Genomic DNA, 61,736 nt, shown 5'->3' with positions numbered 1-61,736 from the left:
GCTTACCGTATAGATTTACTGAAGACAGCCTATAAAATTCTATATCACTTTTCAAACTGTTATCATACAGCGGGTGAAATAGGAGTCTTTTAATGGGACGTATTTAAACGGCTAATTGAAGTGTAATGTGCCCAGATTTTATTTCCATTATAAGCGATAGTGACACGTGAGAGCATAAACGCACAGACCATTAAATGAGCTCAATGAATTAATTTTAATGCCAACACGTGTGTGTGTGTGTGTGTGTGTGTGTGTGTGTGTGTGTGTGTGTGTGTGTGTGTGTGTGTTAGCAGATGTGTGTGTTTCTAAATGGTTGACTCTTTTGAGTGTTTGTCTGTGCATATGTGTGCAAAAAGCGCTGCCTTGCTACACGTGTGCTTTTGCCCGTGTGCTTTTGTTCATGTAGGTGCCTCTTTTTCTTCTTCTTCTTCTTCTTCTTCTTCTTTTTGTGCGAGTCTGCTTTAGTTTGAAAGCAGCACCATCCCAGTGCCAGTCGCTGCCTCCCCCTCATCAACCTGCTAATCACTGTGATTAGTGACTCATTTCATCATTACAGGTTTCATACCACACACTGCTTATTCTCAACACAACCGTTCCTAGAGAGAACTTCACACACACACACACATATACAAGTACACACACACAGAAACACACAAAGGCCTGGCTGTTGATCACACACTCCGCCACCTTCACCCCTGCAGTCTGCCATCCATCACCGTGCCACTGGGGAAGAGAGGGAGAAAGGAGAGAGGAAAAGACTGGAAAGGGAAGAGAGAGAGAGACGGAACGACCAAAAGACAAAGGAAAGAGTGGCCACGTCTGTCTTTGCCTTGAGCTGGGCCTCTCTTAATCCCCATCATGCACACACTCTCGCAGCACCGGACGAAACAAGATATGTGAAACCAGAAAGCCTAAAAGGTAACCACTTCCTCGAGGGGCAGCTCGCACATATGCGCGTATAAATGTATATGCGGCGAGGTGCAACAGAAGCTACACAGAACTGTGTGAGGTCAGGTACATGTGTGAAGGTGCTGCAGACTTTCAGGCTCAAAGACACAAAGAAGCGCACAAGCGTGCATATAGCATAAATGAAAGAGTCTAAATATAGTCTGTTGACGGATCTGTATATTTTAGAATTATGATTATTATTATACATAGACTTTGTGGGCTTTTAGAGAGGGAGGCTTTTCTTAGATGTCCCTTTTAAAGAATGTTACAACTGACAAGAAGACTCATATGGAAGCTTTAAAATGCTCAAATACTCGTATGTAGAGCAAAATATGTGATATTTATTTATACTGAAATGCAACACATCCTTTTAAGCTATGTTGTTAATTTTAATAGTAAATGAGCTGGTTCTGCGTGACCTCCTGAGCCACAGCCACCCCAATAGGAGCACATGAAACAGCAGAAAAAATGACCTAACTTTGTTTAAAGAGGCATGTCTTCTTTAATGCAACACCCCCCCCCCCCCTCCCCCCAACTCAGTTTTATCGAGATTAACACTTTTTTTTCTATTTCAATCCCTTTTGTAACTTTAAATCTGCCACAGCTCCCATGACACCCACACACACTATTGACTGGTTAAACTCAAATGACATCGGCAAACTTGCTTGTAGACAGTTGCTTATTAACACACCCAGCAGTTAAACAGAGACTTTTTTTTTTATTTGGAGTCATGTTTCCGTCCGCATGATGGATCAAAGTTTTGTATCTGCTCATTTTTAGCCCGTTTTGGTTTCTACACAGTCCTTGGGGAAATATCTCGGTTTTTAGCTGCTCCTGGAAATCCACCAGTTATTTCCTCACTCTGTCTGTCATGCATTTAGTGCAAAACTGTGGCTTTTTGCATATCTGCTGAAAACAGAGCAATGCTGTGTTTGATAATGGTGAAGTACTGCAGTAAAGCTGCAGGCCAGATACTTACACTATGTGATTATTTGTAGAGGGTGTTTAATTTTCTCTAGGCTCATCACTAGAATCAGTTTCACACTTCACATTAGGCTTTGGTGCATTGGCAAAACCTCCAAAGCTTACATTATGTGTGTGCTAAGACCCCCACCCTCCCTGAACTTCAGCCACTGCCTCCTACAAGCACGTTCAAAACAAAAGTGATATCAGTCGCAGAAGACCTGAGAGCTGCTTGTCTTCGTGGTTGTGAGCATGTATACATTCTGTATATAGCTTTGCATCTGCAAAGGCATAAGGCTGTCTTTGTACATATTTCCTCTGCTACATCTCGCCCATGTGGTGTGTGTCACAAGTCGAGCCAAAACACCTAGTTAGCTTTTTGTTTCTGATAGCTGTTCCCACATCTGTGTTTCGATGGCACCTTGTCCAGCCTGCTCTGAACGATCCAGCCAGGCAGACTGAGCCGAACCCTCCCCTCGTGCCAAGAGACCGCCAAAATAATAATCCCACCCCAGGTCAGAGTACATTAACAGTCTCTTTTATGAGGTAGCGTACCCCCAGAGGCATTCAGGGGTGGGGTTGAGGGGGGGTCACACCTTTAGAACAATGAAGACTGTTTCCTGAAGGCTCTGAAGCAAATAAATCCAGCCTGTGGGGACCTTTGGAGGGCGCATGGTAGTAGCTGTAACTTCTCAGCAGTAGATAAGTTTTAAATTCTAATGTTCCCGAGTCCCCCCACTGTGTGTGTCTGCGGCTACAAAAAGGTCCACACATGAAATAAAAATTAGCTTTCAAAGGAAATGTATTAGCTGAGTATTGAGAGGGCTACTGCACAAATCAGGGCAGGAACAGGTGGGGAAGAAAGATACTAAAGCAAAGAAAGCCAAGTCTAGACTGCAGGGGCAGGGCTATAGGGTTGTAGTGAGCTAATCCTAACCAGCACTGCCTCGTCTGTCTTCAACCAGCAACACCTTGTAATGGAGAAGTGTGTGTAGGAGGAGGTGGGGACTGGTCTGCATCATGTTCCAGTTTAGAAAAAAAGTGGATAGACTTTCCTGCAGAGTCTGTGTGTGTGTGTGTGTGTGTGTGTGTGTGTGTGTGTGTGGTGGGGGGGGGGCACATGTTGTCAAAACCTCCCACCATATGGGCTGTTTTACCAGGTGACCCAGTGGACTGCATTACTGGGTGACAGAGATGCATGGCAAAGGCTCATCCATCTCCACATCTGCAGAGAGGATGGAGTGGGGGGCATCGTAGATGGATTGGATGCAAATTGGTGTGAAGCTCGTGCACAGAGTATTTTTCTTTTCTCTCACAGAAGTAGCAGCACACGTGACTACAGCAGCTCCCTGTTTCTCCATATGTGGCACCTCGCAAAGCTACCGAATATGTAAATGTGCCGCTCATAGACGAAAGTTCCCCGCTTTATCTTTTTTTCTTATATTGTAGTACAACTCATTAAACGAGCTCTTTTATTTGTCTCCTTACTTGAACTGAGGATTAATTTCACTGAAGGATAAAAACAGCACATACTCTTTACCCCCCCCCCCAACAGCAGTTTTCCTTCCTCTTTGCTGGTCTCTCCCACGCTTATCTTTCACTCCTACACAGTCTCTACTCTAACACCCCGTGACTGTACAGTAAACCTGTCAGGCTCTTTTTCTTTTTCTTCCTTTCTTTTTTTTTAAATCGCTGACATATTCTGACAACAGCAGTGAGAAAAACAAAAATGATCTAATGCCAGATATTGTTTCAAAAAAATTAGATTAGGGTGATGTTTTAAAAAAAAAAAAACCCTTAAAGCCTTAAAGCCGTGAAATAATTGCCAGACAGTTTTTTGAAAAATAAAGTGTTTATGAACCTTGTTTATGAACGTTCTGATTTTTATTTACTTTTTTGCAATTTATTGCTTAAAATGTATTGCACAATGTATTTAGATTTTTCAGAGAGGGGGGAAATCACACTGATAATGCTCAAAAACTCGTAAAAGCTGTATGTATAAAATATAATGCATCAGACATTAAGGGTTAACCGCATTTTTGCATTAAATGTATACATTGTGAATGGTATTGCAACTGATTACACAGCTTTGTCTGCACAGGGTTTTTTTTCATCAACTAAATGATTTCGGGTTGTAAATACATAAGAAGCATGTGCAGATGCTCCCTCATAGTCTCAGAAATTGATCTGTATCATTGCCACCTCTTTTTCTTTTTTCTACAGCATCTTCAAAGTGTGGCCTGAGTTTAAGGCCGTAACGGCAAACAAAAAAGTCCAAAAAGCAGCCCGTCGGCAAACAAACTGAGAAAGGGAAGAGGAGGAGGAGGAGGGCGAGGAGTGGGGGTGAGGAGAACGGAGGGGGGCCATGTTTACCTCACTTCTCTTGGGGCACTGCTTTAGGGTCGGAGGAGGGGGCTGGCTTCACCAGGGGGAAAGGGTGGTTCTTTCTAAAAGGGAATGGGGGGTGGAGTGCTGTGGGGAGTACTTTAGGAGAAAGGGAGAGGGGGGATATAAAGATTTATACTTGGGGGAGGCCAAGGTGCTGTAGACCTCCTTCCCTTCTTTTCAGCGAGACTTGTTTTCATTTGTCAGAAGGTCCAGTAAAATATGAGGAACAAACGCTCACCCTCGAACACTCAGATTATCGCACGTTCGACTCCCTTTTTGTAAACTGTTAAACTCTTCACACGACATTCGCACCTAGACACAGTTCACGCGGTGTTACTGCCACACATGTGGACCCAAGAAACTACAAGTCATTCGTGGCAGCCGAGCAGAAATGAAGATTTGAGCACGAGCTGCCTCCTCTCCTCGCAGCTTTACATTCAGGGTATTTCTCTTACATTCAAAGAAGGGAGAGGTAAACGAGTAATTAAGAATTCAGCTCTACAAAGTGTTTTTTCATGGCCTGACTTTTTATCATTTTGATAAATCGTGTTCTCAAAACAGCGTGGATTTCAAACAATCTCACGGTTAAGGGAACGATACGTGACTAGACAGTGCCAAAATGAGCTGCCTGTTTGTTATTTAGCTCCACACAGACAAAATCAGTTTAACTCTGGCAAACACCTTCGACAAGCCTCCTCACCCCTTAAACTCTTTCTCTCACACACACACACACACACACACACACACACACACACACACACACACACACACCAAAGGCCTCTTCCCAACAAAGCAGCAGAGGAGCGCGAGAGGCAAAGAAATAGAGAAAAAGGAAAATACACGCTTGACTAATCCTTGTATTCAGAGTCGGTAGTGCCTTCTCCTCCCTCTCCTCTGACCATGAGGGAGTGTGTGTGTGTGTGTGTGTGTGTGTATGAGACAGAGAGAGACAGAGAGAGAAACTGGCACTCTCTAACCTTGACATTTTAGCATCATGGGGGCGATGAATGAAAATGACCACAATAAACGTCGAAAGGGAGGAGGGAGACGAGGGAGACGATCATAAGAGAGCAGAGAGGCTCAAATGGTGAAGGAGCAAAGATCTATCTATCTATGGACATAGATATAGAGGGCAAAAAGTGTGTGAGTGTTGTTTTTGTGTGTGTGTGTGTGCGCGCGAGTGTCACTGTGTGTGTCCTAAGTCAGCAGCAGCAGCAGCAGGGAAGGAATGGGATCTTTGCTCTAAACAGCCTGCTGGTTATTTAAAGGCCTCGGGGCCTGTGCTAGATTGATGTTGTTTTCTTTCAATCAAGGAGCCGTGTGGGACGCTCTCATGCTGCAGACTGCACGCATAAACACTCTTTACTGCTCTTGTAGGGAGGAGGACAGGCCGAGACGCTGTGTCTGCATCCGCCTGTCTCTGCATCCGCCTGTCTCTGTCCCCGTGTGTCTCCGTCGGTCTCACAGATTGATGGGAACTTTTCATAAACCCAACACAGCTTTAGGACAACCGACATATTTCTCAGGGGGTCCTGATGCTGACGCGGGATGCCATATTGGCAGGTTTTTTCCTTAAAATGCATCCATGTGCACATTGACTAAACGTTTTTTCACCCCATCCCGATTTCTCAGTTGTACCAACGTTATTCTTGTGCTCTCACAGTTTTTGCTTCTTGCTAACACGTCATTAGCATGTTGTTTTGGGGTTTTTTCTTCTGTTCTGTGTAAAGGAAATAGCGTTTCGAGGTTAAAGTCCTACACAATGACTATTTTTCACCCTAATAAGCCTTCATTACTCATCCTGTAGTCATCTGTATCACAGCCTCATGTCTGATTGATATCCTCTTACACTGAGTTCACCTATTAACACTCATCTCTGGTGACCTATTACAAAAGTGCACATGTGTTAGCAAGGTTTATCCTTTCATTTGTTACAGAAAAACACTTTTTTTTTGGATCTCTGATTGTTTTTTTGAATAATATACTACACACACGCAGACACACACACATGCACACACGGACACTGACTCAGATTCATTTCCTGAATGCTTACTTAAACTTTAATCAGCTCTTAGATCGTGAGGTTTATGTTTACAGATAAGGAAGATGTGTCCTTATGTGACTTTGCAAATAGATTTAGAGCAGTATACACACTCTCAGCCACACCTTTCTAGTTGTAATGTACTCACAACTAGAAAGGACTAGAAGTTTCTCTAATGGCCGGTCTATCTCCTTAAGGCACAAGTATGAAACATAAGGCCCAGGGGACATAATCAACCCGGCAATGACTCCAGTCTCGGCGACTAGGCAGCTTTGGAAAATGTAGAGGAGTGCATAAATTCTGATGTTTTAAGTGTATTTTCCTATTGATACCCCCTCACCCCCATACACACACACACACACAAACACACACACACACCACCCACCACCACTCCATTAATTGAGATTTAAGACAAGATGTCTTTTGTTTTATAGTTGGTTCACAGGAAAAAAGGATATTTTCTGTGAATTAATGATTATATATTTTATAATTACAGTCTGCAAAATGAAGTTCCCGAACTGTTTCTGTAATTTTACACCTTTATCATGTAGTTTTTACTGGTCCAGCCAATTTAAGATCAAAGTGGCCTGCATGCGGTCCACGACATAAAATGAGTTTGACGTCTCTGCCTTAAGGCTTATACAGAGTAAGAAATAAAAAGTGAGGTTATAAAATGCCCAAAGGCCTATCAGAAAAGTATGTTTTATTTACCCACTGCAGACTTCACCTGCAGATGTTGAATGGATTCTGAATTACGTCTTCAATTTCCCCTGCTGCCCCAAGTATTTGCAATCTAAGACAAACTACACCTATCCAGCTGTCAAGGCAAGGGAGAATCTCAAAACTGTCCTCAGCTTTTCCCCACAAGCAAAAGATTCATGCTCACATTTTTAAAATATAAGTAATTGATGCGTCATACACCACACACACGCACACACACACACTAATGACTCGGCCAAGCAACTCTCCCTTCAGATATTTTATTCCAGAAAATACCAAAGAGGGGAAAAATATTAAACATTTGTTAGTTGAGCTCTCTCTGTATGGTGCGCTGACACGCCGCTGTTCAGGAGACAAACTGTTTCAACTCCTGTGGGCAGAGAGCTTCTATAAATCTATGACCTGAATTTCAACAGGAGATATTTTCACAGAGAATCTTAATAGAGAAAGACAAAAAAAAAAATCACACAATGTTATGTGCAACACATTTGACTGTGTAAATGAGAAGCCAGTAGTTGTTTTCTATCAGGCAGCAATCACAGCTGAAAGTGCGAGTAAATCTGAGTGTTCCTGTTGTGACAAATAGATTCTGGCTTCGAGAAAACCTCTCTGTGTAAATACATAATCTATGATTTTAATATTGCTCCTCACTGTTTCTCTAAACTAGTCATCACTTCGAGACGATTCACTTCAATTCATTTTTTATAGCGCCGGATTACAACTGTTGACTGATGGCATTTATGCTGTAAGGTAGAGACCCTAAAGTAGGGTCAACGGGGGGTCAGCTAAGCAACAGTGGGGAAGAAAAACTCCCTCTTAACAGGAAGAAACCAGGGAGAACCAAGCTCAGGAAGGAGAAGCAATCTGCCATAATCTGCTGGGAATTGATGGAAAAGTGGTAATAAAGGGAGAGCATAAGAGCAAATGTGAGCAAGCTCCCGGTCACACTGCCGTCTGGTCGACAAAGAAGCCACACCGAGATCTCGTTGTGTTACACAGAAGCTGAGGTCTGCTTTCAGGACGATTAAGAAGTTGAAGATGGGCATGTGCAAAAGTTTTCAGAGGTGCTGCAGGAGACGACCTCAGGTAAACTTAAATCGAGTGTGATCTTTGCTTTTCATGAGCAGAGTTAGTGGATTTTTTGAGGGCAGTTTGTGTCTCTGATATGGATTTCACTGTGTAGTCTCTATTCATGAGATGAAGAATGATTCTGCACAGATTATTCTAATTCATCTACCAAAGCCACGTTCTTTTAGTTGAAGACAAGACCACATTTGACCGTTAAATATCCATGCACATCAACAAATAGCTGCAGTTCATTTTTATACTGTTGCATCAAAGCAAGAAGGTCCTAGGTTTGAACCACAAGCTGGCTGAGGCCTTTCTATGTGTGGTTTTCAAGTCCTCCCGATGTACTTAAGCTTCCTCCCACAGTCCAAACACATGCATGTCAGGTCCACTAGTGATTATAGTGTCCTAATGCGTCAATGTGAGCGTGAATGGTTGTCTGCTTCTCTTCAACATGTACCCTGCCTTTCGCCCATTGACAGCTAGGATGGGCTCTGGGCCCCTGAAGCAGAAGCAAGAGGATGGACAAATGGACTATTTGCATTCACATGTGATGATTATAGGAATAGCCTGCTGCTCTGCAGGTTGGGGACAGACTACAACACCTTTAAAGGTTACCGGTTAGTCAAAGAGGTGGTAGTCTACTCCTGAGGACTCTAAATATTCCATTATTCCCAACATCTTTTGGATCTCCATGGCAACTAACACACACACACATGGGCACATGCACAGACACACATAATAGTCTCTAAAGAGCATAAAAGGGGGGTATAACTCAGTTTACTTGTGAGCTCTCTGTACTTGACTGCACTGCTGAGTCTCGCCATTGTTTTTTCCAGCCAATTAGGCAGCACCGCTGCAAAGGCCAAATGAGACCTGTTACTATTATCTAACAGCTTACCTTTTTATAGACCTGCATGTTATAGATACTGCCAGCTGAAATGCAGGGGAAATTATTACAGTCATGGTGGAAAATAACTGGAACGGATTGTGGAACGTGTTGGATGAAATGGCTCAGGTGAAAGAAAAGGTTGGTGAACGCGCACACAAACACACACGCATATAGAGATGCGCACACGCCTTCGTCGCAGCAGTATCCCCTGCGCCTTTTTCTTTCTCATCGACCACAGCTATTGACGTACTGAATGTTGGAAGGCTGAGTCAATAAACAAGAGGAAAAGCTTTTTGAAGCGAGAGTGCCTGAAAGGAAGAGAGGATCCAGGATGCATTTGTACGCATGCGTGCGTGGGTGGGTGTGTGTTGAGTGCATGCATTCATGTGTCACCTGCACATTTCTTTCCTCTCTCTCCCTCTCTGAAGTGACTTCGTCCACACTGTCTCTCTCTCTTTCTCTACTCACGTCTCCTGTCCTCCCTCTAGACTCATAGAGCTGAGTCGTTAATGTTTAATGCTCACTCAGGAAGCAGACACGCTCATGAGAGAGGCTCCCTGGCACACACGTATATACGCGTACACACACTCACACATCCTACATCCACCTAGCAACGCCATCCTCATTAACAGCCTGAGATTTGACCTTTCACCTCTAGACCAGATGGCTGATGTTTTCATTCTGGAGGGAGAAGAAATGAACCAGGAGTGACTCCACATTTTACAGCGTCACAAGAATGATGGAGGTGTTGGTTTGTCACCAGGAGGAATCAGAGAGAGCTGCTGCTGAGACTGCTCCTCTAGTTGCATATCGTTTGGGAAGATTTTTCTAAGGCCACACTTTATAACATCAAATTATACCTGTGAGATAAAAGTGTTCAAAATATTCTCTTCCTTTTATGGTTCAACTGTTCAAAGTTTGGTGTGAAACAGGCCTGAGTTTGGAGTAAAGTGTCTCTGACTCCCAGCACTGTGACGAAGTCCAGATCCAGCTCCAGGTCTTTGCCACTTTACACATCAAAAGACTCCACAAATCACTCGGTTTGGACAAGAGGCAGCATTTGCACAAGGCTGAGAGTAAGCAGGCGTCAATGAGTGAGAGGTTTCATTGTTTAAAAGAAAAGAAAGTGTGTGTGTGTGTGTGTGTGTGTGTGTGTGTGTGTGTGTGTGTGTGTGTGTGTGTGTGTGTGTGTGTGTCTGCGTGTGCACACGTGTGTGCGTATGTGGTGTTAAAAAGCGACCGAGACAATGACTGAAAGCAGGCCTGTGTACGTGCCTGAGCGCATGTTCATGCATGGTTAATGGTAAGGCAATGGCACCCTCAGGTGGTGGCAGGACCGTGATGGAGTTATCTCCATGTTTGCGTGCTCACGATTGATAAACTTTATTTATAGAAGTCATTCAACATGTACAATGTTTCGACAAGCATCCTGTGACCAAGTAGTTATGACTCCCATTAAATAGAAACCGACAAAAAATCCTTCTCTCATACGAGAATAGTGACAGAAACAAAGATAATCATGAACCAAACTTCATAAAATTCAAATAAAAACAAACAAACATGTTTAACGAAAAATAATTACCCGTCATTAGTGTACAGCGACAAGTTGTTAGGGTGTAAAGTTTGTGAACATTTTATTGACCCTTAAAGGTACAGTACATAAAATCTCACCAATAGGTGTCAGTAAAGTAGACAGAACATGCATACGCTTTATTTATTTATGTATTTATATTTAAATACTTGGCAAAAATATTGAATTAAATAGCAGGTACCAATTAAATATTTTATTTTTTGTTAAACAATAGTGAGTGGTCCTAGATAGTTTTCCAGAATGTGTGTGTATGTGAGTCAAAGTTTTGCTTTGATGGATGTTTACCAGACTGGATTCGCTCCAGAGTGTTTCAATATATGGGTAGGCTGTCAGTCCACGTTTCACCTCAGTTGTCAATGCCGGGTGAGAAGTGTCCAGGTCAATAGAATGACTTTACAACTTAGTCTCTGTTAGCTACTGTTAATCAGTATAAGTGAAACTTTCTTTGAAGTCGGACTTGGACACTTGAATAAACTTGAATAAACTCCAAGGAACTCTAATAGAAGAGTGGGAATCCAATCAAACTATTTATCAGATGGAAAGTGAGATTTTTAGGAAGCTCAAGCCCAATAACTTAGTTGGCACAACATTAGTTTATAACCAGCTGTTGTTGTTTAGTTGACTCATTGTCAGCTGTCTGGAGGTGGGAGGGTTACATGTCTAATCTGCTGACAATAAGTAATTGTTACAATATCGGGAATACATTTTCATATTTTTGCACATTTTTGTGAATTATAGGCCTGATTTCAGTTCAGGAGGTGAGGCTTGAGGTGAGGAGGATGGCATGGCCCCCCTGTTGTAGCCATACTGACCTGTCAGTTCCTGCCTTTCTTTCCACCTCATGCTCTCTGCCTTAATCCTCTGTCTTGTGTGTTTACGTGTGTGTGTAAACACACATGACAGTCCCATGGTTTATTGGGGATATGATATGAGATATTTGGAGACTTAATCAGAGCAAATATTTCAGTTGAAGACAAATAAACTGCATCCCAAAAAAGAGACCAACCACCACACTTTAGAGACTATATTGAAAGACCTGCTTGGAGAAAATGTTGAGGGGTTGTCCAAGCAGTGACGTGCTGAGCGTAAAGGCTCCAGGATTTATAGAAGCACTCAGGGGAACTTTGTAAAAGGGCCTTAGAACTGGTCAGAAGTTCACAAATGGAATGAAGCTTGCAAGCAGCAACTACAGGCAGTCAACCAGAGCTGCATCGCATGCTAAAAATGTAACATGCCTCATTCCCCTTACGGCATGTACCAAAACATTCGGTGCTAATTTATTGGTCTATTTAAGCTTCAAAATATCCAGCTCTCTCTCAAATATAACATATTATTACTTCACAAATCAGTAAATACTAAAATTTGGCAGTATTTTAAAGGAAGCATTTTGTAGAATTGGCTAAGATAGAATGATAAACAAAGATACCCATTGCTGCTGATCTACACAGTTCAGAAAACTAAGAAAAAGATGGTTTTACATTGGAAATAATATTCCTCCGTACTAACATAAGATTATAAGGATATCTCATTTTAAATATTTTTATATGCAAAGAGCACCATTCTTATTTCAGCATCAAAGCGAATTAGTGAAATAGGACCTAAAGGTTTAGATGACATCATACAATGGATATTACAATGGAAATAGCTGGGAGACCCAAATTCTTCTACTTTAAGTATTTATTTAATCAAGACCAGTTTAAGCCATCTGTATAAAAAAAAGTATATATTATTCAACAAAGGTTGAAGGGACGGGGGGAGTACTAGTAGAAAAACTAGAGGATCCGCAACAGGGCCTTGAGGGACACCATAACAGTCACATGGTTACTGGTGCAAAAAAGAAAAAGGACATAGGATGATGTAGTAAAAATATTTTTTATTAGTAGAGAAAAGTCAATGGCAGATAATCTCAGAACTGGTAGATAAACAAAAAAAATTAATGAAAATGTGTAATTCTATGGATGAAATCCCAAGATGAAGTCCTGAAAACAGCTCAGCACTAAGCTATGGGTTAGTGATAGTACCTGAGTGGAAATCTCACCAGCCTGAAGTGTACAAATATGTGTTTTTAATCAAATGGCAGCAGATGTGTAATCAGCACTACTTACCAAGTCGCCTCTGTAACAGTGAAAACCTTCCAAAGAGCTTCTCCCAGCATCGCTGCATGTGTTACTTCACTCTCTTTATACTTTTTGCTTCTCCTCCTTCTTTTCTGTCTTATGCACAGACATATACTCCAAGAGAATCACGCTGCAGGAAAAAAAGAGGCAGAGACGGAGAGATTAATTTTCCATTTGTCAACTTGGACCGCATTTAATTTTGCCATTTAAGTCAAAGGACATGGCTGGAGAGGCTGGTGGTGTGTCATGACGCAGTGTGATTCCAGAGACAGCTCTGCTTATGAGAAAACTCAACCACGATGTCTGTTCAGTATGACCTGAATCTTAAGATCTGGCTCTGTGTGTGTGTGTGTGTGTGTGTGTGTGTGTGTGTGTGTGTGTGTGTGTGTGTGTGTGTGTGTGTGTGTGCGTGTGCGTGTGCGTGTGCGTACGTGCGTGTGTGGGTCCTCTTTTCTCTTTAATCAGAGAGTGAGTGAAGCAGAACAGCGTGGTGGGCTGAGTTGAGGAGCCTTTCTGTTGGTCTGGCTGGCATTCCTACCCTACTATAACCAGCTCCGGATGTTTTCCTGTCTCTAAACAAAGGATGGATTAATGTGTGTATCTCTTCATCTCACTGTAATCATCTCATCTCACATTACCAACAAAGGACCACCTAAATTCAGACATAGTTAGCTGGATAAAAACCACAAACTGCTATGAGCTCTGAGTGTAAAATGACTGTCTCCTCATTATGGAGACAAGCAATGATGCATCCAGCCTTCTTCATCTTTACCTGTTATTCCTCTTCTACTGTTTTCTTCTTGTTCCTCAATCTTTTATTCTTTAGTACCTGTAATTTGTTTATGTATTACTTGCACACCTTTCCACACCTTCTTTCTTTCTATATTATCTTTTGTTATTTTTTTCCCTTTATTGATTTCCTCATATATATCCCCTGACAGTTCAAAGCAAATAAGCAGCAGAACCATTAATACATACGGTAAGAAAGGTTGTAAATCGTAAGCCACTCTTAAGATTATAATATTTGGCTTTGGTCACTCTTACAGCAAGTATCTGAAGTAAAACCGCATTTTGCCTATATCAAACAACCATATAATTTGTTTGGGGGGCGAATAACATGCGTTGTAACTGTTGTGTCAGCTCTCTATGTGACTGATCCCATCCCCCAAGTGCTTGCTGTATGTATCTTATGTGGGTGTGGTCTGCCCTCTGGTGGCCATATGGGGAACTATCTCAGAGTAAAAAAAAATCAATATCCCAACATTCCATTGGAAATCCACGTGCTGTCATATATAGTAATCCATGTTGTTCTGTTCACTAAAAAGAAGAATATGCAATTAAATCAACCATAAACACAATGAAGATTCAATATTTCACTGTCACCATTACAGCCACTTGCTTATTGTATCAAAAATCTGGTTAACATACAGGACCTTACAAAAGCCTTGAGCCATTTTTCTTCCAAAATATTCCAAGCCACTTATCACTGACATGAATCAGTGGGATGAACTGCATTGTGTTCATCAGTGGCAACAGGTTTTATGGACTAATTAATCCAAATTTTATATTTTTGGTTCAAATCATTGTCATTATATATTAAGGATGTCAGGAGAGAGGTCTGCAACCATCTCTAAAACATGGTGGAGGCTCTGTCATCATTTGGTGCTGCATTTCAGCCAGTGGTGTTGGAGATCTTTTTTGGGGGGGGATTATGAACACAGAAAAGTCCAGTGAGATTTTAATCTGCGATGCAACCCATCTGGCAAGTGTCTGGTTGGTAAGGGCTTCATTTTTCAGCATGACAATGATCCAAAACACACTGCCAATGCCATAAAAGCACAACTGGACAGACAAGCACACAATATAACACTACCAACCATGAATTGGCCTCCCCAGAGCTCAACATTATTGAAGCAGTGTGGGATCATCTTGACAAGAAACATAACAGATGACACCCAAAATCCAAAGAAGAACTTTGAATGTCCTTCAAGAAGCCTGGATAACTATTCCTGGAGCTTTATTAAAGAAATTACTAGAAAGCCTGTCAAAAAAAGTTCAGGCTGACTTTCAAGCTTGTTAGAATGCAAACTCGGTTTTCCACTTATACACTATATTTCCATTTACACGAGTTTAAATAAATCACTGCACACATTTCCTATTTTCCCATCAAAATATAAAGAAATAAGGGATGGCTCGGGGCCTCTGCACACTGCTGTTTGTTGGTATATAGACTCATCTCACTGCCGATCAGCCCCAAAGCAGTAGCAGACCCCTTTGTCGTGTTTTGAGATAACTTTAATAGATTTAGACTCATTCTGAATAGAGTATTGGATGGCAACTAGCCAACATCCTAGTTGGTTTTGTCTGTATCGAGCTGATCGATTACTTGTGTGTAGTCAGCACCTTTGATGTGGTTTCATTGTATTTTTATTCACGTCCAGAGTAAATTTATATGTTTGCCTTGCAATCCTCATTGATCATGAAAGCCTTGTAACTTCCATTTCAAAGAACATACTAGTGATTGAAGCTTCTTTATGAGTTATGGCTTTGTTTTGTTTCCTTGATGACACATACAGAATTCTTTTTAAATCATCAAATATGTGAGATGAAAATCTATGTTTTAAAAAAAACTCATTCTGTTTGATGTTGCATAAAGTTTTATATTTAAAAGAAAGTCTGGATGTTGTCCCACCATCTGCAGAAAAAGCAAAATCATGTAAATGGCTTTGCTGCAAGATAGCTGATTAAAGTAAATGTACATCCCCCTTTGTCTCTTTCTCTCCTAATTGATTGCCTGGCTTTTGAGACAAGAAGAAAATAAATATCTTTAAGCCAAGATACTTTAGTTGCACAGAAAACTAAAACGGTTTCCCCCTGCCAACGTCAATACACTATACTGCAGTTTTAAAGAGGCAATGTGGGCCAACACTAAAATTTAGTGAGATCTTCCTTTGCACATGCTCCACTACTGCTCAATGAAGTTTCATGACATTTACTTTTTGTGTAATGTTGATGACAAACAGAAAGATTGAAAGCATACCTTCACTGACAGCATCCACAATAGTTCGTGGCAAGACAACATCCCTAAACCTTCAGACCGTGTCATTTTTACTTGTGTTAGATTGTTCTTCCAAGCGGCCTGCAGCAGATCAGCAACCTGACCAAGATGTGCTCTGCTTTTTTCCCTAGGACACCAGTGGTTGCATGCTGGAGCAGCAGGTTGAGTGTCGTGGATGACAACAGACAAGACCAGTAGCGTTGTAGGGATGGAGCTGGACTCAAGGTGGTTGTTGTCCAAGATAGAGACAATACTGGACAATAAACTCTCATCGAGTCCATGGTTTGTTGGTCAGACAGGAGCGCGTTGCCCAAATGCACCACTGAATGACACAGGAAGTCATTTCTTCCTATGGCCATCACTATGTATAACTCCTCCATCTACACAAGTACACACTGCAATAGTTGCACGCACTTAAAATCACATCGTCTACAAAGAAAAGTTCCAATTACAGTTTTTTCTGAATGCTTAAACCCTAACTGTGATTCCTGTAGCACAATTTCTAAAACTATTCAGACTTATAGCAAAACCACTCACTGAGTTTGCAAAACTAAAAGCACAAAAACTGCTTTGCACTCAGTTTGCAATTTTGTAACACACACTTTGCAAAACTGTAGGCACAATTCACTGCACAACACTCAATTACCAAATTTCCAACACACTCCTAGCAAAAGTATACACATGTATGGCTATCATTAACACTAATTTGCCAACTGTCTGGCACACTTTCACATGTGAAAACTGTTTTAGATAATTAGTCCACTTTGCAATCAGCCTAAGCACTATGAACAGGCCACAGGTAAGCTGTCTATGTGGAGTACAATGGAAGGAGCAGTAAGAGTGAGAAGAGTGAGAATCAGAGGAGGCCGAGGGAGAGGACGTGGAGGTGAAGAAGTTGGAGGAAGAGGACGTGGAGGAGCAAGAAGAGGACGAGGAGAGGAAAGAGGAAGGGTAAGAAGAGTAAGAAACAGAATAACTGATGACACCAGAGCTACAATAGTGGACCATGTCATCAACCATGGGATGACCCTGAGGGAAGCTGGCCAACGTGTTCAGCCTAAACTGAGCCGCTACACTGTGGCAAGCATCATTAGGACATTTCGAAATGAGAATCGGTAAGTACAGTCACTTTGCACTAAGATTTGTAGCACTGGATGGATCTATAACAGAAGTATGAGCTCAAACTGACATGGCCTACCTTGTGCACAGAGAAAGCAAAAGCCAGATGTGTTTTTCATTCATACCATCAGTGTGTAGTTGGTGAATTGTGTGCTTAGTAGATGATGGCTTGTGTGTACTGTTTGATACGGAAACACCATTTTTACAAAGGTGTGAAGAGTTAATCTAGCTGTGTTTGCTTTTGCAAGAGAACTAAAATGTTTTGATGATTGGGTGACAGGTTTTCTTATTTGTGTGAAGAGTTTTGCAAAATTAGCCAATAGTTACAAAAATGTGCTTACAGTTTTTTCTGATTGCTTACAGTTTTTTCTGATTGCTTACAGTTTTTTCTGATTGCTTAAGCACATTTTTTGTAACTATTGGCTAATTTTGCAAAACTCTTCACACAAATAAGAAAACCTGTCACCCAATAATCAAAAAATTGTAGTTCTCTTGCAAAAGCAAACACAGCTAGATTAACTCTTCACACCTTCGTAAAAATGGTGTTTCCGTATCAAACAGTACACACAAGCCATCATCTACTAAGCACACAATGCGCCAACTGCACACTGATGGTATGAATACAAAACACATCTGGCTTTTGCTTTCTCTGTGCACAAGGTAGGCTATGTCAGTTTGAGCTCATACTTCTGTCATAGATCCATAAGCATAGAGGGATCCAAACTTCAAGTACTGGTGTTTATTCAAACACATCAAAACAAACACAAGTGTTTATTTCCAAGTATAGGATTATTTGCAATCGCCATAATGACTATATGGGTTACTTGGTCTGCAGTGAACATGCTTCCTCTGCCCCCAGCATCTGGTCATCTAGCAATTCTGTAAAGTAACAATTTCAGTATTTTTACATCAGTGGTATTGGTGTGTTTCTCATTGGCATATGGCAGTGCTACAAATCTTTGTGCAAAGTGACTGTACTAACCGATTCTCATTTCAAGATGTCCTTATGGTACTTGCTACAGTGTAGCGGCTCGAGTTAGGCTGGACCCGTTGGCCAGCTACCCTCAGGGTCATTCCACGGTTGATTACATGGTCCACTATTGTAGCTCTGATGTCATCAGCAATTCTATTTCTTACTCTTCCTACCCTTCCTCTCCCCCCTTCTCGTCTTCCTCTTGCTCCTCCTTGTCCTTGTCGTCCTCTTCATCCTACTTCTTCACCTCCACGTCCTCTTCCTCGGCCTCCTCTACTTCTCACTCTTTCTGCTCCCTCCATTGTACTCCGCACACACAGCTTACCCGTATTATAGTGCTTAGGCTGATTGCAAAGTGAACTAATTATCTAAAAAAGTTTTCACATGTGAAAGTGTGCCAGACAGTTGGCAAATTAGTGTTAATGATAGCCATATATGTGTATACTTTTGCTAGGAGTGTGTTGGAAATTTGGTAATTGAGTGTTGTGCAGTGAATTGTGCCTACAGTTTTGCAAAGTGTGTGTTACAAAATTGCAAACTGAGTGCAAAGCAGTTTTTGTGCTTTTAGTTTTGCAAACTCAGTGAGTGGTTTTGCTATAAGTCTGAATAGTTTTAGAGATTGTGCTACAGGAATCACAGTTAGGGTTTAAGCATTCAGAAAAAACTGTAAGCACATTTTTTGTAACTATTGGCTAATTTTGCAAAACTCTTCACACAAATAAGAAAACCTGTCACCCAATAATCAAAACATTGTAGTTCTCTTGCAAAAGCAAACACAGCTAGATTAACTCTTCACACCTTCGTAAAAATGGTGTTTCCGTATCAAACAGTACCCACAAGCCATCATCTACTAAGCACACAATGCGCCAACTGCACACCGATGGTATGAATACAAAACACATCTGGCGTTTGCTTTCTCTGTGCACAAGGTAGGCTATGTCAGTTTGAGCTCATACTTCTGTCATAGATCCATAAGCATAGAGGGATCCAAACTTCAAGTACTGGTGTTTAGTCAAACACATCAAAACAAACACAAGTGTTTATTTCCAAGTATAGGATTATTTGCAATCGCCATAATGACTATATGGGTTACGTGGTCTGCAGTGAACATGCTTCCTCTGCCCCCTCCTCGTCTTCCTCTTGCTCCTCCTTGTCCTTGTCGTCCTCTTCATCCTACTTCTTCACCTCCACGTCCTCTTCCTCGGCCTCCTCTACTTCTCACTCTTTCTGCTCCCTCCATTGTACTCCGCACACACAGCTTACCTGTATTATAGTGCTTAGGCTGATTGCAAAGTGAACAAATTATCTAAGAAAGTTTCCACATGTGAAAGTGTGCCAGACAGTTGGCAAATTAGTGTTAATGATAGCCATACATGTGTATACTTTTGCTAGGAGTGTGTTGGAAATTTGGTAATTGAGTGTTGTGCAGTGAATTGTGCCTACAGTTTTGCAAAGTGTGTGTTACAAAATTGCAAACTGAGTGCAAAGCAGTTTTTGTGCTTTTAGTTTTGCACACTCAGTGAGTGGTTTTGCTATACGTCTGACTAGTTTTAGAAATTGTGCTACAGGAATCACAGTTAGGGTTTAAGCAATCAGAAAAAACTGTAATATAACAAAGGGGGCACCTCAGTGTCACCCATATATATGTAATTTAGTGTAACATACAGGGATATTTATGATGAGCTATTTGTATTTATTACAGCGATTTTGTTATATTTTGTAACTTTGTAATATATTGTATTCTATTTAGTTTAGTTAGTTAGTTCTTATTGGATCAACTGTGACCACATAATTTCCTCTGAGATTATTAAAGTATTCTGATTCAGATGCTAATTAAGGAAATGAATGGATGTTCTTCCAAGTTTTGGCAACCAGGGAACAGGGAAATTAATTCTTCTGATTGACACACAACAAAAACATATATCCATCTTTCCTTATGGTAGGTTTATGACAATCACCTGTGATGATTCAGGCCCAGATGGTTACAACTGCAAAAGATTTAACTTTATGTAGAGGAAGGTCTGTATTTTTCCACCATAATTCAGTTAAAACATATGCAGACCCTGTAACTGTTGCACTGTTAAAGTCATTAAAACAATACCACACATCGGCCGTTAGTGGGCGCAATACGCTTGACTACTCGTTTTCATGAAGCTAGTTATATAGAGCACCACCACATTTACCTCACAATATTTCATTAATTATTAACTAACAGCAAATATGACAGCATCAGATGTTGTAGAAACACATCAAAAATCACTGTCTCTTCTGCTAATAACCAAATGTCAATGTAACCATAGTCCTAACTTGATTGTGGGCACCCATCAGATGTAGTTCTGACTACAGTTGATAAACATTTACTCACTAAATCTACTACAGCGTAACTATCCCTGCATGCAGTCACATAGGGAGCATTGCAGAGTCTGTGCTGCAGGATCGCAGTGAAACCTGGGTTTGGGCTCTGTTTGTAAGCAGTCAACACATTCCTGAAGAGAGTAAACCAGCAGCACTTTGAGCTACTGAGAGGGTAGCAGCCTGCAGCTGTTGTGCACAGCCAGCTTCAGGGGCCCAGGAATGCTGTCAAGCAGGATTGCGGTCATGGATGCTAATTAACCCAGCTGAAAATGAATATTCCCGATCAGCTGGTTCTTACGCTGTGAGGTTTTTTGTTCAGGTTGAATGGCTCAGGATGCCTATACCTCACAAAGGAGGGGGTGTGAGATTATCACGTTCCAGGGGCAATTAGAGATGTTTACCTGGTGCACTTTGAAGCTCTCTGCTGACAGAAGAATAGCTTCCTCTTGACCACCCAAGTTGGGTGGCAGGTTTTATTACAAATCCCGTGTAACCTGGATAAAAAGATGGTTTTGTGGTCTGTAAAAGATCACAAAAATAAGACTTAAAGGCATCATAGGCCATATTTAACTCCATATTATGAGGACAATGTAAAAATGCAAGTAAATCTTCACCTGTTATGTATCTGAAAAGTTGAGCAGGCTACAGCAGATGGTTAAATATAAAGATATGTGGCTGTTTTCTTCACACTATGGTGTTTTTATGTGTTTGAGTTCCCAGTGGCTCACACTTCACCTTCACTTACAGAGGTAATGATTGCAAACTGAACTGGGGGGGTTATATTAAAAGATACTTGTTCCACACCACAGGGTTTGTGGGTTTACACCACCTTGTTTGGATCAATGAATTCAATCATTTAGCTACAGACCTTTTTAAAAAATGTTTAGAAAATCGCGTCCTCTGGTGTCTCGGAGGTCCAGCGTGCTCAGTGCTGCCTTCACAGATTCTGGAAATGCACGAACTAACCGGAAAGACCACTTTTTTTTACCCTGAATATATTAGGCTATAAATTGGAGAAGGCGGGGTTAGAGGAAGTCTGCTTACTTTTTACATCTATATTTTTAAATGCTTACTTTTAAATATATATATATTTTGGTTTCATTATTTTTTTTCTTCATATGCATCAAAAGACGACTAAACACGGCTGATTTAATATATTTTTATTAACAGGACATAATACATATCAAGTTGTTATTGTTATAAATATTTGTGTGTGTGTTTTGTTTGTTTGTTTTGCGATAGCATACATTTTTAAACCTTAATCCATTATCAGTAGTAGCTGTTATTTACTCAGCCTTTACTGACTACAGCAAGGATACAAATAGATCCCGACTGAGGGAGTTGGGGATTTCGTGCGGTACGTGAATGCATCCCAGAATCCCGTTTTTTTTAAAGAGGGCTGATGTCATTTTCAAAACTTAACTCACACTCCTCAAGTCAACGCGGCGAGTCGCACACCTCCTGCTCTCTCGTGAAGTCCTCCCTCATGTCTGTCGGAGCGCACTGAGAAAAGAAAAAAGAAGTCGGGGAGGTGAAAGAAACACGAAGTTCTGTGGAAGAAGCGAACAGGGAGAATTTTTTAGAGCAGAAAGCCCGGGACCAGAGCCCCTCTCTCTGTGGGCAAAGGCGACTGAACTTTTTTTCTTTTTTTTTTTTTCCTTCAAACGGGAAAAAAATGAATCGGAGCTTTAATAAGTCGCAACCTCTGCGAAATCCTAACTGCAACGCTGTGGAAGTGAAAAGCAAGGTGAGTGGAAACTTGAAAGCCCTGCTTGGTGGTGGTGTGGGTGGATAGGATTTTGGGGGGATTAAAATAATAATAATCATGATAAATGTTCACATGGCTGTCCCGTCACGGAGCCGGAGCTGGTCGGACGGTGTGCAGCCTACGCCACATAACTATTTCCGCTTTTCCCCCGTGAGTTGTGCGGGGAAAGTTGCAGGTTCTGGATGTTTCTCTCATTTGCAGTGATTGTTTGCTTCTTACTTCCTATCCAGATTTTGCTTATTTGACTCTTTCTTTCCCGATGCTGCTGTGGGTGGTTGATGGAGGGGGGCTGGGTAGGTGGGTAATGGGGTTGTTTTTGAAGCACCTAGCTCTCCAGATTTCCTACAGCAACAAAGTTTCCACCTGTTAAAGTCAGACGTTGCATTAGTTGCACTGAGTTTTTGTGTTCTTGCTACACAGTATCAGCCTAGCTCTTTGTTTTGGATCATTTTTTTAAACGCTGACAGACTAATGGACACACAAAAACATCAAGTGGATTGCCAAGATTTCAAGTGTTATGTCTCAATGGAGTGCCCTGATTTATGAAGCTTTTCATCTCAACACGTACACAATACATCCACATGAGTTATGCGGCTCTTATTTTAGTTTATACTGCAGAGGAAGAGTTTTATTTTTGTTTTGTTTTTTCGATACACAAGTGACTGTTTGTGTGGGCTCTGTGAAGAACTACCAGCTGACACTCATCACTTGTGAACCCCACAATGATTGCTGGTGACCTGCATTCTAATCCAGTGTTTCTGATTTATTTGTGAGATAATGCAGTATTCGCATGTGTTCACACCTGAGGGTTAGATTGAGAGATGGGCAAGTGGTGCAGAAGGTGACTCATTCACTCCTGAGTTGTTTCCACCTTTTGGCCGCCCAGTTTCAGTGGGGTGGTGGACAGATGGAGCACAGATGCTCTGATGGTGACAGGTGGGTGCGCATGTACTCACACAAAAACGGCCAAAAAGGCGAGTAGTGTTTGTGTGTGTAGGTGGGTTTTTTGTTCTTTTTGTTGTTTTGCCATTTCTTTTGCTGCAGGGTTTGTTCCACAGAGACAGGAGTGGTCACTCCGTGGCTGCCGCAGATTGTTTGTGGGTGGGACTGGCACGCCAGGAGCTCTGTGGCTAGAACAGACAGGTCCACCGGCGTCACCACAGCACACCGTCATGCCACCACGCCACACGTTTCCACTTTTGGATCAGATGTGACTCATCCCTCTCCGTCACGTCACTTTAAGTGGTTTCACATTTTGTTCTACTTCGTCAGGTTTTGTTTTGTTTTGATCCGTTTGGGGTGTGTTGGGAGCTCTAACCCCCGTCCCTCATGTTCCCTCATCTCCCTCAGTGAAAAAATCAAGCGTGTTAATGAAACAAAAGCTGATTATTTGGAGAGAAATAGCACACTGACAGTTGAGGACATTTGAATACCTGTAAAGGGAAATCTTATCTGTTACATAGCTCTGCCACAGTCCGGGCCTCTGAAGGCACAGAGGAGCAGGATCAGCTACACGTAATTCAGTTCATCATTTAGTAGTAAATAATATGATATCCTCACAATACTAAGGGCACATTACAATATTATTACAGTTTTAAAGTTTTGCAGTAATATGTAATGCAATCTATCACCATTTTCAAACTGCAGATTATGTCCTCAAAGTTAAACTTTGTCAGTGTTTGTTTTATCCAATAAGATAAAGTTATCGTAAATGCAGCCCATTTTACCATTTTATCTTGTTTTTGTTTTTTTTTCCTGTAAAATGAGATTTTCCAGACTGCCAACACTGGCACTAAAAGCGTGCTGTAAATGTAACCTAATACTTTACTTTAATGAGTAAAAATTGTTACATTTTTAAGAAATACACAGAAATAAACAAGACCCATCGATGAGGTTTGGGACTCATAAATTGTGTAACACTCATCAAGACTTACCTTCTTATGTAAACGCCAACAAAACAAAAAAATACACAATAAAATGTATACGGACTTCCTACCTTCTCATTAGATACAAATGTTTCCATAACAACAACTATGGTTCATGGTAATATCCAAAGCCAAACGGCTTATTTACCGACTCGAATCATCCTCGTATTCACTTTTGTTTTGTTTTTATATAGTTGTGCAAACTTGTGCCGTGACAAACAGGTTTTCATTCCTTCTGCGTAGTTAATGTAAAGTTGTAACAGTTACTGTTGGTTCCTACAGCCGCTTTATTAAACATGGAGTTCTCTCTCAGTACGTGGTTTTTGTGTGACTTGAAACAAACTCTGATAGGAGAAAGATGCCGCTTCGATTGCAGAAGGAGACGCTTCTTTGGTTGCAACCGAGGGACACAAAATCTCCCAAGTCAAACGCGTGCAACTGGTCGCTGTGGTGACCTTTTTGTGAATAAGGAAGCCCCCAAAAGTAGCTTTTGAGTGTCTTTGGGTGCAGTTGAACATTTGCGCATTCATTTTTGTTATGCGATTACTTTCTTTAAACCAAAAAAAGTCTAAATAATTCATTTGTTAAGCAGAAGCAAACATGGCCTTTAGGTGCACTCCCTTTTTAATAATCGTATGCCAAATAAGGCTCTAGAGAAAAATGTCTGTTATGAAGACGCTGCAGAAATGCTGAGGTACATTCAGATTTCCAGAAGTGTCAAGAGTGTTACATATGTGATTGATTGCTGTTGTGTGACTGGTTCTTACTGTTTCATGTGTTTTGTTTTGTTTTGTTTTGTTTTTTCCTTCGAGAGGAATCTGTTTCTGTGATAAGCTTATCAGGGCTAACACTGGAGGTGTCTGGCTGCCTGTCACTGAGGCCTCAGCCAGGATTTGCTGGTTTCACTCACATCAAGCTCTTATCAGAGTGTTTTAGGAGATGTAGGGGGTTGAGTGGAGTGGGGTCCTGTGGTTCTCCTTTATTAAATACTTAGTCGTCTTTTAAAATCCTGGGAGCCTGTAGGCAGTTTCTGAGGTGAGTTTCCCCGACTTACCGAATATTAGGTAAGAAAAGAGCCAGCGTTGGCCAGAGACAAGAAGTCGGTTATCTTCCATTTTCTTCAGTGTGTCAGTTAAAACGCTCCAGACATGTTTCAGCCTGTCGGACGTCACTCTGCAGCAGTAGGCCAGCGGAGCAAGTGATGTCATGTTTGTAGTGGTGTGCTCTAAGAGTCGAGGTTTAGCACTGAGGCCCGTGATTAATCGCGCCATGTTCAGACTTGCTCATACCTGAGGGCCGGGTTCTGCTGGTTCAAACAGATTTCTTTTTTCAGACTGATCACGTGCTGCACTAAGAGAGCAGTCGCGTTCAGAGGATAGTGATACGCACAAGTATAATTATGATGTGGAGCGTAGCGTATGATGTCTTTCAGAGTTGATTACAGTATATGCGCGCCTCGGATTCACTTTCCTCGACGCTAACAGCACCTACTTCACTCTGACGAACCTGCTTGTCTGCTTGTTGTGTCATTGTAATATGGGCTGAGGTTTATGAGCTGAAGGTGGGTGGCAGGTTTTCAAAATGCAGCCTCACACATTTGCCTTTCCCGCTGCCTTGAGTCAGCCTGGCAACAAATTACACCCGGTATCCCCCTAAGTCTCCTCACACACCGCCGCTTAAATTTATGTGTCATCTTCTAATTACAGAGCTGGTTAATGTATCCCCCCCCAGCTCCTCTTCTTCTTTCCAGTCAGTATTCTGCTGCTCTCCTATGTCAGCAGTTTTCCTCTTCTCCCTCCTCCTCCTGCTCCCTGATCATCTCCCCACTCTTCTCCTCTGCTGTCAGCTTCCCTCAGCTGTGAGCTGATGATTACAGTAACAAACAGCGCCTTAGTCTACAAATTACTACTCTGATTCAGACCCCGGTGCTGCCACTGCTGCTGTCTGTTGTTGTAGATTATTGTACCGTGCTTCAGCGCCTCAGTCGCGCCTTTGTGTGCTTGTCTCAGTCACATGATGACCTTGTCGTGACCCTCAGGCACGCTCTCGTTGGCGATACAGTGGCCTACCCAGGAAAAGCTGAAGCCCAGTTGTTCAAGTCTGTGCTTTTGTGTATAAATAGTGGGTGGGAGGAGTGGCTGCCTGCTACTGTCATGCATAGCTACCTGAATTCTGCTATTGTATAGGGACCTGCTTTCCATTTCCTGGTGTTTTCAGGCAGTGCGCGGCTGAAATTTGTTTTCTCGGTGATACGATCTTGATGTGCAGAGTCGCACGTAAAGCTACAGCGTTTCCCCCAGGAAATGATTTAGCTGAGATGGAGAACCACCCAGACCCCGATGCATCTTATCCGGTTATAATTTTAGCCAGTGTAGGAAGATCCCAACAGCAGGCACAGATGTAAAGGGACTGGGTTTTAGGGAATGTGCTCATTCAGCTTCTTGCAGATAAGTAAACTAGAAGACTGGTGTGCTCAGTATATGAAGGCCATCTAGTAAATGTCAGCCTGGCTTTGTATAAAGACTGAGATGATGTCTCAGAATTGTGAACATCAACACGCGTGAAGTGAGGGGCTGCAAATGTACTTGTGGGTCCTTCCATGTTGGCGCTTCAGATGCTTCACAGCTGACCATCTCAGATGTGGCTGAAAATATTCTGGGGAAAAGAAAGACCTCTTATAGCAATTGTGCAAACTTTCATGACCCTAATGTTGTTCGTTTCTTCTTTTTTTTTTCTCTTTTTTTTTTCCCTCCAAGTATTTTGATGAAGTTGAGGTGGGTTTACTTTTGTCTTGTTTTCAAATCTGAAAAGCTACTTGAGCTAGGTCCTGCAAATGTTTTAGGGTAAGTATCTAGACCTCTGTGAATGTTGACTCTCCGGAGTGTAGTTTAGTTTTATATACAAGGCATAGAATAGTCATTAAAACGGTACAAATAAGGTGAATGGGATGGATTTTTTTTTTTTTTTTTTTTTTTTTTTTTATACCAATGCTGCTGTTTGGTGATTTATTTTAATCAAATTCATTTCATCCAAATTCAGTGTGAAGTCTGGTGCTGACTTTTCTCCTTTTTTCCTAGTTTGTTTTGGAAATTATGCATAATTCCTTCTGAGGAGTGCATCTTTCCCCTGGAACTTTCTCTTAGTGACAAAAATTGGTTCTTCTCTTCCAATCCACTATGTATGCAAGATGGGGACCACTGAGAGTTAGAAGTTTGCAGCTTTTGTATTTATTTTTCTGTTGGCTACATCATCTGAGTCCTTTGAGATTATCTGGAGTCTTCATGTTGTAATGCGCTCAAAGTACTGCAAATTTAGAGACACAGAATGAATATTGCTTTATTCAGAGGTCTTAGGAGTGATTCCTAGGACATTATCCTTGAAGTGTAGTTGTTTAAGCCTAAAGAGTGAAATCAATTACAAAAGGCAACACAAATGACAACAGTTTAAAAGCATCTGCACCAATGAAAAAAGTTACAATAAACCCATCAACATTGGATCTTTGAAAAAAACAGTTGTTAAGTTTTGATATTCTTTCAAAGAGTAATTCACCGACCAATGAATCATCACTGTGAGGGTTCAATCCATAACAAAATATCATTGGGCAAGATACCGAACCCCAACACATGCAGCGGAGTGTCAATGTGTGTTAATTCAATTTGGTGTTATTTATACATTCCCTCAAGGCACTTATGTATGTTAGAAAGCACTTGGGTAGAAAAAGCATAGAAAAGACAGGAACCAGTTAATCTACTATTTACAAGACAGGCCTCTGATATTAAAAAGATAAATCAAAGTTGCACAGCTGCCTGCTATGGTGACCCCTGGTTAATAAGAGAGAAGCTGAAAGTAACCTTATTCTCATGATTAAGAAGTTTTAAGTATCTGAGTTATTAATCACTGTATTGTTTATGCATTCTGGCAAATACACTCATTCATTTCTTTGCCAGAAGCTTGATAACAAAACTTTGAGATTTGTCAGTTTCATACAAAGCTGCAGACACCATAGCTTAGCATAAAACCCTGAGAAAAGGGGAACAGGGAGAGCTTTATTAGCTTTTTGTACACGTTATATAAACAAGACTCGGGCTGAGATTTACAGGTGACTGTAGAGGGATTTTCACACCTTCAGATTGCTGATGTAAGCAGTTTTAGTTGTAGCTTTAGCACAGAGATATCAGTCGTCAGCTAACTCCTACTGAAAGTATTTTTGTTCTATATTTCCTGAAGGTTTCATGTTGTGTAATCCAGTTGTTTGGAAAGTTACGCTCCTCTTGCGGTATTTAAAGTTGCAGAGAATCACAGCTGTTCAGTTTGTTTACTGCTTCAGGAAAAAAAACCTTCCTTTCTTGGTGCTTTATGTTACTTAAGGTCACAACCACATGCTCGGTGAACTTCCACCCTGTGACTTTTATGTGGAACAGTCAGAATCCCAGTTTCCTCATCCTGTTTGGTTGTCCCTCTCACAGCTCCTCTTTTGATTATTCCTTTTTTTTTTTTTTTTTTTTTCTTCTCAGTATGGGGCAGAGTTTCGCCGGTTCTCGGTGGATCGGGTCAAGCCCGGCAAGTTTGAGGAGTTCTACAAACTCATCCTGCATATCCACCGCATCGCCAACATGGAGGTGATGATTGGTTACGCCGACGTTCACGGCGACCTGCTCCCGATCAACAACGACGACAACTTCGTCAAGGCGGTGTCAACCGCTCACCCGCTCCTCAGGATCTTCATACAGAGACAAGGTAAGCTGATCTACACTGTGCGATTTCCTTCGCCTCTTTATCCCCCGCAGATTACGTCTTTAATACTAGTTTAAATATTTCTTTCCAAATGTCTTCCAACTGGTAAACCTACCAAACTATCAACTGTTGCATTAACTGTGTCTTGGGCTGCAATTATGGTGCTGACTAGAATCAAGTTTCCCCCCCTGAATATTTCCTGGTCCAATTATGAGGGCTTTTTGTTTACTTCATGCCAGGCCTTCTGTGTGTGTCTGTATATGTGCTTTTGTGTTTCCGGCTCTCTTATTGGCTGGATAAGTTTCAGTCTGCCTCTGTCTGCCTTGGTAAGTCCTGTGCCTGATCCAGAGGAAGCCCTCGCAGGCATATGAAAACACACTCGCGCGCACACGAAAAATACACACACGCACACAGACCAGTGTCTCGGCAGTCCCATAGAAATCAGGTCATTGAGCAAAGGCCTGTATCCCGGCATACCAGACATTACTGAGAGACAAAAGATCTGCATGAAAAGAGAGACTCCTTACCGGGCTCTCTCAGTTTGTGTGTGTGCATGTGCTGATGTATTTGTTCAAACACAACACCACGGCACTCTGAATGGGAACCAACTCCTAGTCTCTCTCGCGCACTCTCTCGCTGATCCCAACTTTGGAGAGGGTCTCGACTGCTGCCAGCCAGTCATCGAGCATACAAATGAATCTATTACCATTCACTATTCATACCCACAATCCTCCTTGGAATGTCCCTCGCTCGGTTGTGTAATGAACGGGTTCACTCCAGGGTTTTGTTTTAATTGTCAACCAGTGGTTCAAAAAACAAAAAGATATCCACAGATTTCCAGCAAGAAACCAGGTTGAGATATTTGAGAGGCCCAATCGGAGTGTGAGTCACCGCCTCGAGAGATTAAATGGCCAGACCAAAACCAACTAACTGTAAGTTGGCTCATAAGTCATCCTGCAGTAATGTTTGACTTAAAAATAAAGGCTGATTCGACCAGTCAGGTCGCGTAAGTGTAACACCTGAAAGCCATAACTTGTGTCCTTGTGGTTTAGCTGACACGTCGTGCATTACTTCTCACTGTCCTGCTGCTTATCTCAGTGTCTATATTCCTCTGGTGATGCATTTGATTCTCATGAATATTCCCCCTTGCTGGCTTCTTCCAGAGCATTTAATACAAAGGGGAAATTCCCTCAAACACCAGAAGGACAGAGGAGTCTTTGCTGATAGAGATTTGGCTGCTCTTATTGTGGGAGGGGGCGTATTTAGTGCTATTGTGGTGGTGAACTGCTGATGTGGTTTAGAGGAATTTGCATTGTTGTGACTGATGTTGAAACAGTCAGAGCATCCTTATGGCTCATTTATGCTCGCTGCAGTGGTTGCTTTGGACACCAGTGATGACGCTTCATCCATTTATACTTGCTTTTAAGGCGCTTTTGTCTCAAAGTTGCAGAAATCTCCCTCCATGGGGAATCTGGGAGTGCCTGTGTAATAGAAATACCTGCACAGGTGGACATGCTGACAGTCTTGGCTTAAGCTCATCTGTTGGAAAAATTTAGAGATGCACAACTGGGCGAAAAAACGGCAAAGAGCAACTCGTGCCAACGGGTATGATGTCACTTTTGTCATCCGTTGCCGTTCACACGCAGGAGAATGGAAAGTGTAAATGGGCCCCGTCGCTGGGATTCTCTTGGCGATGTGGATGTCATGACCATGTAGTTGTTCTACTTTCTAAACTACCTGGAGTCTCCTATGAAGAAGTGCATTTGTGCTCATACCAGACTAGAACATACCTCTACCTTTGCACCGAGCCTTCCCCGCATTCAGTGTCTGATGTTGAAATTTACATCACTCGACTTTTCACAAATGAAATTGTAACACTGGTCTTTGTATAGTCTATTGTTAAGTGCTGGACAAAGAGTTGTGTGTTTATGATAGTGTGAGTACCTTGTGCCTGAGAGAAGATGCCCCTGTGACCAGTGTAGTGGCATGGGAAAGTGTGTGTGGACTGTATCAGTCAGTACCAGCCTGTTAGTGCGGGTCATCAGTGGTGTCGCCACATTACTTCTCTGTCTGCTCAGATGAAAGGAAAGGCTTCACACACTCATTAAAACAGTGTGACTCACCATCCAGTCACAGCAGGGGGATTGTGTTTAACCTCAACCAGCCGTGGCTTTCATATTGATCTAGACATGAAAATAAAATCTTAATTATAGAATTAAAAAAGTTACAGCACTGGATGGTATGTGTAGCTGTTTCATAGATGCAGTTTATAATGAAAAACTTTGAAAGCTTTAGGGAGGGGAAAAACATTAAATGGTGCCCTGACATACCAATGTTGTTTTGGTCTAAAGGGTTTATGATTAATAACTCAATCTTTGTACTTCATTGCTCAGACAGACCCTCCCTTCCAACACGTGACTGGTCATCTGTCTGTGCTTGTGTATGGGCATGTACCTTTTCAGTGTTGCTCCATTCAACAGTGGGTATTTTGAATGTGCCCATGTCTCTTTCATCTACCTGATACTCCCCTGCCAGGCTTACATTTCCATTGTTGGTAAAACTGCTTCAGCACGTGCCACAGTTTTGTGGTGATGCTGATGGTACCAGTTACCGCCCGTAGGTGCTGATGGCAGCTTTTTTTTTTTTTTTTTTTTTATAAAGTGGTAAAACTTCACCTGCAGAGTACAGGGTTACACTTTGTGGTTTTTGTCCAAGTAGCCTCTCATTACAGGGTGCTTGTATTTAATCATAGCAAAGAGAAGATAATTGTTAACATTGTGGAGTGAACTGAGATATCTTTGATGTCCGTTTTTGAGTTTACAGAAGGTGATTTTGATTGCTGTCGTTGTCTGGCAGGGTAGACTCTTAAATACTTGCCATGCGCAAAGAATAGAGGCAAACAAGTGGGGGGGGGAGAGAATAGGACACATGAGAAGATAAGAGTTGGAGGAGTTCTGTATGTGGAGTTGTTCTGCTTCTCTCCAGTGTGTGAGCAGTTTGTTGTGTTGCCAACTAATGACTCTAAATTGGGATCTCATTTTGGGGGCAATGCATACAGCGACTCCTGTACCCTCTTGTTTTCTCAGCTTTTGCTTTCCAGTTTAATACGTCAGTAACTCCTACAGTGTTCCAGCACGTCTGACATATTGTCAGATGTTTATGGTGCGCTTATCTAGGGAAACTGCAGAAGTACTAACTGCCCATTCATATTCTGTCTCAAAACAATGCAAATTAAGATATAGATAAGCCTAAGAGGGGACCACTCCTTACACTGATGTCAGCATTTCACCAGCTTCTATTTATTTTTCTTCTATTAAAGTGGATCTATTCATATGCTTTTCACTATTCTTTGTCATTAGTTGTATGGTTGCAATATAGCAAAAGTTTCAAATAATCTTGGCATATAGTTCCCAAGCTCAGGCTTCAGACTGCTCCAAATGCAAAAGAAAGGAGGTCGTCCTGCTATGATCATCTCAGCACACAGCTCTGTCTTCCTTCAGTGTTCCATTTGTGGTCAGCCAAACTCGTTTTACATTGTGGGCTACATACAGCCCACTTTATTCTTAAGTGAGCCAGTGAAACCTCCCTGTTCTGTCACTGTTTAGAAGTTTAACTGCACATTTAATCCCAGACACATCTTATATAAGAAAAAGAACTGCTTTTACAACAGTGTGTTGTAACCATCTGTTGCTGGTAGTAAATGAAAGAAATCTAGAAGCACAACTCTTTGCCCAGATTGGGCAATTTTTGTTAGTTAGCAGAAAATGACCTTTTTTATGTTTTTAAGAAATCTTTAGTAGATGGTGGGGGGGGAAAAAAACTGGAACTTTTCTGTCATTTAACGGTTTATTTGGTCATGTATGAAAGGCAACATGAGAAGTCCTTATCAGTAGGAAATGATGTAAAACTCCTGAAAATGCAAGTAATCGTTCAAAAGTTATGCCCTCCTTCACATTTTCCAAAGCTTTGGGGTCTTTGTTGGGCCAATTCTGGCCCCTGGGCCTCAAGTTTGACACCTCTGCTCTAAAAGAAGACAAAGGAGCTAAAACCGCCTGGGCTGCGCCGAAGAGCAGTGCGCTATGAATCACACAAAATTACTCTAACAGAGTCTAAGAATGTAAAATGTGGAGTTGAAAATGAGTGTAATAAGTTCCCCATAAATTAACAGAAATATTAACTGACCCCTGTTGGTCGACACAACATTGGACTGAATCTATCCAAGCTGTCTCTGGAGTATAACAGGAACTGCACATGAAGGCTTTTAATGTGCTGAAAAGCTTTGAGAGCTGACAGGCTTCAGCGCCGTCTTGCAGGTAGTGGTGCACAGCTACTAATTTTCCACACTACAGTAATGACTCTAATAATCGTGATGAAGGTCTTTAATGATTTGTGTACACTGGATTACAAGCGGGGCTCAAACGAGGACATGCATGTTGAATTATATTGAAACTGTACCTGCACTTACACCATGGCAGACACAATCTGCGTCTATCCAAGCAAAGCACATTCCTGTTTTTAAAGGGCTGTTTTTTGGGGAGGGTGGTGGTGGCGGGGGGGGGGGGCTGCAGTTGTTTTTGTAGACTATGCCAGTGGCCTGCACACAGACTAAACTTTCAACAGTGACAAGAGACCCCTTTTTGGCAAAGGGCTGAAAGTTTAAATAAATAGATCCAAGGTTGTGTCTGAGCGTGCTGGGCGTTTACAGCTCCGGCAACCCAGCTGCTCTCCCCACCTGTGAAAACTGCGATCAGATACCAATATCGGCCAAACTAAAGAAAGATGTGGCACCACAGCACAAATAGAAAAAGCGGTGGACTGTATCAGCAGCTGTGCCAGTTTCAGCTGAGCTGTGCAGACATCCAGACCGAGGCTGTTACACAACAGCTTGGACTGCACAGTTGCTTGGAGATCAAAGAAAAAAGGAAAATATATATTTCTGAATGTCTCCACTTTGCAGATTTCCCGCAGATGACCTTTTATTTACTTTTTTCTCCTAACACAACTACAGAGCTGTCATGCAGTAAAGTTACATAGTAACAGGAAGAACCAATGCCGCCTGCTGAAATTGCTTGAGTGGAAGGGTTATTAATTGTTTTAGCATAAGAGTCACTTTAATCAGGTGCTTCTGTTCATTGCAAACTGTTGACATCCAAATTGTGAGGATGGGGGAGGAACATATGGGAGGTTGAAAAATCGACTTTCTTTCATCCCAGAATAAGACTTTTGAAATGAATCACAGATGAATCAAAGGAGGAGTCTTTGTCACAACAATGTGTTTTGTGGTATCTGGTGCACACACCATGCAGTGTTTGCTACTAATTTCACTTCTATTTGAGGCAGATAGGGTTGCACACGTAAAAGAGGCACACATGTTCTGCAGATATTTTAATTGTGAAGTACTTAATGAATAACTGGGCGAGCTATTCGGCTGCTTTTTCAGTCTGCAGAACAAACAGACTACATTCGAGTCCACCTGTCACGACAGTTTGGGTGAGCGTCCACCAGGATGAGATCGTCTTTGGAGGAGTGGCTAAATGATATTGAGGACCATCACAATGGCAACCAGGCCAGCCAAGCCAAGCAGTGGAAAACATGTGATGGAAAGGTCCAGGGTGAGTTAGTTAGAAGGAAATGATCTTTCCAAACAAGACTGAAGGGATTCCCCCCTAGTAAATCAGGGATGATTTTGTTATTGCCTCCACATATACTTGCAGCCAAAGTAAGCCTGAGTGTGGGAATCATGGGGATGTTGGTGATATGGGTGAGGCCCACAGGTTTGACCTTAACCAAACCAGCCCTGACCTTTCCCACTCTGGAGTCACTGTGACAAAGAGCAGGAGCTCTGCTCAAACTAAAACCACACTCAGCAACCCGCATACACGTCCCCTCCTCACTTACCCTGCCTCAGTTTTTCATGTGATAGAAAATTATTAAATTTCCGTTGTGAAATTACAGAAACACTTATCAAAGAGAAGATATTAGGCAGAATTTACCGTAAGAAGGAAAAAATGTTGTTGTGCTAAAAGGTGGTTTATGCCTTCGTGTTGATGACATAAATGCTTAAATATTACCATGGAGACGAATTTCTTATCGTGATTTTTGTCTCAAGTCTCATTTATTATTACCGAACATTACATCAGTTTCAATTTTATTTCTGTAGCACATTTAAAAAGACCAAGGTACATCAAAGTGCTTCACAGAAGTACAGCAGTACAGGATTACGACAATAGAAGAACAAAGTAAATACAGTAATCACCTTGATAGCCTTTTCTTCTTTCGTAAACCACCTGCCTAGTCTTGTGTGGGATCCCCTCATTGAGCCAAAACTGCTCTACCTCATTGAGGCATAGACGCAGGTCATTGCGGGTCCTGCTGTGGTGTCTGGCACTGGGATTATCCTGGTCCTGTGTGGTGCCAGGGACATGATGGAACTGTGGAGTGCGCTTATTTCGCTGCAATTGGTGGAGTTTGGCCATTGAGTCATCACTTTGGTCTCGTTCTTGTATTTGTTGAGACGTTTTTGCAGTTTGCATGAGGCATTGTCCTTCTGGGAAGGCTAGTCTTTCTGTAGCATGGCGTGCTTGGTCTGTAGCACCAGTTTGGTACATTTTCCCAGCAGAACATTGCATTTTAAAAAAAAAAAAAGGTCTATATGTTGGGCCTCATCTGCGTATATTTTCTGAAATGAGGTTCTCAATTGCATCCCAAAAGTAAACTTGTTCCAAACCAGTTACTGTAAAGATTCCTCAATGCGGGTCTTTATAGTAGCTTTTCTACATTTTTAGAGCCACTGCCTGTGCAGTGATCCTTACAGGCTCTGTGCTGCTGTTTTGGTCAACTGCAGAGATCCTGTCAGCACATCTGGCCACTCTCACACCATGGCCAAAGGGCTTCTGAGAACACGTGCATGCACGTGTGTACTTTTGTCCACATGTCCCCGTTCACAGCCTTTGATCCATGTGGGCAAGAGAGGGAGAGAGTCCCCTCAGTAATTGGCGTTGGCTGTGTTTTCCAGGATGCCTCTTTAAGCTGATTTAGCCCTAAAGACACCAGATTAGAGTGGATGTTTTGATTAGTGTAGATAATTCAGCATTTATTCCTGCCAGTGCAGCTTTTCTTTCTTTTCTTTTTTTCAGTTTCATCTTCTGTGCTCAGTTGCAGTTCAGATGCCGCTCGGTGGATTAATAACTCTCATTCCAGTGAACTCCCTCGATGGCCCGAAACCATCTTTTTCCTCATTCCAGCACATCTATTTTGGTCATGCAAAGGCACTGCCTCATTGCTCGGCCTTTAGTGTGCTTTTGTGACTCCATTTGTGGTGTCATTAAGAATGACTTTCAGTATCGTCTATTGTGCTGGAACCTTAAGTACCTCCTCCCTTTGTGTTTGGCACCACAGAGCAGCCCCTGGCTCTGCGATGAAGGTTCAGTGAAAGGGGCTGCTGTGAAATAACAACCCGACACACTGCATATGGCTCTAAAGAGGAAAGAGTGGTTGTCATTTAATCTGTTTTTTCTTTCTTCCCTTGTCTTGTTCTTTGTTACAATTCTCCTCTCTTTTGCTTGCTCTTGTCCTCAGAACAGATGTAAAAGTGCAGTTTCTGCACGTATGGCAGCAAAACTATAGTATCTGATCATCTTGGTATGTGTTCAAGTATTTTACTTAAGGTAGCTCCAGCCAGTCCTCATTCTTTTCATGTTGGCGCTTAAACATGACTCAGTCGTCAAGGGCAAAGAGGGGAGAAAACCACAGCAGACAGTGGGGAGTCGCCCTGACAGTAAGACAGACAAACATGCAGGAAAGGGGGAAGGAAGGAGAGACAGCCGGGCAGGTCGAGTCCACCTCTATCCTGTGGTCTGGCTCTTGTCCTCTTCTTCCAATCTGAACCAACAGAAATTAGCAATTTTTAGGAAAATGTGAAAAAGATTAAAAGCTTTTTAGCTTTAATTTTAACAACGGTACTGGACAAAAAGACTTTTTATTAGTGCTTTTTGAAAGCTTTAAACAGATACTTTGATGTCACATCTGTGTGACATTCAGAGGGCAGCAGTATGGGAAAAGGTTTCATGGATCAGTCACTGTCAGAAATATGAAGCCTTGCCTCTACTGGGGGGGGGGGTCTGTGCCATAAAACCGTGTGTAGTTCTTGTGTATGTGTGGGCGTCACAAGAAAACCTGTGTGTGGCCTTTTTCTGTGTCTTCAGACAATGCTAGCTATAGTTAAAGTGTGATTAAGATCCCCGCTTCCTGCCAGGATCAGGACAGAGCGGCAATAGCCATTACTGATGGGTGGACAACAGAGCCACGGCAAACCAGCTTGCATGACGCTGTAAATCGTCTCAGCTGGCAGGAAAAAAAGAGATGGATGTGCATGTGAGAATGCACTAAAGCGACAGCACAACAATGTTAACCATGCAGCCAGTCAGGAAGTGCATCATTTTATGATGACTGCACCAGAGGCCGGGCTTGCGCTTGACCCGTAACAAAAGCACTTCTTATTGTCGAATGCATACTTTCCTACGTGATCGACAGTCACCACGCAGCGCTTCGCTGTGTTCTCAAGACCTGGGAGGGAAAGTCCTGGTTTTTTTAATGAAACGTTCAAGGGTTGTTGCATTTGTCAAAGCTGTATTCGTGTTTGTGTTTGCTAAGTCTCTGTTTTCATTTTGGTTTACGACCTCACTTTGAACTGCACCTCCGCTCTCCCGCGATGAAGTTTCCAGACATTGTGGGAGAGCGTCTGTGTCAGGGCACCCATCCCGAACATCTGCTTGCCACTTACGACGGGCATTTTAATTGGTTTTTTTATTTTGCCTTTGAAAAGTCTGGAGTCAGCATTGCTCTTTTTGTCAACTTGTCTGAAAAGGAAAATCGATCAGATGTTTTACTCTCTCTGACAGGCACATTTCCTCGAGGACACAGCTGATTTGCAGTTCTTCATATGGGTGAAAATGAACTCCATACACAGCTGGTCTCAATTTAAAAATCCCATCACACCTCAACAGAGTGTCTGTTATGTCTACTCAGTTTTTTTTTGTTTTTTAAGAAAAACTCAGGGCCTCTGAAATTGAATTCATCCTGCATGCACTTAAAGCTCTAGAGAGCCGGGCTCTGGAAATGTGATGAATGTCATGAACATAGCCGGTCCTTCGGAGACAAACAAACAACTTCCCAAGTCACTACCAGCAGCATGAACCTTCAAAGAGCATAAACGAGCTTGTCCTTTCCCCTGGTTTATGGCCGGGAAGTGGAATGAGATCCTGTCACATGTGTGACTTTGAATATCCCAACTGTATGTGGGTTTCTGTTCTCCGTTTGTGTTTGTTTGGGAGCTGTTTTAAGAATCATTTCAACAGCTTTGTTTTTGTGCTTTCAGCCTGACTCTTATACAAATTCTTTCAGGCAATTGTGACTCATGCCAACCGAACAGATAGTATCTTGGTCTTTTTTGGGGGGGGGAGGGGAGCATATGGAAAAATACACTATGATACTACACTCGAATGAGTAAAAGTACTACATTTTATTTTATTTTCTGCTCCCCGCTGCTGCCAGTTGCCCTGTGCATTTGTTTTCATTCAACACCTTACAGAAGTGACTATGCATGGTTTGGCTCTGATACCTAAATTTAGCACAGATTGATTTTTGTGGGACTCTGTATTCAGAAATGCCAACGTAATTCAGTCGGTACCCTAAACGTGCTGCTTTCAGTACCCAACCTAATGATGTGTTTGGCGTTGACGAAGCGGACAGAGGTGAGTGATGGCAAATTTCACATTTAATACCAACAAATTAGGAGCAAAGGAAGTGTGTGTTTGGGAAACATTCATGACCGGTTTACAGTTGTCAACATGTCTGTCACAGTTGGCAAAGTAGCTTTAACTTGTGTTTCCCTACACATGCACGTACTCGTTTGTTTCCTTTTTTCCCCTCCATTCCTGACAGCTACACCTGGTTGAAGGGAGGTTCAGGTGTGCCATACAGACAGATAGTATATGTGGGTTTGAGTTTGATCTCTGAGCAGGATGGCAAACATCTGTAGTCTCCAAAATGTCAAACTAGTCCCTCTATAACAGTTACATCCGTCAGCCTTATCTCCAGCAATGGATCAGACCTAAATGATGGATGATGATGATGATGATGATGAGTTCCTTCAGCCAGGACAGAGACAGACCGAGAGTGGTCAAGTACAAGAATGCAGTGGAAAATTCCCAGGCAAAGTTTGGACCGAACCGTGAGGGAAGAGGGTGAAGATTTGGGGTTAGAGAGAGCGGGGAATATGGCCGCTGGGTGGGTGTTAGTGGGTTTTCAAGGGAGGAGTCGCTGGTTTGGTGCAGAGACAGCTCGCTGCAGTTCCTCCTTAATTACAGCTCTACTGAAGGACAAGGCCAGGCATGCTCTGAGAGTGCTGCTGTGTATGTGTGCAGCAGTGGAAAACGCACACTCATTCACACATGTGAATGTTATGAACACAGCTGCAAGCTTGAGCAAAGGATTTGTCCTTTTTGAGGAAATCCCATCATCAAAGCGTGCAAGATGGCTCTAAGTGTATGCGGCAGTCTGCGGTGCAATTATCAGCTCAAAACCCTGGACGTGGCTTCAGTGTAGTTTATATTTGTTCTGTTTTCTGCACCTGGTGAAAAGCTTTTGGATTCATTTCAAATTTGAACATTAAAGTTAAAGCTACTGCGCATTTCAAGGCTTCCTGACATCTTGAGCTATAAGAAGTGTTTGCTAGCTAGCACAACATCAACCTAGTTTAGCCTCTGCAAAGAGTTATTTTGGGAGTCCATAATTACAAAGGGAGGGACTGACTATGCTTCTCGAGAGCTCAGCCACAGAAACACACTCCCCACGGGCAGAGTCGCTCAGCTAACTCCAAGTTAGCTGTGTCCTGGCTACAGAAACGGTTCTGTGGTGACCAGTAGTAGCATGGCTAACATGAATGTGATAAACAAGTAGACTGCACTTAACACCTCGCTATAAAATTTATAGGTATCTTGCAGATGCACTAAACATGTAGACTCGTCTTTCAGATCCAACTGTGGAGCAAAGTAACTTTATTTTCCTAATTTGATGACCCTGGTGAGGTCCCCGAGGCCAAAATCATACAGCGCTAAATCCACCAAACATATGGGAGGACTGAGGGGTCCCTGTTTATTATTTTTGTAAGTTTCTGGTGTTTGGTTATTGAACCTCACTAACAGTGGTGTCAGTAAATGTGAAGCTAACAGAGCATGCACACACTTAACATTAGGGTTGCCAACCGTCCCTTAAAAAACGGAATCGTCCCGTATTTAGAAACAAAAGTACACGTCCCGTATTGAGCTAATAAGGGACGCACTTTGTCCCGTAATACAGTGAGAATCAAAAGTAGTCTATAAATGTTTATGGAATTAACGCTTTGTTTGAAAACATAATTCCCAGCCCCTCTCCTGCTTTGTGACCAATGAGCTGACAGCACACTTATGACAATTCGAGTATGACAAGTCAGATTACCGCTCATCTCATTGGTTGAGGAAAGGTCGCTTACGGAGAAAATACCGGAAGACAACCGATGACCACAACAACAAGCATGGCCAACAGGGAAACAAACGCCGACACTGCGGTGCAAGTCTCGGACGGCACACTGTGCGTCCATAAAATGAAGGTTATAACAGAAAATCTGTCGCTCGCTCTCTCTGTCTTTCACTCACACAGACACACCACCACATCAACTTTGCTAAATTGCTAATGAAAAACATGATCAGGCAGCTGTGATTGAGCAGCAGTGTAAATCCAACTATTTTCACGGTTGTTGTGGTCGTGATAATTTTGTGATGCCACATGGAAAAGGCTCGGATGAGCTTTCCAAAGTTCTACAAGTTGTGCCTCCATCGCTTGTGTCCAGATCACACGCTGCACAGCCGTGCTGCTCCGTCTTTTTCACCGACGTTTACGTGTTTGCGCGTGAGCAGCTGCGGTGACACCCTCACGAGCGATTGATGATCGGGAGCTGGTCGTGAGGTGTTAATCGCTTCTCGTTACCCCACGTATACTACACGACGCACGATGAAGGCCAAAATCGGGCTGATCACCAAATCGGTCGCACGACTCAAAAATCGGCTCAAAATGGGCCAAAAATCGCACAGTGTGAGCCCAGCATTAGAGCAGCAATGTTTGTTCGCTCAGAGAAAGAAGAAAAAAAAAAAAAGGCTGCAAAAGTACAGGGAGGAATGGGAAAAGGAAAACACCTGGCTGGAAAAGTGCACTATAAAGCGCACTGCATTGTGTGCTGGCGCACTTTTTCCATAGGCATGCTTCTATTGGTGGGCACATGAAGAACATGAGGGGCGTGAAAGCTCGGGGAACCCTTTACCAATTTTTTGTCCGCCAGGCCACGGCAGAAGCAGATATGGTATGTAAACACTGGTTTGTTTTTTTTAAACCCTCTGGTTAAGGTTAATATGGGCATGTGCAGTGAATATCAGGGCTATGTGGCCAGAAGTGTGATAATATAACTTATTTTGTGTAATAAACAAATGCAAGGATAGATGATTACAACAAATAGATCACTAATACATAAAAGTAATACATAGATGAATAATGATGATGAGTTAAGATGCGTAATCATGGGAACAAGCGGGTTTACAAACAGGAGCAGCTGATTAGCTTTAGAAAAGCTGAAATAATACCTCAACTGAAGCCAACTGTACTAAATGCACTAAATGTGCACTGTTACAAGAATATTTTTCGTTCTATTGCTTTCTATTAATTTATATAATTTTAAGTTAAGTAGGACAGAGTTCTTTTAAAGAAAGATTTACTTATATTCTCAAAAGTTAAGCATGACAGGCTTCTGTTTAAGAAAGAGACCTGTTTTATTGTGTTAATGTTGTCATTGTGAGCTAAAAATAAATGGCTAAATGATCATTTGTTTCCCATGTGGTCATATCACAAAGAATATGCATCTGCTTAAATCAAGTTCAAGTCAAATGGTTAAAAAATAATTTCACACACAAAAAAAGAGCTACCACACTGGGAAGGGTGAAGACAACTGGGTTGCCCGGCCCTGGCCACGAGGTGTCCCTTATTTATTTTTCAGGGAGTTGGCAACCCTACTTAACATGCACACAGTCACCAGTGTGTCTTATGCACACTGTAAAGATCACGCCTGTAGTCATTTTTGTGTCACAGCACATTTCATGTGTTGTGTAGTTTTGTTTTTCCTCTCTACGCTTACAGTGGTTGGAGCTGGTTCCGCTGAGAGGGAGTGCAGTGTTTCTTTAGGGTTGTGTACTTTTCTTGTATTCCCATGTGGCCACGCCACACTGATGAATTAAGAGGCCATTTCGTTGTTTGTTTTAAGTGGAAAAGGGGGGGCTGGATTTCTGAGTTTGAACCTTTTTTGTTGTCCCTGGTGAGGGAAAACACTCTTGTTTGTTGTTTAGCCCCAACAGATTCTATAATTGATCTTTTTTTTGTATAATTTATTTCTATCTTATATCATATATTACTTATATTTTACTCACATCTGGTTGTTAAAGGGGTATGTGAGCGTGTGTGCGATTTTTAGGTAGTTAAAATACAGTACATTGTCTTATATAGGTCATGAGGCTATAACAATGAGACAAGCTGTCATGCCCCTGCGACTCTGGCTGTTATTCAGCCATAACATTCAAAGTCACGATTTGATTGGCTACAATTGTGCTTGAAGCCTTTTATGATTGGCCATCACAAATCACCAGAGCCTGACAGTGGCCCCTGCAACGTGCATCAAAGTAAACCCCAATTAACCTCTAATCAAGGTGTCTTAGCTAAGGCCTGTCCATGATTTAACAGAGGGAGCTTTAGCAATATTTAAGTTATAGTGGATGCAACACTTTTTTTTTAGCAGCTGTGTATTTGTCACACAGGATGTGAGAGGTTCTCAAATGGCACTTGTGCATCTTTTAATATAATCTTGCAAAGGACAAACTTGAAGTCTCATAAACGTGGTTTACTTTTTGAGCCCATTTGGGGATGCAGTCAGCACCCAAACACCAATAAATTCCCACAAAGGTTTTAGGAAAAAGCCCTCCTCTTCATTTGATCTTATGAGCAGAACAAAAACACACACCGTGAGAAGACGCTGCCCACTTCTCCCAACCACCATCCCCCGTTCTCTAAACATGTGGGCCACGAGTCGGTGGTTGAATCAGGCCAACTCAGCAGTTCAGGACGGGAGAGGAAGGAAAAGAATGGAGGAGGGGAGGAATGAGCCCTGACTCTTGTCCTGGTACGAGTTGTGTCCTAGAGACTCCCTGAAACAATGGTTACTGACAGCTCATGTGGAAATACTCCCACAGACAGTTTTGACATGGTGTGTGAGAGAGAGGGAAGAGAGCAGAGGAGAGTACTGACTGTTTTAGCTGTAGCTAGCTGCGAGATGAAGTAAACTGCAAATGAAATCAGTGGAGCAAAGCAGGGGCAGGAAAAACCAAGGATATGTGTCACTGTGCACAGGAAGTTTTCTGTTATGCTGTGTGGTTGTGTAAGAGTTGATGTTTCAGGTGCTATCTTTCAGGAAGATGGAAGAAGGGGGCCTGTCCAAGCTTGCAGAGCATTTTCCCAATCGCACTCCATAGCAATTGTGGTGGTGGTGGGGCACTCACTTGGAGGCTGACTGACCCCTTTTTCATGACTCACTAGAGCTCAATGTGTTTGCTCACATTAAGGGAATGGTTGAGTACGTAGCAGTGCAAATCTCACGCTGAGGCTTAAGACTGAAGCCGTCCGGCTACATCGAATGTGGACAAGTAGTCAAAGTTCTGCTTCAGCTATCGCTTAATTTTAGACAAAATAAGCACAGTTGACTGGACGTGATTGCTGCATACTCGTCTGCTTGGATAAGAATGAAAAGATCTCATTTGCTGTCCAACGCAATATTTTCTTTGGCCTTCTTTCTTTCTTTCCTTTTTTAAAAAAATTATTTTTTTTTTTCTACCATGAAGTACGGGAGATGAACGTCTCCAGAGGCAACTTCAAAACAAAGGCTCCCTTTTCCTGTGAGTTGATGTAAGACCCTCTCAGCACGAAGTCTTATTTGAAGAGAGGCAGAATCGCCCTTCCTCGGTTTCTCTTTGTGTGTTTCCCCTGAGCCGTCCGTTTACAGAAACAAAACTGGTGCGCAGGCAATACGACGACTTGTCCTCAGCTGTTTACACAAGAGCTGTTCTAAATTTTTCACATGCCTGTTTGTGCACTTACTTCCTTACCTGCCCGCCTTGATTGTCACAACCTCCGGTGTGTCCTGGCCTGTCTGCAGAATGTTTGTGTATCTGCATGTGAGCTCCAGAGAGACCATAATCCTCCTAGTCTGCCTGTCGTCTGTCACCTGCAGCTGATAAAAGATTAGGTTTAAAAGGTTGGGAAGGATGAAGCAGAAGGTCATGAAAACGGCAGAAGAGGTCTTCAAGAGTTCATTCGTGGTGTTTGAGATCACACAGATTGTATCATGAAGTAGCCTCTGTAAAAGAGTTCTGTTAAACTGAAAGGGTTATAGCTTGGAATTTATGTTTATTATTTTGCTTATAGGTTGATTATTTGGATACAATTAAACAAACCATGTTGGTATCGTGCTAAGTCGCAAGCAGCGGTGCAAGTTGAGGGGAAATAAGAATACAGTTAAAGGGACAGGAAGTCTATGTGTGTTGATACTTGATGCCAAAATTCTGACAGCGCAGTAGTACTTGTTCTGTTTTGGTACATTAGCCAGTGTACTGGTACGTTGGAGATTAAGTCAGATTTTGAAACTGAAATGCTCCTTCAACTCAGATTTCCAACTCGGAGAATCTGAGCAGTCTTACCAACTCAGAATTAACATCCAAGATGGCAGCAGTGAGTGTAATGGGTAAAAAAAATAGTGAAACTTCTAATCTGTGCTGTCACTGCTGTGGCTAAAGAAGCCATGCACAAAGCGCTAAGCAGCCTCTGTTCATGGAAAAAGCACAGGGAAAAACTACAAGCAACTAGTGCGGCGTAGGGCAGTATGACCTCTAATCACAATGACGATTAATTCAACGTCCTCAATTACAAAAGGTGCCATCATACTTTTCAGACCAAGGGAGTAAATACCTCCAGTTTTTGCAAACCACATAAAAGACCATCATCCAGATCATTCATTCTATCACCATCCAAACTGTTTTCATCCTCATGTTATTCCAAAATAACATGATTTCGTTTGAAATTGCTGGAAAAGCCACATTTTTTTTTCCATAGGCTAAAATGTTTGCAGCTGGTAAACAAGAATAAATGCTTGAGCTAATATAATGCAACTAGCATTATAGCTTGTGGGGTGATTGGTAGGCTACTTGAAGCCATACTAATGTTAACATTTGAATAAACATTCTGCCATCATCAATATCTGCTTATGTCAGTACTACTGCTACCAAGTGCTACATTTCTGCTATCATGGATTTACTTATTTGGATTCCAATTCCATCTTTAGATCAGGCCTACCATTTTGGACCAGGGATGATCTCTGATCAGTAGTACTGATACATGGTTGAAGGGCACAGTGTAATGTTCCCGTGTTTGTTCAGTATAGAGAATGATGCATCCAACTGAACAGCAGCCACTGTTTTCCGTTTACGGGTTTTTAGTTTTTATTATTCTTATAATAAAATCTAAAACTTTTTTTTTTTTTTTTTTTTTTTTCCCCCCCCTCTGGCAATTCATTCGACTTGTTTGCTCCTATTAAACTTCATGATCAATGCTTTCAGCATAAAGCATAAAACCATCTCAACAAGCTGCTGCAAATGGACCGTGTTCCCTTTTTCTCACTCCTGAAATGAGCGCACGTGAATAATATGCGCACAGGACTCGTAAACATTGTTCTCTCCATTAAACAATGTGAAGCTAATCCAGAGTCCCAATCTTTTCAGCCTGGGGCTCATTAAATATTATTTGATGGTTGAAGAGGCCGATAAGCTCGTGTTCGAGGGTGGGAGTGGAATCAAAAGGTTAGACTGCAGCTATTTTCTTCGCCCTATGTCTTCCGAGTATTCCTTAAGAATGTCTTTTTGTATTGTCTTGAAGAGACGCACAAAGATGGCTCTATTAAGAAACAATATCTTCTGTTTCCTCATATTTGAAAGCTTTTGGAGGCATTCCTCTTAAGTCTTTCCCGTCCTTCCAAACACACCCACTTAATCACTCGCATGTCTCATACTAACAGAAGTCCAGACAGATGGCATGTACTCAAGTCCAGGTCTGCTGCTGTGACCCGGACGCTGCCAGAATCTATTTCCCCGCATCCGTTCTTTGCCAGAATGCCTGTAAAATATATTACTTGTTGTATGGTTATGAGACGTGCGAGCGATCATGCGCCGGCGCTGAGTGTCGTCTCGTTGTCTTTTTAAATAAAAGCAGTCTGTACCTGGATTTTGTCTCAGTGCATCTCTGTGATGTAAAGAGTGTAAGATGTACATGAACTTTGGTGATGTATAAGGGTGTTTATATCTTCATGTGGTCAGTAAGCAGTGAAAGTAGAGCGTTTACCTGCGGCCATATGGCAGCGGAGGCTTTTGGGAGCTTAAATCAACAGCATGTGTTTTTTGGGGTTGGAAGCATGCATATGGTCAGCAGAGAGGCAGCAGGATTAAAAGCAGAAGCAGTAGTTGGTTATGTTCAAGAGAAAGATGAAGGGAAGGAAACTTGATGAATCCCACCCCCACCCCACCACCCACCCCCGAAGGCATTTTGTAAGTGGGAACACTTGATGGAGTGTACATTGTTCCTTTTTGAAAAGTTGAAGGAATGCAGGACCTGTCTACTTCGCCACACTCCTCCCTCTTTGATGTTTCACTCTCCCCTCCTCTGTGCCTTGTCAGCCACCACCCCCCCCTCCTACACATAAACACAGATTAATCTCTTAAAGTACGCGTGCACACACTCCCTTTTCCATTAAATGCACTCCTATTTTCCCTTAACTTGCATCTTCCCTTCTGACTTGGCCCGACACCCACATATGTAAAGTTTCTGGTGGTTTGTGAGGTCAGAGGGGGCGTGATGGGGGTGGGCGATACCTGCAGCGAATCTCAAACCTGTGACTCTCTCCACACCCCACCACGCAGACGAGCCAAGCCAGAGTGGAGCAGACAAAGCAGCTCCATTTAACTTGTCCCAGATGTGCAGCCCGGCCTCTGTGTGCTGCAGAAACTGTTAGCTGAATGAGTGAAGCCGGTGTGAACGCGGTGCGTGCAGAGTGTGCACCCAAAATCTGTATTTGGCACAAGCTAAGACTGCTGTTTCCCTGAAGCTAACGGTTTATATTTCTAAACTGACTGTCCCTTGTTTTTATGTTATCCCATAATTTTTATTTTTATTTTTTTTATTATCTACCTGAAGCATGCAGAGAATATGAATGCAGACTAAACAAAGGATTGTAGGTCTTTGAAGTGTTAAGCAATCTCCATGACAGTCGTGGCTCTAAGCTGTGGTTTGCTACCATCTTTGTGGAATTAGCAGGTTGAAGGAGTTCACATTGAAGTGTATTTATGTTTGGATATATCCGTATCCTCTCTGTCACTTGTGGATGAACTTGTTTGAGTGAAAGTAGGACTGCAAAAATTAAGAAATGCTTCACTGTCGAATTGCCTGTATGTGCATAAAAAGCACAGTGAGATTTTACAATGTTAAACAGTTTAACTAATAATTAAGTGACTAGTTGCAACTGCAGTTAGCTTTGATGTATTAAATTCCACCGATCCTGTAATCCATTTTCTTCTGCTGATCCATTTTGGGGTCACAGTTAGGGATGGATATAGTTTAGGTTTTATGCAATACAAGTGCCAAACCGGTACTTTTGAAATGGTGCCGGTGCTTAAAGAATGGAGAACACTTTGTCCAAAAACCTCTTACGTTTTTATTTTTAGAAGTCTTCTTTTTTTTTTTTTTTTTTTTTTTTTTTTTTTTTCTGCAAAATGATAACAAAGTTAGCCTTTTCTGTTGATACAACATACCTCCTTTGGTTGGAACCAGTGCTTAAACAATGGAAAACACAAACTTTGTCCTACAACCTCTCATGTTTAGCTGCTGTTGTGTTTTTTTTTTGTTTGTTTGTTTTTTTGCAGCTATAGGGCATATATGGTATCACTCTATCAAACAAGAAGACAGCCGCATGTAACTACGATGGTGTTTGCTAGTTCACCTCCTTATGTGCATTAATTTAATAATGTGGTTAGCCTACTCAACGTAAATTACACACGAACAACATTAAGCTACTCACTCAGAGAAGAACGGCTGTTGCTGCCATCATCATCATCATCCGTCATCATTTCTGCTACACTGGCAGGGCTAGGGGCCAGGACTCTACTCTTCGGGTTCTTTGGGGGGGGATGTTGCTAACTCCGGGTCCGATAACACACCCGCAGTAGATGTGCTCGGTGTGAGGTCTTGCAGCAAGCTATCAAATACAGTGCATTTCTCGGCTTTTGAAAAAAACGCTATGCGTCGCCAGGTGTTTCATCAGATTCGAGGTGTTACCTCCTTTGCACAGTATCACCTTAAAGCACTTGTTGCAGGCTGCTGAGTTTGCATCTTTTTCTGTGAAGTACAGCCAGACTTTTGACCGCTTCGCCGTGTGCGTTTTTAATCTGTAGCTCTGCTCTAAAAGAACGTACGTACCTGGGCCCGCCTACTATCCTTGGAAAGGTAAAATGATTGGCTACAATCCAAACTGTATGACAGCTCAAGAAAAAAAAAAAAAGCACCGAAATAAAGCACTGAAATGTGCGCTGCTTTTCGGTCTGGTTACTACTGTTTATGTCAGAACCGGTACCCATCCCTAGTCACAGTGGGGCTGGAGCTTTTCCCAGATGTCATAGGGCAAGAGACACCTTGGACACGTCACTTCTCTGTCACAGGGACAACATAAAGACACCCATTCATGCTCTAGCTTCTTTCCCCCGCCTTTTATCAGTTGCAACAATGCCATTTGTTTTCTATCTCCACACTCTTATTTTGAAAGTTTCCCTAGCTGACAACCAGCTACCTTTTTTGGCCTTCCTGTCTCATGTTTCTTTACCACTTGCCATGACCGACTTTGATGCCACTGTCTTGGATTGCATTTGGTGACTGTAGTCTTCATTCTGCTGTGGACATCTGAAGGTGTCATTAAACCAGAATCTGCAGCAGGTGAAGAACTGGTTCATGTGGGAGAATGTAGTACCACTGTTGCTAACTGCCATCCGAGACGGTGGAGCTGGTCGAACCTCAAGGCTCAGTGATAACTCTGATTTAGCTGCTTATTGCTCTAATATACAAATGTTACAGTGTGAGTCCACTTATAGATCCCCTCCCCTTTACTGCTGTAAATATAATCACATTCTGTTGGAAACACTGAATGTCATGGAAATACGGTAAACCTTAATATGGTCTGTGCATTCACAAAATCACTGAAACTTCCAGTTAGCTCCTACCCTAACCCTCAGTGCAGCTGTCTGTTATAACCACGCACATTTATCGAGCTTCTCCAAATTTCCACTCGGGCTCTGCCTCATCCACCCCTGCAAGAATGTGAAATATGTTTGCATGTTTAAAAATGTCTTTATTCAGTCTGGATTCCTTTTCCATGTTAGTGTTAGTTGGAAAAATCTTGGCAGTAGTCTGCTCCTAAACACAAAGAGGGACTTCTCAGCCATCTCCAAAAGGGAGGCCCGGACACGTCCAAGAAGACGGATTGTTTTGGTTCCTCCATTTGATACTGAGACAAAGATGAAAACCTAACCTCTCATTTAAAAGATACTGCACGCTGCATTCTGAGTTTTTCTTGCCTTTTTTTTTTTTTTTTCCCTTTTTTGACATGGGAAAGAGACGTAGAAATTTGCTGCTCAGCTCATTCTGCTGTATTTGGAAGCGTTGTGTGAAACCACAACGGATAGTCATGAAAACCAGCTATTTGCAATCCCACGCACAAGGAGAAAGCAACACAGAATGCTCTGCATTTCATTAAATCTCGTCTTTTCTAATGCAAACGGGACAAAAAAATGTAAATGCGGGTAAAGTGGGGAAATGTTTTCAGTAGGACGCATAGGCTTCACTGTCCTGCATTGTACTGAGCTGTCTGGTTTTGTCCTGCGAGGCTCTGCTCTGTCATGTGAGGTTTCATCCTTTCCTGCATCATGCCATGTTCCTGGTGGTTGTGAAAGTGAGGAGCTCCCAGCTGTATGTCTGTGTGTGTCTGTCTGTGGGGCTCAGGAATGGAGCCCACTGCCACAGCATCCAGTGACCTAATGCAAAAGGCAGCAGGGTCAAGCCCTATTCACTGTTCTCTCTATATGCCTCGTCTCTCCCTCTCCAGTGATTAGTCTCTGCTGTCACTAAGCACTTTGTCACGCTTGGACGAAGACCCTGGTGGGGCCTGGAAGGGTTGTTGGGGCACAGGAATGTCACATGCATAGCTGTACTGTAGCCGGATAGACCAGCAGACTGATGCTTATAGGCTGCTGCTGCAGTGAGCTGATAAAATGCCATGTCCTGTGAAAATTCTCCATATCCAACACTTTTTTTCTTTTTTTTTTTTAAATGAGCTGGGAAGTCGGAACTTTTCAGCATTATGAGATAATGCTGAAATTATGAGATAAAGTTTTACGTTTTGGACGCAAGGACGTTTTGGCGTCCTTGCAGAAGCTCTGATGAAAAGATTGCAATCATGTGTAGTAAATAAGAGGCAGCCAAATGCTGCCGACCAGAAATGGTGTGATCTTCTCCCGTAACTCCTCACAAGAAAGCATAGCTGTGAAAATATGAAAGTGGTCCGTTTATACCTGCAATAACTGCAGAAACACAAAGTTCAACTATTAATTACCCTTTTAGGTTGACATTTTTAAAATTTTTATTTATTTATTTACCAATAGCAGTAGCCTGGGAGGTGTTGGATATGATGGCGAAGAGAAAACGAGTGCTTTACTTAAGTACCAAAACTGCAAACTAGTGCTTTTTGTTTAGATTGGCCTCGTGGTTGTTTTTGAAGTTCCTCAGCTTGGCTGTTTGTGTCTTGGTTGTATCTGGGCTCACACCACTGTGGAGACCACTGCTAAAGCTGTTAACCAGCTGTGTGTGCAGATGCCTCGACCCACTCCCACATTATGACAACTCTTTTTGCAGTGATAAAACCATAAAGCTTAATATCACTGATTGCATTTAATTCTTCCAAAAAACAGCTTTTAAATGGTGAGGAAATGAAGCTCAATCAAGACTAGCATGCACGTGAGATTAGCCAGTCAAATGCCTGGTATCATCTGGCATTGACATTAGCTTATCTTCTGGGGTTGCCCTTTGGCATACCTGAACTAACACTGTTTGATTAGTGTCTTACACCGTATTTGCAGCAGTGTTTAACTCCTATGTACACTCACATGATGGTACAAGACGCACTAATAACTGACCTTATCAGTTCAGGCTCTGGTTCCAGCAGGTACTTTGTTTTTCTCTGTGGTTGCACTCTTTTCCTGCACAGGTGCAAGCAAAGCTTTTAACATACTGCTCACACATCTTGAAGGTGACCCCTAACACTTTGTATGTGACAGTGTGCTGGACTGATGATGTTAGACAGAGTAGCTTATACAAGCAAACACACCCAGGTCCAATTCCCTGCGATTTTATTTCCCTCCGTTAAATCATGCGTGTTAGCCATGTTGTATCAAACATGAAATTACCAAAGCTGACAGAGAGGGCTTAAAGCACAGCCTCAAAATGGAAGTGCACTCTTGCTGTGTTTCATTTCCATCTACTTTGCCCCTCTGAAGTTGTTTTGAGTCAGTGGGAATGTCAGAAGACCTGCCAGGAACAAGTGTGCAGTGAGGTCCTAATGGCTGGGTCGTAAAACTTTTTAGATTCCTGCTTTTTATGGGAAAGGCTGGAAAAGCAGTAGGACTTGAAAACGCCTTCTTTTCACAGTTTTGGTTAACTAGAGGTGGGCTTGAGTGGATCAGAGGCTATTTTTCCAGTTTTTCCCCCTTTGGCTTTGTAAGGTGTGAACAGTATGGGGCATTTAATAGCAGCTGAGAACCAGGCAGAAACTCATTTGCTAACCAGCCTTTCAAGGATTCATTAAAAACTGTGGGTAAAACAAACAGAAAAATATATGTCAGCAAAGGCGCTCATTAGCCAAAAAAAATGATAGTCAGGTTTAAAATAGGCACTTGCTGTGTCTTGTCTTGACGTAATGCAGGAGTTCAACCTGATCGGAGATATCGCCGACTAACCACCACATTCTTGGAGTGGCAGGCACACACATCAACAGAGAGCAGAATGTAGACTCCTTTTCACCTCTGACCTCAAAGCAGTCGGAGCCACATAAGGTGGTGTTCTGGCATCGTGGTGCATTTGGAGCCAGTATTGCTAAATAAAACTCCCTTTCACATGTTGATTTAAGCATTGCAACACTGAATTCCTCTCAAAGGAATCAGAGCTCCCGTATTACCTTTGCTGATACTTCACACCTCAACTGTTAAACGTTATTTTTGTTTTTGTTTTCATTTGTTTTTTTTCCATCTGTCAGCATTCAACCTCACTCCTCTGGTTTGGCTTGGCTTGAGTTCTCTAGTATTTCTGGGCAAAGTAACAGTACAAACAGCTGTTACTAGCGAGTGTGCATGCATATAAGTGTTCCTAAATTTGACTCATTTTCTATTCCATACTGTGATCAACATTTAGTCTTCTCACGGGCTTTTAATTATTAGGGCGAACCTGCAAACACTCAGCATTGACCCGGCATTCTTTGATCAGCGGGTTCACATCAGCTTACCCATCATGCTTCATCGTGCTGCAGGGATTAGGTTTGTCAGGAGTTGTTATGTTAACCATCGTGTTATCAGCTGGAACATGCTCACTTTGGGTTTGTCCGCGTCTCCCACACTTGGCAGGGCTATGACACTGATGGTTCATCCTTACTCGGTTCTTTTCCAAGTAGTTGACCTTTTTAATAAGATGTAGAAACATCTTCTTTTTCATGCAAACGTTCAAGTAAGAGAGAGTTTTCCTGCTTTATTAAACCCTAAAGAAACACATGTGAGTTTACCAAGAAGGCATACAGTGTCTGTGCTTATGTAGAGGGGTTTTCAACAGGCAGCAGACACTAGGTGTTGAGCTTTTGCAGTGGAAAGGTGCTTTTTAATTTGATTAATATATTACCCCAGTCCAGCAGACAGACATGAACTAAGTTTTGTGGCCACTGTTGTTTTCTTCTTCTACTCAACATCTCAATTTGATTGGCTACATATCACCTAACTAGCTAGATATGATCCATCATCAGTTTATCTACTGATTATTTTCTTGAGAAACAGGTTTTTATAAGGACTTTTTTTTGTTTTCCTAAATATAATATGACTTCAGGCTTTCCCGTGAAGTGTGTTGCAACTCACAGCGTTGCCTCTGGCTGTTTGTCGTTGTTATTTAATACCTTTTGTCGTGGCTCTCTTGGCTCTCATTCTTTCATCAAACTATGTGGTATTACTTAGTGTTTGGTACTTGCCTGCTGAGGTGTATGGAGTTTGAGGCTTTCTTTTTAGAGAGGTAAACAGCCGTCTGCATACATTTTGATTGTGTCACAAGTCGTTTTTGTTGTTGTCATCGTTGTTGTCTTGGTTTTGTTTTTATAAATAAGATGGAGGGAAATCATAGTATTGGAAATAAAGAAGATAATTTGGGGCAGATTTTATACAGTGACCCCTTTTTTTTTTTTTTTTTTTTTTTCCCCTTAAATGCAAACACAACCCCAAACAGCTTAACTAGTCTTTCCTCTTCAGCTCTTCCCCTTTGGGTATATCAGCACACCACTGTAGTCTGTTGTAAATATGCAAGTCCCTTAAAGCAAATTACAGAAATATATCGTTAGCTTCATAGCATAATTGCCTAAGTCATTTGACTAAGTCAATGACTTAGGCACTTATGCTATGAAGCTAACGATATGCTTCTTTGGGGTTTTGCAGAACAGCTGTGAGCCATTGCATACAAACTACAGACTTTTCAGTTGGGGGGGGAATCATCTGTTGCCCCATATACCGCGATGATGTGGCGTGGCATTGCTTCAGACTGAGGTGAGGGTGTGGAAGGAGGGTGTTGCTCCGAAAACCTGTAATGACATTCTAGCTGCAATCCCACCCAACATGGTTCCCATCAGACAGACTTTCACTTGTGGTAGAAATTCCCGCGCTACAGCGAATGCCTCGTCTGGTTTCAATCAAATCAGCTTCTGCTGCAACATGCACAATCCATTTTAGAATACCAAGCACCAAGTTTGATTATATTCAGACTGTCTCTGCTAAAAAATGCATTTTTACAAAGCAATTTATTCTTCCTTATCGGGCACTTCTGGCACAGCAGCTTGGCTTGAGTCTTTGAGGACTTGACAACATTATTTCATGCTGAGCCAGGAGATGTCAGTCTTATAGTTTGCACATTTATCATTTCTATTTTTGCCTTGTTTTCATTGTGTTTCCCCATGATTTCTACGGTCGACAGCACTGCCGATTTCATGGGAGCTGCTTCTGTTCACCTGACAGCATTAAGACCCTGAGCACACGTTGCGTTTCACAACAATTATATTCTTTTCTCTACTTTTCATGTCCATCATACAGACATTATCAGAAAGAGATATGACACTCAAAGTATTCTGAATAGAAATTGTAGAGCTATGTTAACCTGCCGATGTTTAACTTTTAAAGTTAATTCTCCCAAAAAAATTAATTCTCTAAAAACAAAAAATTGCAGTTGTCCCACCCTCTGACCCCACAGAGCCAATCAAAACTGATGCATGCACACAGTCGAGGTTCGCGACTTACCTGCCAGCTCTGTGGTGGCAGCTATTTTGTTGTTAAGGTTGGGCTGTAGGTAAGTGTATTCAAAACATGACTTAACCCGCCTGGAAAACTTCCCAGATTCGTTGCCAAGATGCATGCCAAGAGGATGGATTTTGGAAAAAATTGAATATATTGCTTAGTCATCAGTCTGCACACAGAAGTTGTAGAGGGAGAACATACAATGATGATGAGTCGGCACTCCATATGGAGGTGTATGGCAAAGGTCCTGAGGCTGGAGCTGGCTCAGAATTGAAATTTATTTCAGTGTTTGAATAAAGGCCCAACAAATACTGTGTGCTGAACCATCAGTGCACAGTCAAACACACAATTTCATTTTTTTTTTTTTCTTCTTAAAGTGTCCCTAACAGTCGGGCAAACATGAGTCATAGTAATGGAAGTGCTGGAGCTGATTCTCCTGTCTGGGGACCTTCGCTTCCTGTCACATCACGGTTTACTGTGTCCAGATTTCCTGCCTGCCTGAGAAGAGAAGATTAGAGAGCTATTTTTTTTTCCTCTCCTCCTCTTATTTGCATCTTTGTCAGAAATACAACTCAGTGAACATATGTGTAATCATATGTGAGTCAATGTGAAACTGTAAATACACATTCATCCCTTTTTAAAAAAAAAAAAAAAAAAAAAAAAAAAAAGGTTTGTTGCTGTTGTTTGTTTAATGCTCAGCAGTGATTACTTTTTTTTTTTTTTCTTTTTTTTTAAATGTCAGTCATTCACTGACAGGGTGATCCAAGCCACTGATTTCCAACCAGGGAAAAAGTACCAGAGGAGGTGTTTTTTCTGTAGCACAATTTTAATTGAAAAGATGAGTGAACCTGAACAAATTTGGCCTGAGAAGTTAATTAAAAGTAATTAATAAATGCAGACAGAACAAAAGGTAAGGGGTGACTGGGTAAAATTGCTATTTAAAATGATGTTCAGAGCAGTTATTAAATTACAAATGAAAATTGATCAAAGTTCAATAATGACTGAAATGGCTAAAAGTAATTCCTAGAGACTTTGTGTAGTTAAAACTGTAACTGCTCAAAGCTTTAACATATCTGATAAACTCTCTGACAGTTTGACATGATGACAAATGATTAACATTATAAACAATTAAGAGTTAAATAACAGTTGATTGGAATTGCTTCAGAGTTGGGGGGATGATGTTGTTCCTGTGGGGTTTGTCAGATTATAAAAAGGCTAGGGAGCACTAATCAAGTCCACCATGAAGGCCTCCATTGTTTCATCGATGGCTCTGAATCTGTGGTTGGAAACATCGAGCATTAACTGAGATTAGCAAACAAATCTTCCCTCAGCTCATTCTTTCCACATCGTGTTGTCTCATTGTCCTTTGAGGTCACTTGTGAACTGAGGTCGTGGAAGATGGTTCACTTTCTAATTAGCTATAAAGAGCACAATGAGGGGTTTTGTTTGTTTGTTTTTTTAACATTTGATACTGAGTTGTATGGGTTATGGTACATGTACCTCATGTGACTTTGTATCTGCGTGCAGAAATGCAACCCTGTTATCCATGTAGCTGCAGCCTGGTAGCAGAGGGGTGGGTCACAGCTTTCTGCACTGGAATGCTCAGCAAACTCAGCAGTTTACACACACACACACACACAGACAGCTTCTCAGCATCTGAATCTAGTTGACCTGTTCAAGTTGCACTTTTGCATAGAAACCTTGTGAGTAAACCTCTGAGCACTCCGGTGTTGTTTATAACTTTCCTCTAATTAAAATATTGTGTCAAATCTGGAATAAAAGTTGTGTAAATGATTAGCAGGTGTTTCCCAGGACAGTTCGGGTCAGCTACATCTGTGCATCATTTGCACAAAGGTTTGTAACAGAGGTTTTGATAGTCCTTTTTATCTTGTTCCGTTCCAGATTTATATTTTTGTTCTTTGACTAGTTTTCCATGATTCATACTTGGAAATAGTTATTTTTCTATGGGGCCTTGGTTTAACACATGGAAGATAAACATTTTGAAATGGTTTTCTTGTCACTAAATCTTTTTCTTTCTCTGTCTCGTCTCTTTCTTTGCAGAAGAGATAGACTATACCAACTTTGCCTCCAACACCATAACACGTAAGAAGAAGCCTGTGGTCGCGCTGCGCAACGACGTCAACCGCAAGCGTCCTCACATCCGCATCGGCATGCCACAGGACTTCCGACCCGTTTCCTCAATCATTGATGTGGACATCTTGCCTGAATCTCACCGCCGTGTCCGCCTGTATCGCCACGGTTCAGACAAACCTTTGGGCTTTTACATTCGAGATGGAGTCAGCGTGCGCGTGACTTCTCACGGACTGGAGAAAGTACCTGGCATCTTCATATCTCGGCTGGTGCCTGGAGGTTTGGCGGAGAGCACCGGGCTGCTGGCGGTTAATGATGAGGTGCTGGAAGTGAACGGCATTGAAGTGACGGGGAAATCCTTGGATCAGGTAACAGATATGATGATCGCCAACAGCCACAACCTGATTGTTACCGTCAAACCAGTGAATCAGCGCAACAACGTTGTCCGCAGCAGCAGGATCTCCGGCAGCTCGGGCCAGTCGTCCGATAGCAACGGCTCAACCGGTCACATGTATGTAAACATAGGGGGGATGCCACCTTCTGGGGCGCATGGTTATCAGGATGACCTGGAGAGTGACGAGGATAATGACGTCGTCATAGAGAAAAACATCAAGAGGCCATCTCAGAGGTCCAATGCTTCGCTGGCATCCAGTGCGTCCCGCACACAACACCAGAATCCGACCACCACCTCAGGCTCGGCGGCCCCTCCGAGCCCTCCCACACGACCACTATCGGTGGTCTCCACTGCTTCATTCCACTCCCAGCAGAGTCTAAATGGAGGGTCCCACCACCACCAACACAGCAGTCTTAGCTACCAGTTCCACAAAGACCTTAACCTTCAGCATAACCCACACCAGCAGTCCCTTCACAGCCATCAACCCCACGCGCAGCTTCATCATACCAGCAACCCAGCCCTCCGCCACAGCAACGGCAGCCTGCACAAAATCCTCAGCTCACTGAAAACTGACCCACGAAACAGTCTCGCACTTCCCAGAGGAGGGGTGGAGGAGGACGGCACTGTCATTACCCTATAATACTTACAAACACAGACACACAAACATCCCGACTGCTCAGAGACTAAACTGGAACAGCTAAATAATGAGCATGTGCGTGTTTTGTCAGATACTAACTGTAACTTCTGTCTGGTTTTACAAAACCTTTGATGTTAGGAAGTTGCAAACAGGAAAGAGCATTGTGTACATATTTCTTGTGTTTGTTTTTTTTAAAGTCATCTTTATCATACATGAGAAAATTTGTATGTTTTGTAATAAGCATCAGAACAAATAACTGTTTTTAGGCGAGTCCACTATCGTAGTTCTGAATGTACCTACAGCCTCGTGTCTTTACTTAGTGACCACTTTTTATTAAGACCCTTTTCATTCTTCTTACTGGGACCAACTGGGGTTTGTTTATGTGGATGTTTTAAAGAGTAAATCTATATTTCTTATATTCTGATGAATGCTGTGTAGAGTGTTTTTGTTTTTTTTAATAGGTCTTTTATGCTTTATGATCAAATCCGTGTATCTGTTTCAATAAATTATTCTGTCTCACAATTATGCAAACTATAAATGTGATGTTTGCTCCACTTCTTATGCACTTAATGGCTTCTAAATTGAGAAAATCATTTCTGCATTTATATAATTATCTTTTTAGCTTGTTAGAGCTTTCAAACTACAACTGGTCACTTCATTAGGCACACCTTATTGTTGTTTTAACTCCTTATTCATGGCACTGATTCACAGAGGTGCTCATTCCTCTGATATTTTGGTCAATATGACCCGATAGCATCACATCATAGCTACAGATTTCTCGACTAATGTCATTATCCCATTCCACCACATTCTTAAGAATTGAGAGCTGATGACAATAGAGGCCATTTGAGTACAGTGAACTCACTGTCATGGTCAAGAAACCAGTTTGAGGTTTGATTTGAATTCTGACATGGTGTGTTATCCTGCATGAAGCAGCCGTGGGTACAGTGTGGTCATAAAGGGATGGAGATGGTTGGCAACAACACTTTGGCTGTGTGTCGCTCTGCACTAAAGACCCCAGAGCATGCCAGGAAAATATACCCCACACAGCTACATCACCAGCTTGAGCATCTCTGAAAACAACATCATCTACACACCGTGGTTCTAACAAGTGATTTGTTACTGCAACTTAGAGCAGTGTGACCATTCTCCTCTGACCTCTGACAACAACTCATTTTCACCCAGAGAACTGCCACTCACTGGATTGTTTTATTTATTTTTGGGGGGTGTTTTCTCTGTAAACTCTAGAGATGGCTGTCTGGGGAAAATCCCAACATATCAGCAGTTTCTGAAATACTTAGACCAGCCCATCTAAGTATTTCAGCTATGCCACTTAAAAGTTACTTAAATCAACTTTCTTCTACATCCTGATGCTCTGCATGAACTTCAGCTGGTTTACTGACCACATCTACATGCAAAAATGGATATGAGTTATGTTATATACAATTTATATAGATATTTGCGCTAATGAGCAATAGTACAGGTGTACCTAATGAAGTGGCCAGTGAGTGTATTTACTTTAAAATTTATTTTTGTACTGAACAGACACAAGATGCTGTTAAGCACAGATGACTGCATGAATTGTACTAAACAAAATGGAAAAATAAGTTTTGGTTTCAAACTAAAGGCCAGAAGATTTTCATTCAACTCAAAGCTGATGGTGAAGCAAAGAGGCTGACATTCCAGTTCAGAGTAACTAGGAACTCATAACCACACAGTGTGGTGTAAGTGGTGTGAATTTCTGGAGCACCATTTCTGAAGCTTAAGTAAAAGTAATCTTGACTCGTGTAAAACCACAAAGACTTGTGGCTATTTAAAGGTGATGAGTCTGTAGTGATGTCATCTGCACCTCATTCAAGTCATTAAAAGCTACAGTGAAAGCCACAAATCCTAGGCTTTTAGAAAGCAGTAGTCAGGCTGAAGGAGAAGATAAGAAATTAAGGTCTTGTTTCACAAAATAATTCACTTTAGACATCACAAAGTCAAGATGTAGACTATCTGAAGGTTGAATTCCTTGAGTCGGGTACAGCTTTATCATCATTTTGCTTTTGGCTACAGCCTCTGCTTCCAACCTAGATATGCAACTGGAATGCATGTCAGAGGCCCTCCGGCAGCAAACATCTTTCACTTCTCTGCTAATGAATATTTTCCTCCTGTGTTTGTTCAGGGTGCCACACTGCTCATACATCTAATAGATCCTTCACACCCAACTAGTCAGCACTGTCAGTCAGCAGACTGTGGGTTTAGCCGGAGACCTGAAATCCTAACTGTCACGCAATCAGTCTTCACTATCTGTGTCCTTTTATCAGAGTCAGCCGAGGAAGGGCAGTTACAGTTAGAAACAGTTATGTTATGTTCCCCACATGTGATACAGATGTTCAGCTGATAGAATATAGGATTCAAGCGCACACCGATTAAAGCCGACAAACTCAAAATAAACAGACGTGGCCGCCTTAATGCTTTCTTGGACATGAACACGTCCAACTGAAGATCTGAGGTTCAGAGGGAATTATTGGAAACGTCTGCACAAGCCTGACGGATTTGACAGGTAATCCTTTTCATTGGATACTTTGTATGCTAAAACGTGTTAAACCCCTTTGATCATAGGCAGGTTTTTTTTTTCTGCATACAAAACATGTTGACCTGCGTCAGACATCTGAACTCCCCCAAGTCCCCATGCCGTATTTCACTCTGCCACATGCTGGTCGACACTGGAATAACACGTACTGAAATGTTAAAAGTTACTGTTGTATTTTATCAGACCAGACCAGATCTTTTTTTTTTTTTCTATTGCAAGAGTCCTTAATGCTTGTTGGAAAAAAAACCTACAGCACTTTCCACAACATAAATATTTAATCTTTTCCCAAAAGTAAACTACACTTGCCTCTTTTCAATGCTCTCGGTGTCAAATCATACAAGTTCATCCATGTAGAAATCGATTTTAGAAATTATTTGCTAACAGGGGTGCCACATCTGATTATGCTTATGCTTCTCACTGGCTACCCAACTGCCACCGATGCCCCTCCCAAAAATGGTGGCACATACAGGAGGTCGGTGGTCCGATCCCCAGCTCCTGCATCCGTATGTTAAAGTGTCCTTGGGAAAGATAAATACATACATACCATATGAGTTTGCATGTGTATGAAAGAGTTAAAGATGTGTCTGTGGATGTGCAGCTTCCAGTGTATGTTTATGTAGAGGGGAGAAGACTTGGATGGTAAGACAAAATTATAAGTTCTCACAGTGGATTAGTAGATAGTTGTGATCACTGCTGTGAAATTCAACTTAGGGTTCAGTATTGTGTGATTAATCTTACTAACTTGATAGCGGAGCACCACAGTGGTGCATCAGCACACAGGTTTAAACCTGTCCAAAGACCCCGTCAGGTTAATTGGGGATTCTAATTGGCTGTTGGTGTGATGATAAATGGTTATCTGCCTTTCTGTGTTAGCCTGTACCCAGCTTTTCACCCAATTTTAATGTTATGTCCAGTTTAGGCAGTTTAGATTAGGCTACCCAAACCAACTTGGCGACCTACAGAAAATACTCTAAGAGTAAAAGTATGAATTTTGCACTCTACCAGAAAAAGGTGAAAAAGCTTAATGCCCTCATCTCAAATCTGGCATCAGGACAATGATCCAAAACACACCAGCAAGCCCCCCTCTGAATGGCTTACAAAGAAAACCAAAAAAACAAAACAAAATTAAGCTTTTGGAGTGGCCAAATCAAAGTCTGGACTTAAATCAGATTTTGATGCTATGGTATGACCTTAATAAGAGTGGGCCAAAATACTTTCACAGAGATGTGTAAGACTCGCTGCCACTTAGCACTAAGGCTTGATTGCAGTTCTTGCTGCCAAGAATAGCACAACCAGTTATTAGGTTTAGGGGAGATTCCTTTTTCACACAGGGTCAGGTAGCTTTTTTTCCTTAATAAATGTAATCATAATTTTAAAACTCCCTTATTTTATTCACTTTGGATATCTTTTTCTAATATTAACATTTATTTGATAATCTGAAATGTTTAAGGGTGACAAATATGCAATAACAAAAAACCCAACAACAACAACTAAGAAATCAGGAAAGGGGCAAATACTTTTTCATTGCACTATAACAAATCTCATTGCAGTTATCTCTTTTTACTTGAAGTGTTCAA

General features: G+C 41.9%; 1 protein-coding gene across 1 annotated transcript; it reads left to right on the top strand.

Annotated features, from left to right (window-relative positions):
* The first annotated feature begins 21,621 nt into the window (after positions 1 to 21,621).
* pard6gb (par-6 family cell polarity regulator gamma b) lies at positions 21,622 to 58,103 on the top strand. The gene is made up of 3 exons (XM_086280298.1): positions 21,622 to 21,980; positions 28,441 to 28,663; positions 56,521 to 58,103. The coding sequence occupies exons 1-3, from the start codon at positions 21,909 to 21,911 to the stop codon at positions 57,582 to 57,584; spliced, it is 1,359 nt and encodes a 452-aa protein (XP_086136424.1). The 5' UTR covers positions 21,622 to 21,908; the 3' UTR covers positions 57,585 to 58,103.
* Positions 58,104 to 61,736: the final 3,633 nt, after the last annotated feature.

Source organism: Aulonocara sp. 'chitande type north' Nkhata Bay, linkage group LG22, assembly GCF_057382095.1.
Source record: "Aulonocara sp. 'chitande type north' Nkhata Bay isolate Kocher_YH1m ecotype deep benthic linkage group LG22, A_spYH_male_GT1.1, whole genome shotgun sequence".
Classification (NCBI taxonomy): Eukaryota; Metazoa; Chordata; class Actinopteri; order Cichliformes; family Cichlidae; genus Aulonocara; species Aulonocara sp. 'chitande type north' Nkhata Bay.
Note: the sequence above shows the minus strand (reverse complement) of the source record. Positions and strands in the feature narration are given on the sequence as shown.

What these genes read in the sequence shown, in the direction of transcription:
- pard6gb (XM_086280298.1), top strand. Translation starts at nt 21,909, where the DNA reads ATGAATCGGAGCTTTAATAAGTCGCAACCTCTGCGAAATCCTAACTGC. An exon ending in CTGTGGAAGTGAAAAGCAAG is followed by an intron (nt 21,981 to 28,440) that starts GTGAGTGGAAAC and finishes TTTTCTTCTCAG; the next exon opens with TATGGGGCAGAGTTTCGCCG. An exon ending in GATCTTCATACAGAGACAAG is followed by an intron (nt 28,664 to 56,520) that starts GTAAGCTGATCT and finishes CTTTCTTTGCAG; the next exon opens with AAGAGATAGACTATACCAAC.